Genomic DNA, 71,819 nt, shown 5'->3' with positions numbered 1-71,819 from the left:
TGAGGGGGAGGCAGAGATATTTGGGGTTAAGGGGAAGCAGCTGCTACTCTCGAAAGGGATTGAGAGGAGCAGTATTCAAGAGAGAGGGTCTTCAGGATGGTGTTGTGTTTTAAGCATACCCCTTATCAGACACTGGTAAACTTTTGTTGATATGAATACAAAGACATGCCGTAAAAACGTACGAGAGTAATACCCACCAAATTCAAGACAGTGATTCCCTCCAGGGAGATAAAACTGGCTCTGTAACATATTGAGTCTTTAAAATTAAAAATGGTATCTATTTGAATGAAATAAACCGGTAAGAAATTAAAGAGGAAAAGATTATTTAGTGATACAGGTGAAACCACAAGAACTGATTTTTTTTTTTTTAAATAGCTGTCTCTGGCACACAAGACCAGGAACGTGAAAAGCAGGTGACTTCCTTGGTCATGGGCTCTTCTATACCTTTTCTCATTTTCACCATTGCTGTGATATTTTGCACTGAACCTAAGACATGCATTCTTCTTCTTCACATTTTAACCACTCTGAAGTCAAGTGGCATTTCACAATTGATGGTAGAACATGGTTAAATTGGCAGTATTTTTTTTTCCTTTCTTGGTGCTACAAAAAAAAAAAAATGGCTCATCTTATAACCAATAGCATCTTAAATCCTCTTTCAAAGGGACAAATAAGGAATGGATTCTCTTCTTCGACCTGGCTGATTGATTGAAGTTCTGTTCATTTCCTTTTGGTTAACCAAGGGGGTTCTTTGTGTGAGACGGTACTTGGGAGACTGGGCCCAGGCAGCCTCCGGATTTATCAGTGTTTAATTACCTTGTGGAAAGAGGAGAACAGGAGGATTTGAGCCATGTACTGTTGTTTATGATCATCTCAGAAAAGAGAGAGGATAAAAACCATATTGAGTTGCTTGATTTAGAAGATGTGATGAATCTGAGAACACTTCATGCTGGTCAGCAGAACCTGACCTGGGGGGAAAAATTGTCCTAAATCCTAAGTGTTATTAAACTATCTCCCAAAGTAAAATGTGGTACAGAACCAGCAGTAATTAACCCCACTTTCCTCTGAGCTGTTCTTAGAAGGGAGGGATTCTTTCTGTAAGAAGCAAACCCCTTCTTTCTGATTTCACCATCTTGTGGGAAAAAAGGCAAAGCAAATTACGCTCTGATGAGCAGAACTGGGGGAGAGGAGGGGTAGGGCTACGAGAGGTTTGGGCTGTGGTCAGAGACTGTGGCCGCAGAGGGACACACAAAATCTATCCTCATCAGATGAAACTCTGAACCTCAACTCTTCCACCAACCTTCCCACCATGCAGGAGCCTATGAGCAGAACTTGAAAAAAAAAATGTTTGTTAATTCTTTCATGGGTTGATGGGCACTTGGGTTGCTTCTACGTCTTGGCAGCTGTGAATTGGGCTGCAGTAAACAGTCTGGTGCAAATGTCCTTGTGATACAAAGATTTATTTTCTTCCAAGCAGATACCTAGTAATGAAATTGCAGAGACAAATGGAATGTCTACATTTAGCTCTTTGATGATTCTCTATTCTTCTTTCCACAGAGGCCGTATTAGTTTGCAAACCTACCAACAGTGTCAAAGTTTTCCCTTCTCTCCACATCCATGCCAACATTTGCAGCTTTGGGAATATGTATGACATGGAATACTATTCAGCCCCCAAAAAGGTGACTTTACGTCTTTTGTATTTACCTGGATGGAGTTAAAACACATTCTTCAGTATCACAAGAATGGAAATGCAAGTATCATAGTTCTGAATCCTAATATGAAACCAATAGATCAACAACCACACACCCTCATGAGAGAAAAACACAGGTAGATTCATGTGGGGGGAGACAAGGGCTGAAGGAAGGGGGTAGGTAAGCTCTTACCTGATGGGCACATTGTGGGGGTACACAGCACAACCCCCAGGGAAGGCTCACCTGTAACTTCAACTTTACCTTAGAAACACAAACGATATAACCTAATCATTTATAACCTTGAATTAATCTGAATTTTAAAAAGTGTGACATCTGTCCTCAACCACACCCATCCCAAGGCTCTAACCATGACAGTCGGTCCTGAAGCCAGAAATGAAAAAAACAAAAGGGCAGGCAGCCTCTGCAAGCTAGATAAGGAGGTGCCATTTTCTAACTACTGAATTCAGTAGACTAACACAGGTAACTTAGGGATTCACTCGTTTCACAGACTTTTTTGAGCACCTACTCTACCACCAGGTGCCTGATACAGCCCTCTCTTGATGGTTCTGACATTCCTCCAACTCACTCACTACATAAGTTACCTCCTTTCATTCTCTGTCGCTATTAATAGAGCTGGAATTTGAACCCACAGTGTCAAGATCCCGAGTCAGTGTTCTTAACTACTATGCTGTAACGCCCCTCCAGATGGAAGCGAAAATTAAAATAGGGAGCCTGAAAATTGTTCTTCTCTCTTAGAAGTCATGCTGAAACAACAGATAAAAGCCTGAGTTTTGAAGTCAACAGGGGTTAGAATTCTTTTCTCTTTGCTGGCCTCTGACGTCCGTAAGGACAGACATCGTGTCTGGCTTGGCACTGCTCTGTTCTATAGCATCAAGCCTGGCACACGATAAATGTTTGTTGACTGAATGAATGAGTGAGTTCATTTACAAGTGGTAAGACCTTTTTTTTTTTAATTTCAGATTAATATTTTTGTACCCAATGCTAGTGGAATTACAGAGAAAATGCCAGCACACTGTTCAAATTGAGTATGGGGTCCTTTATTGGCCAGCCAACAAGAAAGGTTCACACCTGAAAATTCTCAGCACCCGCATGACAATGGGAGGAAGTTTTATATCATTCTTTCTGTTGGGGTGGGGGACAGGAGTGGAACGCTTAAGGCGAAGGAAAGCTTTGCAAGGTTAGATCTACAGGGTTGAGGGTTGGTTAGTTACCAGGGAAACTGAGGATAGGAATGCAGTTTTACAAGGGTCTGCTATAACTCTGGGCTAATCCACTGTCTCCACAAGGAGCTTCTGCAAGGCCTACCTGCTGCAAGGGGTACTGAAGGGGAGGGGAAAAGAGAGTACAAATTGGGGTCCATTTGGCCTTTCTGTATGAGGGTACAAATGATTAGGTTACATTGTTTGTGTTTGTTAGGTAAGGTCCCTGTTGTTGCGCCCATCACCCAGAAGGTGTGCCATGTGCCCGTACATAGTTCCCGTTAGGTGGAAGCACACCAATCCTCATCACTGTTCCTCCCTCTTCCCTCCCTCTGCCCCTCTCCCCCAACTTGAATTGAGTTTTGCTCTTGCGTGGGCATTTATTAGTTCATCTACTAATATTTGCATTTCCATTCTTGCAATACTTTATAATGTTCTCCAACTCCATCCAGGTTAATACTAAAGATGTAAAGTCCCCATCTTCTTTTGTAACTGAATAGTATTCCACAATATATGTATACCACAGTTCGTTAATCCACTCTTGGGTTGATGGGCACTTGGGTTGATTCCATATCTTGGTGATTGTAAATTGAGCTGCAATAAACAACCTAATGCAAATGTCCTATGATAAACTTTTTTTCCTTCTGGGTAGATGCCTAGTAATGGGGTTGCAGGATTACAAGTGGTAAGATCTTAAAAGACTCCTGTCTACCCTCAGTGTGTTTGTCCATTTCTGCTGCTATAATATTTTAAGATCAAGTCATTCATAAACCATAGAAGTTCATTGATCACAGTTCTGGAGATGGGGAAGTCCCAGATCAAGCCTTCAGCAGGTAGGTCTTGCAGAAACAGGATGTCTAGTGAGAGCTGGTTTTCTGCCTCACACATGGTGCCTTCCTGCTGCACCCTCACAAGATGGAAGGAGTTAAAGCCTCTCTCTGATCTGTCTTCCAAGAGCATGAATCCCATTCAGGAAAGCTCTGCCCTGTGACCTAATCACCTCCTAAGGCCCCACCTCTTAATACTATTGCATTGGTGATTAAGTTTTAACCTAAATGGGGGAAGGTCATACGTTTAAGCCATAGCACTGAAGTGCCTCATGTGTATCAACACCTCACAGAGCCACTGTACTAAATGAGGTTAGAAATTCCACACACAACACAATGCCAAGCACATGGTCGGAACTCAGTAAATAAGTCTCCCAGCCCTGCCCTGGGTCACCCAGCTGAGGCATAGGCAGGTGCTCTTAAGGAATGCAGAGCTTGGCTTGGAAGACAAATGAGTGTATATAGGAGACAATTTTAATTTGGAGGGGGTAGGGGGTGCAGAACCTAATCTCCTTCCTAATAGCTCTCTCCAGTCCCTTCTGGGCATGCCCCATGGTGGGCAGTGTTGGTGGACATTAGGGTGTAGCATCCTTGAGCCCCTGTAGAAATTTGAAGGCTCCATCCTCACTCTCTCAGCCCCAGCATCTTTGGAGTCCCAGACCTCTGACTCAGATTCAAACTACCTCTGTCTCTCTCTCTCTGGTGGACCAGGGATCACAGGTCTTAGACTGCAAACCCTCTAAGCTGCTCCCTTAGCTCACTTAGTGCCGTAGTCCCACCAGTGCTGTGGGTCTAGCCACCTGATACCCTTCCCAGATATCTTTCCGACAATTTTATTCGTACTTGAGGCAACTGTTATGGGTTGAACTATGTCCCCCAGAATTCATATGTTGAAGTTCTAACCCCAGTACCTCAGAATATGACCATATTCAGAGATGAGGCTTACAAAGATATAACTAAATTTAAAAGATGTCATTAGGATGAGGCCTGATCCAGTCGAACTGATGTCTTTCTGAGAGGAGAGTATTAAGACAGAGATGCAAGGAAAGAGAAGACCATGTGAAGACAGAGGAAAAGAAACAGTCATCTCCAAGCCAGGGAGGGGGCTTCAGAAGAAACCAATCTCGGGACATCTTGGTCTTGAATTTCAAGGCTCCAGAACTGCGAGAATATAAATTTCTGTTGTTTAAGTCCCCTAGTTGATAGCCCTTTGTTATGGTAACCCTACAAATACAGAGGATGCCAAAAAAAAAAAAGGTATCACATTTTAAGAAGGAAAAAACTATATGAAACTTGTAATACTCAAGTCACGTTGGACTTCAGCAATTACAAGAGGTGCCCAAGGTCATGACTTGTATCCATCTTTTGTTAGAGGTATATATTGAGTATTACAGTTTTCAATACAGTTTTGTCCTTTATTACAATGTATGTACATTTCTTGGCACCCTCCATACAGCATCTATGGTCAGTTGTTTGCAATCCTTAAATGATCAGCTCACGACTTTCTAATTTGAGATGGTGGCAGAGTTGGGGGGAAAGGGCAGCACTATGGTGATGAGCAGCATGGGACAAAGAGCCTGGGCCTCAGGGCCTGGTGATGACCTCAGGTGACCCTGAGCAAGACATCTCAGGCCACCAGGAGCCTTGGGTTGCTCATCTGCAGGAAGGGGCTGATAGGTGCTCCTCCCTGACAGGTGCCATGGGCGGGTATGAACAGCACAGGATGTGGCACACAATAAGTGCTACATGGGTGTTATTTATTAAGTCTACTGTCCTCTTGGTGGAAAGACAAGTGCTAGGAGAGAAACAGAGGGGTCTTGACTTAGCAATGCAGCTGGAGCTGGGCTCCACCTCACCCTCCTCGAGGGGGCTCTTTCTCACCCAGGGTTCTGCCCAAGGGCAGTTCCCCCCACTCTGTCTGCCTTAGTACGTCAGGGCAGGCCCTGCAGTTGGTGAGCACCCATGATGAGTGGGCTGCATCCACACCAAGACTACCCACCATGTTTTAAGCTATGGAACCATATAAGAGGAGTTGGGAGAAGGCCTTCTCCTTATCACCTTCCCCTCCTCACCCCTGCAGGGGTCGGAAGGGGTTCTATGGTGGGCAGCATGAAAACAGCCAGTTCTATTCCAACCTTCCCCCCGTTTTACACCTTAGACTGGAGGCCCAGCGAGGAAAAGTGCTGCCCACAGGTGGCAGGGCTAAGGCCATTTATGACCTCCTTAGACCAGGAAGGGAAATGACCTGAAGAAAAGAGAAAATCCCATTTTCTCCTGCCTGGAGCAGCCACAGTACATCAGCCTTCAGGAGAAACTAAGCAAATAGTCAAGAGACTTGAAAGCTAGGGCCACCAGGCCACAGACCACCCAGTGGTGTCCCCCATGCTGAGCCCCTGACAGCTTAGCCCTGGTTCCCAACACTGCATCCTGAGAGCTGCCTTTACCCGCCCCTGCCTTCCCCACCTGGGCATCTTTCCTCCCCTCCTTCTCCTCACCATGACCTGGAGGGTTGTGGCTTCCTAAAAAGAACACTGAGCCAAAGGGACAGAGCACCACTCAGAGGGACATTAAACTCTTCAGCAGTGAGCACAGTACAGACCAAGCCAAGGGAATGCCCAGCACTGGGCTAAGCACTCGAGTATTGATTTCACTCCGACAGCTGCCCTATAATGTAGATTCCATTCATAGCCAGCCCTGTCTTACAGACGAGGAAACTGAGACACTAGGAGAAGTGAAATCACTTACCTGAGGTCATCAGCCTCCAAATGACAGGATCAGAACCCAATTCAGGGTCAAGACTGTGCATTTGATCCTGTCATTATACTGGCCCCAATTAAGTAGAGGCAACTAAATTATCCTGTGAATGTGTAATGGTCACTCTGTGCAGCTGACTTCCATCCCTAAACAAGCCCCATGTGTACTCACTGTCCCTCCTGCCAACCTCAAGCCACCAGGCATAGCCCCACCTCTGTGATCTCCTCCCTTGGCCTCGCCTGCCCACCACACTACCTTTCAAGCTGACCTTCTGCCTGCAGAGGGGCAAGAAATGCAGACCATTCTCCTTACTGAGCAGACACATGACCTTGGACACGTCCTCTACCTCTCTGGGTATCCTTTTTCTTATCTGTATGGTCAGGAGAAGCAACAGCACCTAACTCACGGGATTGTGGTAGAGTTCATGGGACGTCCAGGTGTTGAGCTCCTAGCACAATGATGGCGCACAGCTGGTGCCTGAGAGACTCTGGCTACTGTGGATGAAGCTCACCTGTGAGCCGGGGATTGAACAGTGGAATCTCCAGCTGGCAGCAATCTGAATTATTCTAGAAATATTTTGCAACAGAACCCACTAAAACAGGGGACAGCAGCCTCTTGGAAATCCCCCAACCTATGGGTGTTCTGACTCGGGCTGAGCAATCAGCCAGGCTGAGTCTCTCAAGGAAAGCCAAGGCCCCTCGAAGGTCCCACCAGCCCTCTGGCTCCCCTGCTCAACCCCTGGAAGATTCTCTTTATCATCACACAGCATGGCCTTCCCCAGACTCTGTACAATAAGAGGCACCCTAGCCGATGATACTAAAGCAAGGGACCAGCAACCTTTCTCCCCAGCTATCCCAGGACTGTCCACCGCACCCACTGACCCATGTTTCTAATTACACCCCACAGATGACTGAATCCCAACCCAGTAGCCTTGAGGCCTCATCAAAAATGGCTGGCCCCAAAGAGGGCAGTGCCTGGAGGGGTTCAGTATCCAAGTCTCAGCCCCATGCCTCTGCCCCAACAGCCACATCAGCCACCTTGTTAAAAGGGAGAGTGGCTTTTGACTCTAGAGGCAAGACAAATAAATGTTCTCCTGTGTCTTTCCAGCGTCCTTTCCTTCCCCAGGCCAGCAAGGCCCAGCCATCTACTGTGGCAGGGCCCTGCCAGCTCCTTCCACAATTGCCCCCAGGGAAGCCCACTCTGAACAGAGAGGGAAGGGTGGGTAATATGAGCTAGAAGGAACGCTGGGATGAAGCGGGGACTCGGGACTCGGGGTCAGGATGCCCATGTGAGCCTTATAGCAATTCAGGAAATTGTGAGAATCCTAAGAATGTGGCTCTCTTATTAATAACCACCACTTTATCCTGTGTTGCAAACACTCAGCCCCAAAGAGGAGAATGACTTGGCCAAGAGTGTAAATAAAATTCCTGGTAGAGCCCAGCCTAGCCTCTACAGCAATGCCTCCCCCCATGCTGATCAATCTTTGCCCATCTGCCCTCACATGTGCACACAGTAAGCACCCCCAGATAAGTGTGGCCCCAATTTGGATAGAGCCATAGGATTTACAAGACACATTTATATCTGAGATCTCATGAGCCCCAACAGCAAAACTTAGCATCCTCTAAGGAGCTGGCCAAATGCACATTTTTCCCCAGTGCCTGAATCTGCATTGTGCTTTGGGAAACATGAAGACAGGCCGACTCCTGTCTCAGAACCAGGATACAGGACAAGGGTGTCCAACCTGTGGCCAACAGGTCACATGCTGATTTTGTGAGGATATTTTTGCTTATCTGTGGTGTCACATAACACAAAAAGTATGCACAGACCTTGCTTTGCTAATCAGACTTTGTTAATGTTTGTGTATTTAATCTGTGGTCCAAGACAACTCTTATTCTTCCAATGTGCAGCAGAGGAAAAAATATATATAGGTTGGACACCCCTATTGCAGAAGGTATCCACAGTTAACTTCTCTGAAGCCATAGCCCTGAGTGTATCTGACTGCACTGATGGCTGGCTGGGGAGAAGAAATCATTTTTTTTCCTGATACACTCTCTATGACTTTAAAAGTAGGGTAGGGAGTTTCTAAACATGGAGCTGTTCTGTCCTTTGTGGGCACAGTACACAGACATCCCCCCAAGAGCTTTTCCATCAGCGCTGAGCAAAAGGCCATAGGCCCCTGTCAATGCCTGGAACTCCTAAACCGTTTTATCCACTTCCAAAAGCTTGGTCACAGTGGGGAAACCAAGGCAAATCTTGTTTGGTTAAAAACTACAGACCACATCCAGATACTTGTTGTGTGACTTCCAGCCACATTATTTCACTGCTTAATGACTCAATTTCCTAGGGCCAAAAATATAGCCCTCCCAGAGACTTTTTTCTGGAAATTAAATTAATAAAAAGAGTAAAGCATTTAGCCTCAGCTGGACCTTAAAATTCATGATCCTGGGCTTTCTACCACACACATACAGGGAGGGACCCCAGACTCGATAACCTAGTCGGTGCAAAGCCACAACCTTTCCTGCCACAATGGCAAAATTATTGATTTGTAATTTATAACCACCGTGTCCCCTAAGGAGATGGATCCTGATGACACTGAGAGACTTCTGTTTCTGAGCAGGGAAGGGGTGAGCCTCCCGGGGTGGTAGGGGGAGGGCATCTAGCTCAGTGCTTTTCAACCTTTTTTTATCTCACAGCGCACTTGAACCTATAGTTAAACTTCTACAGCACACTTAAATTATGTTGATCAAAAAAAAAAAAGAGTAAAGAATACACTTACTGTGCTTTGAACTTCTTTCAAAAATAATTTAGTGATCTTTAAAATTTCATGGCACACCTAAGATCCTCTCCCCACACACCAGTGTGTCACAGGACACCAGTTGACAATCGCTGCCCTAGCTGCTCTGCCCTGGAGAAGGAGAGAGGTGGTGAGGCCCCAGGTGAGAACAACATGGGTTGGAAACACAAGGCCTGGAGCTAGACTCTGGCAACCCAAGTCAAGTTACTTAACCTCTCTGTGCCTCCTTAGTAAACATGGATTCTACCCTGAGCTCACTGACTTGTTGTGGGAATGAAATGCATGAATAGATGGGTGGGGGCCAGGGACACTGCCTCCTGCAGGACCCCCAAGGATGAGGGGGAGGGCAAAAGGGACAGACCATATCCACTGAATGCCACTTTCCTAGAGGAACCCCAACACTCCTTCAGGGACTGCTCAGCTGTAACAGAGCACCAAGGGCGGCTTCCCAGCCTCTGTAGGCCTCCTCTCCCAATTCCCAAGGTATCAGAGAAGGGAAGAGAGTGGCCTCTGCAGAGGATCAGCACCAGGTGATGAGAGCAGTGTGGTGCAGAGGCACCCACGGAGAAGCGGCCTCCTACCCCGCAGCCCACTCGCCCGACAGAGCATCCTTCCTCACCATCACAGTGGGCCTGCACCAGAGCTGCGGAAAATGAAATGAAACAAAACGGTCCGTAATTAGAATGGCAATAAAAGCGAGGGGGAGGAGGGAGGCAGTGAACTCTATTAATAGTGCTAATAAATGTTCCGGGATAATGCTGCTGTGTTCTGAACCTGCCCGTGGGAGGTGTTGCTTATGCTCATTTGCATATTAATTTGGAAGGAAAATGCCAGGCTCTTTCTGCTGGGATAAATCAATTCCACTGGAAGTTCTCGGATGGGAAGCGGCTAATTCTTCTTCTCTTTTCCTCCCAGCAGGAAGACACCCATTTGCTGCCAGGAAAATATTTTTAAGAGCCACCATGGTGTGAACCAAACTAGGCCAGAAAACTACAGGCAAAAGTGCAGACCTCACAGGGCTGGAGCCATACTGAGATGGGCTCATAAGGCCCAGCTCAGAGGACGCTCCGAAGCCAAGAAGAACCAGACAGACTCTTGGCTTATCTGGAACAACTCCACTGGAGCAAAGAAGGCCAGGAGGGGCACCTTGAATCCCCATTTTTATTGATTGGTACTGGCTGATAATGGAATGTGGAGTTGAGAAGGATTTGAGATCCAGACCCAGACTCTGAGAAAAGAGTACTGTGATCGATTAGCAATGTCTGCCATGGGAGCCAGCATAGGGGGACCGGTGATGCCTGCCATGCTGCCCTAAGGAGAGTCACTGTCGAGATCTGAAACAGGGCATTACGGGCCATTTGAGGCCCACATGGTGGAGAAAGGGAACAAAACTCCACAGCAGCCAAGCATATAAGAAGTAGTTCAAAGAATATGGGGAAAATACTAAAATTGGGGGGGCATCTACTATGTTTCAAACACTGTGTCAGATTTGGAGAATACAGAGATGACTAAGACAATGCTTGCCTTCAGGAAATTAAATCTAATGAAGATGACAGGATATAAGCAGGACTTATTCTGTAATGGGACATCACTGTGCCACTGCTTCTAAATACCGGCTGCTCCTTCCTGCACCCTCCATGGCTCCTATCTCCCTCACCTGTTTATCTCACGCCCCAGAATTGCCTACATGGACTGTCTGCTACACACACACACAGGAATCTCTTCTACTCTCTAATCTTGAACTTCCTCCTCTATAGCACCAGTGGCTCCCAAAAGTCAGTCTCAAGCCACAGTTCTCCCCAACACCAATCTCAGGTTGACCGTAGGCAACTCTGCCATTACAACACTCACTTTGTAGATGGGAAAACCGAGTCTCAGAAGGATTTAGGAACTTCCCCAAGGCCACAGAGCTAGCAGATGAGAGAGTGAAGGTTAGACCCAAGACCCGGGTGATCTGAAGCCTGCGCCTTCAAGCTGATCAGCTGGCAAAGCCCCGAGCAGTATCACAGAGGCCTCAGGAGGACCCCCACCCACAGGGCACGATGCCTAAAGACAAACACGGGACACACTTTTTCCTTCTCCCACCTCAAATGCAGCCTAGTCTTCTTATGATGGAGTGACAGCTGTCGTGGTTAGTGGATAGAATAGTAACCAGATATGAGAAAGGGCCTTTAATGTAGGGCTTAGAGCTCTGTGTTTTGAGTAAAGGCAGACTCCTTTCAGATGCCCATACTGTGACATGGCTCATTCTCACACATCACAACATCAGCCAAGATGCCAGACTTCTCCTACGAGCCAGATACTAAAAGGAGTGAGCTGAAGAGGTGACATAATCCTCTCCTCTGCTGAGAAGCTGAGCCCAGAGAGGCCAGCACCTTTACAGGGCATGCACAGCCTCAGCAGAGCAGGCACAAAGCCCAGTGCTTCCAGGCTTCTAGCCCCAGGAGTTTCCTTTCAATACCAAAATTCTCCTGTAAGAACAGGCCCAAAGTAATTGCAAGTAGTGTTTATTAAATGTAAAAGTAGAGAAAAAGAGCTGTTTGCAAGAATAATATGCATTTTGAAAGATCTATTTATTAAAATCCTCAGAGCTTTGTGTTCATGTCTCTGGATGGAAAAGGTCTAGATGCTGGGCCCTTGGGGTGATGAGTCACTGCCGTGTCCCAGCACTCTAGCACTTGATGAGTGAATCTCCTACATCACTTCCCAAGGAAGGGAGGGACCTGGCCAACATCACCCCTGACAGGAGGGGTGACTGCCCTCCAAGTTCACAATAGCAGCTCCATCCTCCTAGGTACCCACCTGCTTCAGTGCAAGGAGGTGGAGTGTGGCGTTGAGGCCATGGGCAGGGATTCTAGGACCAGATGGCCTATGTTCCTACCCCAGCTATTTCCTACTGGCTGGGTGGGCATGGGCTACTCACCTCCCTGCACCTCAATACCCTCACCCCTAGTATGAAGAAAATAGTTGCACCTACCCCATACATTTGCCTGAAGATTACAGGAATCAGAGGCAAAAGATGTAAAGACTTAAAACGGTGGCCAGCACACAGAGAGTCCTTCTCTGCAGCTTTCTGTTCCCCCATGCCCCCACTAGCAAGGAAAGTCCACCCCAGGAATTTTGTTTTGTTCACCACTGAATCTTCACCATCTAGAATAGTTCCTGGCACTGACCATAGATCAAGTTGTAGAACATGTGTTCAACACAAGCTCTTCCAGGCACAAGGCAAGGTCAAGGTCAAAGAATTCACAGAGTGAAGGCACCTACAAAGAAGAAATGTGAACAGGTTGTCACAGTGTGGTATGCAGAGATCCATGACCCAAAGGCTTTGAGGTCAGGCAAAACTGGAACTGAATCCTCTCGGCACCACTGCTTGGCAGAGGGCCACAACAGAGCAGGCCTGCACACCGGGAGCCTGCTTCCTCACCTGTAAACGCCAGTTCTCCTATGCAGGTAGGTTACCGTGGGATCCTACACACACATTGTGGCCGCAGGTACTCAGGAAACCTCGGGAAACCTCAGAACCTTCTTCTGCTCAGCTCAAGCTCTTTGCAGAGCTCTCTCCCACTGGGAGCCCTCCCCAGCCCTGCCCAGCCCTCCTGATGGAGCTGCCTCTATCAACACAGCCCCCCTCTTTCCCAGCCAGACCTCAGCTCCACTCTCCTCTCCGCTGTTTCAGTTACACTCTGAGCTGGAGGAGGGAGGAGGTTAAGCTCCTGTTTTTGTTTTTACAGTGCAAAATTTGTCAACTTGGCGCAGTTGACAGACTGTCTCTGTGTCACTGCACTGGTTCCTTTAATTGCTTTCCCTGCGTGTGAGCATCTGTGTGTGTGTGTGTGTTCCCTGAGAAAGGCATGCCTGCTGTGGCAGAAACGGCACTGATTCCAGAAGATGGGCCTGTGCCCTGGTACGGCCAACTGTGACCCCAGCCTCTGGGAGATAGTAGGGGTGGGCAAAGGAGACTCTCTGGAAGTCAGGAAACTGGGATCTGGTCCACATCCATCCCTTTCAATACTAGTAATAGCAGCAAAGTGCATAGTAACAGAGTGACAGATGCTAAGACGGGCCTCTTTTGAGCTCACTTTTCATTTCAGGCCCCAAGATATTCCACGTTCAAGGTGAGTTCTTGACTAATACAGGGCTGTTGGCAGGAAGGTCCCTCCAAACCCAAAGGCCAGAGCTGACCTCACTGGTTTTCCTTACTTGACCTTACTTGTCCCACCAAACCTCAAACTCAAGGTCAGGAGCCATGTGTGTGAGCTGGAAACAGGCCCACTTCCCAACTAAAGCTTCTGAGGTCCAGGGTATCACCCTCTCCAGGATGCATGGAAGGGGGTGACCAGATATCTGTTTGTCATGCATGGCTCACCACTAATGCTAAATGCTAAAGCAGCTTGGGGAGGATGTGGATATTGCCCAAGGTGATGGGACAGTGGTAAAGCCCAGAGAGATGGTCTTCCAGGAGGCCAGCAGAGACCTCCCTGGGGCTGGATGGTTTGTACACTGTGGCCCACCAGGGGACACCTTCCTGAAGGAATCCAGGAGTGAGAGGCTGCAGCTACCAGCCAGAGGCCATGAGCAGGAGCACGGAGGTACATCTCCCAACCTGTAGACAAAGCTGGGCCAGACGTGGGCCACAGGGAAATAGCCTGGAGCCCACCCAAGCAGTCTGAGCCCAAGGGACTCAGGTTCCCAGGTTGAAGGAAGAAAATCTAAGGCAGTGACTGTGCGACCCTGAGGGCAGCTGAGACCAGCTCAAGGGAGAAGAGTATTGAGACAGAGGGAACCTGAGTGGATCCCCAGTGACCTCACTGAGCCACTGACTGAGCCAGCCTTGGCCACTCCAACCTCGGGACTTCTTAGCATGTAAGGTACCACGCTGTCCTCACTGCTTACTCCACTCCAGTTCTCTATTTCCTGAATCCAAGCCAAAATGGACCCAAAGGGAATGGGGGGGAAGTGATTTGCTTTAACATCTGCAACTAACAAGTAGAAGAGTTAAAATGGGATGATGGGCCTAGGGGCTCCAAGTTCAGCACTCATCATGGGTAACTGTGCTGAGATGTTTGGAGAAAGTGTCGTGGGGGCCCCAGTCACAGGTGAGAGACAGGCAGTGTGCAAAACTGGGGAAATAAGGATATAGGAAGGACTCGATAGAAGTATCTTCTGAGACACTGTCATAGGACTAGAGCCTGGAAGAGAAAGAGGACACTGGGGGAAGGGACGGGCTCCAAGTAAAGCCTGGAGTTAACAATAACTAACCAATGTCAGTTCCTTGGTTTGGGTAGACGCACCATAGCAACATAAGGTATTCCAAGGGGGAACATTAGGTGGGCTCCCCTGACCCCCACCACCCCCTGGCATTAGTGCTAGACCAGGTCGCAGCCTGCCTTCTCTCCATGATGACCCTGGGGGCTCTACCCATTCAACTGCATGGTTTATACTTGGAAAAACATAGAAGGAGTAGCTACAGCCTCTCCGTGTCCTTGAAATCAGCACCATAAATCTCAATTCTAGAATGTAGTAACATTTGTTTTTGCATTTACAGCATTATTATTATAAAGTAGTCTGCTCAGCCATAATGTGGCTTAGAGAATGATTTCATCTGATGGACTCTCTCAACCTGCCCCCACCCATCTGGCCACCCCTGACGGAGGGACAGCAAAAGACACTGGAGGCGTAAGTGGCCATGATGATGAACAGGATGTGGGGATTCCCTACAGTGTTCAAGTGCATGGAGGCTTTTTCTGCAAGATGTCCACTGCTCCAGGGACCCACCTGCCCTGGTGGCAAGAATCCTAACAGAAGAACCCAAAGGAGATGGAAGAGAATGGGGGAAAGTGAATCTGGCCCCTCACCTCCTCTGCGCCTGCTCCTTCCCTACACCTGCCAGCCCTAATATGAAAACCCCATCCCTCCTTCAGAGTCAGACTCCACCCTTGTGTCGCACAGACTCCTAGTGGCAGTCAATCACTCCCCTAAGCACCTGTCAAACACTGCGCCTGCACCTCTATCATAGCACTGGCTAGAGTCACCAGGGTGGCAAGACTCTTCCTTTGTTCACTTGCTCAGCAAATATTGAGCACACACTACATGCTGTGTTCTGAGGATATAATACTACCAAACAGACAGGAGCTATGGGGTCAAACCCTCAGGGAGCCAGCAATCTCACTGCTCACATAAGGTCTGTCTCCCCTCTGAACCGTGGTCCCTGGAAACAGAGACCTAAGTCATCATCTCTGACCCTCAGTGCTCAGCACAATGCCTGGCACACACTGGGGACATAAGACTCAATCTATGATCGTATCAGTGAAATCATCAACACTAAAAACTCTCACATGTCCTCCATTGTCCACACCAGGGTCAGCAAACTACAGTCCATGGCCCAATCCAACCATCATCTACTTTTCTAAATTAAAGTTTTATTGGAACACTCACCCCATCACAGACTGGGAGTGGCTACTTCACACCACCATAGTAGTAGAAGGATATCAGACAGAGAATGTTTGATCTACAAAGCCAAAGAGATTGACTATCTGTCCCTTTAAAAAAAAAAAAAAAGATAAAAAGGTTTGCTGACCCTTAGTCTACAGAATAAAGCCCAACTTCTTAAATCAGCATCAGAGCTATGCAGTCCCACCCTCTCCACTCCACTCTGGCCACACCAAGCTTCCCACAGTCCCCAGTAGTCCCCACCTGCTAGTGCCTCTGTTTGTTTGTTTGTTTTGTTTTTGCAGGGGTGCAGGGTTGGCTGCTCCAATAGTCTTATCTCCAAACCTTTCCACCTGGCTAACTTCAAGACCTCACAGGAATCAGCTGACACATCACCTTCAAGTCCTCCACTTCCTTTTTCTCCATTCCTCGGCCCTGACCCCCTCAGGCCTCCCATAAGCTCCCACAATATCCGTATTTCTCTCTGTGTGGCTATTGTCACCCAGAAGTGGAATTATTTCTCTCCTAGTTTTTCCCCCATTAGCTGAGTTTCTTGAGACAAGTACTTATTTTGGCTGGAGGTCATCCTAGAGATGTCACAGTGAGCACTGTCTTCCCACTGGCCAGCCCCAGACTGGACACAGTGCCTGGTCAATGAGGTGAACAGAACCGTGTGCCTCCCTGTCACTTTTCTCAGTCCTAAGTGCACCAAGCCTCCCACTGGCTCAAAGTCCAAGGAGAAAACTCCAGTTATATAAACCAGGGATGACCCAGGGTGGGGTGCCATGTGTAGAAGTGTAGGGCATGGGGTGATGGGGAGCTTCAGAAGGGCAGAGATCTGGGTTCCAGGGGGAACCCTAATCCAGGCTTCAGTCAGCTGCCTCACTGGGAGACTGCTGGGGTCCCTCCCCACGGGCAGGGTCCATTAAGACCTGCGGATCTGGCCATGACCAACTGAAGAAATATAAAGTTATAAATGATAAGAAAGAAAGAGACAAGACACACAGAATAGAATTTTCAAAGGTGGAAACTCAAGGAACCACTGCCCACTTGTGGGATTCTGGCAGTGGCCCCCAGTGTCAGTTCCACTCAGCTTTCATTGAAGGCTATTTGCTCATTAGCTCAAAGGGTAAGCTGAGGAAGGGAACAAAGATGCCAGCAGTTTCTGAGTGAGCACATCAGCTCTTATTGTTTCTATAATCATTAACTTTAAGGGTCTGAGCAACCTTGAGAAATCCAGAACCTGAGCCTTGTGTGGGGGCAGCCTCCCATCTGAGGTCACACACACAGATTCCTAGGGAGGTGTTAAACTCTGCTAGTTTACTGTGAAGTCTCCTCTGAAGAATCAGTGGGAGAGAGGAATTTTCCTCTCATCACCACCACAGAGGATCTTCCTCTGCGATAAGGGATATAAGCCTTCCTGCCTATATTTCAAGGCTCGAGCTGTTCCCTTGATCTCTGCCCCAGCCAAATACAAATCTCCGCAATGGGTATTTGCTTTGTCTATTTACTGGGCAGGAAACGGCCTAGTTAATATATCTTTCCAGGCCTTGCCATAGCATCTTCTGTGGCCATTATTTTCTCCAGAATGTTTGCAGACCCAGCAGGGATGTTTGTAAGCTGTATCTCCAATAGGCCAGATTTCTAGGAAAAGCAGGAAACTTGCTCAGATAAGAAATTTAGGGTGGCGCCTGTGGCTCAAGGAGTAGGGCAATGGCCCCATATACTGGAGGTGGCAGGTTCAAATCCAGCCCTGGCCCCCCCCAAAAAGAAAGAAATTTAGCACCGGCTAGTTTAAAGTTAAACTAGCTGACTTTCCTTTGTTCTGCCTCACTCAGCTTACTTTTTTATTTTTCCCTTTTTCTGGGGGTGTTTTCCCTTGCCAAGAATGAAGTATTCAGTCCGCATTCTGCCTGCAGGAGACCATCAGGGGTACCTTCCATGGCAGCTCAGAAACCAGGCCTGGCTAATGAGGGAGACGGAATGGACAGGACCAAGGCTACAGCTGGCATGAGGAATCCCTCAGCTTCATGACCAGCTCTCCATAGGGCAGCCAGAGGGACCCTCGCATGAAGTGAGGTCATGCCATGTCCCAGATCTCTGCCCTTCTGAAGCTCCCCATCACCCCATGTCCTTTCGATGGCCCATCAAGCCCTGCATCAGCTATGGAGTCTGCCCCCATGTCACCATCATCCTCACTCTAACATCCAGGCTGACGGAGAACCATGACCTGGAATTCTATGGGTGACCTGCCGATGGAAAGGAGGACATGGCAGACCGGGAAGGGAAAGGGAGATGGAGACTAGTGCCAGTACCCCTTCTGCCAGAGGGTAGGAACACTTTGGTTAAACAACCACATTATCTAAAACGGCACCTATTTCCAGGCATGGTGGCTCACACCTGTAATCTTGGCGTTCTGGGAGGCCAAGGTGAGTAAATTGCCTGAGCTCAGGCATTCAAGACCAGCCTGAGCAAGAACAAGACCCTGTCTCTACCAAAAATAGAAAAACTAGCCAGATGTGGTGGTGGGCACCTGTAGTTCCAGCTACTTAGGAAGCTGAGGCAAGAGGATTCCTTGAGCCCAATAGTTTGAGGTTGCTGTGAGCTATGATGCCACAGCACTCTACCCAGGGTGGCAGAGTGAGACTGTATCTCAAAAATAAATAAATAAAAATAAAATTGCACCTAGCTTGATTAGGTAGTGTAACCCCAGTGTTCTAATTGGACAAGACTGAAGAGAAATTCAGGCTTTTTATTCAGCTCACAGGGAGCTGGTGAGCAAAGTTACGTGGGAGGCCCGCCCTAGCTCCTGGCAGCCAGAGAACTAAGTTATACATCGAAACCTGTGACTTCACTGTGCCCTGTTATGGCTGTCTAGGAGCACTAGGCACCTTCCCGTGGGTGAGAAAGCCTGAACGCCTTCCCTTTCCCCACAGGTGTGCAATTAATATTTGTTGGACGGATAAAGAGATGACTTCAGGGCTGGATGGTTGCTTGGCTGTGTGCTGGCTGACACTGTCCTAGATCACACACATCTATACATGCAGCAACGGGAGCCAGAAGAGATGGAGGCAGATCTGACAGTTACCTTGGGTACCCAGCCCAGGAAAGGTCTCCAGGAAGAGCTGGGTCAGAGTAGCAGGGAGGTCAGGACATCAGAGCTTGGAAAATGGGCAAGCAGCAAACAAGGGCTGCTCTAGGCAGAAGACAATGCCTATGAGGCCCAGAGAGGGACAGGGACTCACCCCAGGTGACACACCCCAGGTCACACAGCAGAGCCAGGTTTGAACTCAGGACACTGGGGACCAGCAGTGATGATGGTTCGACACCAATAACTTCCTTCACTCTGTGTGGCAGGCACTGTCATAGCACTTTTCATGACTTTTCTCACATAACTGTTATTGTAATCCTAGAAGGTTAAGTGTTGTCATTCATCTCAATTTTATAGAAGAGGAAACTGAGGCACAGACAGGTTACATACATGATTGATCCAAGGTCACACAGCTACTAAGTGGCTGGGATTTGAGTGGCAGAGCTGGGTCTCTCTGACTCCAGACTCCACATCTTTAATTACTCTGATACTAATATGTCACACTAGCAACCGGCCATGCGCAGTATAGATCCCACAAAGGAGAACAAAAGAAGCCAAAATTTGAACTGTGGGCCCAGGCCCAGAGAACTAAAATATCTGGAGTCAGGGAAGAAGCCCCAGGAAACTTGGACCAAGGGTCAGAGCAGGACCCATGGGACTAAGGACCAGGAGGAGAGGTCTCCAAACAAATAGTGAAAACACCAATGGTGGTTTTTGTGTGGCGATTTCTGTATGCCAGCATCCAGACTCTCATTATATACTAACTCATTCAATCCTCACAACAGCCCTGTGCAGTAGGGGCAGGCAGCTAAGACACAGAGAGGTTAACCAACTTGCACAAGGTCACACAGCAAGGCAGTGGGAGCCAGGATTTGAACTTGGGTCTATGCCACTTTTCACCAGTGCATTGCAGGGATCAGTCCCTGGGCACAGAGTCACGTGGACACAAAACCAGTTGGCCACCAGAGGTCTGCTCAGACACATCTGGCTATAGCATCCTGCTGTTCTGTTAGGCCTTATTATCCAGGCAGTGTTCTCATGCTTGGAAGGTTCTGACTTATCTCAGGCCTGCCTCTCCTAGTAAGTTACTCAAAGCAATCAAGTCTACCTGTGGCTCATTGAGCATTCCCCTCTCTCCCCTTACTCCAAACACCCATCCAGCTGCGACTTCCCAGCACCCCAGGCCTCCAAGAGACAATCTGAAAGGTCATTGTCTCCTAAACAAACACCCTGGTTTTTCATACAACTAGTGCCTATTTTCTGTTGAATCAGGCAAAGCAGGCGGAGCTTATTTTTCCCAGACCCTCCCAAAAATACCCCTGGGCACACACAGTCTTGCTCTTTCCAGGCCTCATAAAACATAGTATTTACACAGATGTGCAGCAGGACACAGCCAGCTAAGCCCCTTTCCAGCCGGCAGGAGTCGAGGCTCCAGGGAACATCCGTTTCATCTGGGCCAGGTCTGTCTCTGCTCCCATGTCCCTACAACTTTGTCCCAATCCTCTTCAACTCTTCTCTTCAGAGTCTTTGCCCACAAATATCCCTAGGAGGGGTCTAGAACAGGAAAGCAGTTTTCAGAAGGAGGGGATTCCAGGTTCAATTAAGAACTAAGAAACCCTGAGTAAGACAAAGCTACCCTGGCTTCTCAGCTGTCAGATGTCTCAGAGCCTTGAGTGTGCCCAAGTGCAATAGAAATCTACCTCAGGGCCATTGTTTGAGTCAATAAATATTTATCGAGCACCTATTATGTGCCAGGCATGGTTCTAGGCACTAAGAATACATTAGTCAATAAAATAAACAAAATTCCTTGTTGGAAACAGATGAGAAACAAGAAACTCAGGAAATAAGCGATATATGTGAGATGTTAGAAGGTGGTATGTGCTATGAATAAAAAAATGTTTCTAAAGCAAGATAAGAGATTAAGAAGGCTATGGAAGAGGAGCAGGTTGCAATTTTAAATTTAAAGGTGATTAGACTGCGTCTCCTTGAGGAGATGACATTTAAGCAAAGACCTGAAAGATACAGGACAAGGTAGCCAGGCAGATCCTGAGGGCCATTGCTTTCAGGCAAGGGGGGTACAGGGCTTGCTGAGGGGCAATGTGGGCCAGGGCAGAGTGGGTAGGGGTGATCCCAGAGAGGTCACCGGCCAGATCACGTGGAGAAGGTCCCTCAGCCTTGGCACTGCTAAGGCTGGAGGCTTCTTGGTTGTACGGGGCCATCTTGTTCATCATAGCAGGTTGGCCAACAGCCCTGGCCTCTACCCACTGGATACCTGAAGTGCCTCCCACCCAGCTGTGACAACTAGAAATGTCTCCAGACATTGTCGTGGCAGGATGGACAAAATCACCTCCGGTGAGAACTGAGATGCACAGGAGTGACACCACAGGCCCAAGGTCGCTCTGATTCACATTAATCTCGTACCTTGTAACCCACAAGGAGGGCCGCTCCTGAAGTTCTGTGCTCGGGACCAGCCTGGATGAAGCAGTGGTGTTCCTCTGAGTGGAGCACGTCCACATAGCAAGTTTCCTCAAGCCGGTGGGGTCTTGCCTCCTGGCCTGCTCCTCATCACAGCCACAGCAATCTTGACCCAACCCCACACAGCCAGCCTACTCATCCCTGCTCTCCTTCCTGCCCAAGACAAGATCCGCGGAGACTGCGAAGCCGCACAGCACAAGGAAAGCGGCTCACTAGGATCCCCAGGCGAGGAGCCAGGCTGTCCCACTAGGATCCCCAGGCGAGGAGCCAGGCTGACCGGATCTTGAATTCAGTTCTGCTGCTTCCCAACTGTGTGTGTGACCCTACAAAGCGGGGTGTTAATTTAACCCGATTCACGTGGCTGTTGTGTGGCCTAATCGAGAAAAGCTGTGTGACAGCATCTGGCAAAGCGACTGGCACAGAGTGGGCTCTTCCATGCTGGCTTCTTTCTTAATGCCTTGCCCCGGTTTTCCAGGGCTGCCATAAGAAATGACCACAAACTGGGTGGCTTAAAATAACAGGGTTTATTCTCTGAGGGCTCTAGAAGGTAGCAGTCAAGGTGCCTGCAGGGCGACGCTCCTCTGAAGCACCCGCAGGAGGATCCGTCCTCATCTCTTCCAGGTTCCGGTGGTTCTCGGACGCTCCAATCTCAGAGTCACCGTCTGACAGCCCTCTTCCCTGTATCCGCTCCTCTTAGAAGGGCACCACTCTTTGGGTTCAGAGCTCACCCTCTCTCACCACGGGAGGACACTGGTAGGCCTTTCCATCACACAGTCTGCCTCTGTTTCCCCTCCCGCAAACATGACCTTCCTGGTCCCTGGGCCACGTGTCCGGGGTATCTTGGGGCTGACCTGGGGCAGGACAAAGGAGTTTGCTTCCCTAACGTTTCCTATTCTAGGTTTCGCCCAGAGGATCCCTGGGGTCCGCGAGGGCACGGTGGGAGCCCAGGTGTTAGAAGGCAAGGTGAGCGGAAAGAGACAGTGAGGGCATTTTAACTCTTTCCTTAAGCCTCGCAACTCAGCCGCCCTCGGCCATGGCCGCCGCCGGTCATGGTCAAACCTGAGGCCACAGCGCCCCCTGGCGGCCGGAACGCGCCCGCACCGCGGTTCGCCTGTGCTCACGCAGCCGTGCGCGGCGGAGGTGGCTGTAAATGAATTTAGCATCAGCACAGTTATTTAAATTGTTTTAATTAATCACAGATTGAGCAGTAAATGAACCACTAAGTGGAGAGAGAGTGCAGGAGCGAGCGAGCGAGCAGGAGGTGAGAGGAGGGATCAGAGAAGCGCAGACAGCTTCCGAGGGGGCGGGGAGGGGGCCGCAGGCGCAGGTCGCCCGCCGCTTCTCCCCAGCCGAGCGCCCCCGCCCGGATCCTGGCGCGACACGCGGGGCGGAGGCGTCCCAGCCCCCGGAAGGAGGAAAACGGGATCCGGAGGGGGCAGATCCTTGGGACTAAGGGCTGCCCTCTCTCTAACAGAAAGAATGGAAGTTTGGCTAAAGGGAAGACAAAGCACGAAGCGGGAGTAAACTCAGAATTAAACATGTGCCTTGGACTGTGTACAGCACTTCTACACCTAGACTGTAGCTTTAAAAACACAGTTTGAAACACAAGGCATGCTTCCAGGAATGCCACCAGCTCACTGTGCAACCTTAACCTTGTACGATGCTCCCAGACCTGGCTTCTCCACCTGCAAAATGGGAGTAGGCCCGTATCATTGGAAGGACGATGTCTCCAGAACTCACAGATCAAGAACTCTTTCCCTGGAGCAGGACATTTCAGTGACTCTCTGGGCCTAACTCTGTCACCTGTGAAACAGGCTTACCACTTTTTATTGAATTTAATACAGGATTCGGCAGACGGGAACCCAAAGGCCTGTTTTTGCACAGCCCACAAGCTAAGAATATTTTTTCACATTTTTCAACGGTTGAAAACAAAAATCTAAAGAATAATATTTCGTGGCATGTGAAAATTATGAAATTCAAATTCCATAAATAAAATGTTATTGGAACATAGCCATACTCTTTTTAAGTGTATCTACGGCTGCTTTTGAGAGGTAGCAACAGAATTAAGCCATTGCAACAGAAACTGGATGGCTGGGAAAGCCTAAACTATGTACTATTTGACCTTTTATACAAAAAGATTCAGACCCCTGATTTCATACACCATCACGTGTAAGATGGCATGATTTTTATGTACCCCAAAGAAGAAAAAATGCTGCCAAATTAAACAGGACCACAATGCTTTCATATTAGTTTTTATTTTATATTTATTGTTATTTTAGGCTATTGAAATACAGCATTGTATCATCTCTCTCTTGTGAATACATAAAAAGGAAAATGTATGTCACATAAATAGGCTAAAATATGTCTTAAGCATCTCCCCATCCAGACACCAACTCTTCTGAATCACTTTTTGATTCAAAATCACTTTTGTCCTTGTTTTAGACATACTACCATACTCTGCGTCCTCCGCATCATATAGCATTCCTTAAAAGAATATTCCACTAATATCTTGGGATTTTCTTCCCAGCTGCTATAACTGTTCGGGATGTTCTGATTTGAATGTACAGGCTGTGACAACTGTGTCATAATTATTACCTGGCCAGTGGGGATTTTAATAAGCAACCCAATTTCAGCAATGTTAAAATGTGGATGGGAAATAACATAAATAATAAACTTTTTCAAAATTGGAACAGTTATCATCTGGCTGCAATATAATAGGGAACAAAGCAAGAAGCTTTGTCCTCAAGAAGCTACAATCTAGTGGATAGAAAGACAATAGAAAGATAAATACAGATTGTATCAGTGGGTGAGGAGTACCCTGGGGAAGAGGAGGGTGGAGAGGAGGAAGGTGCTGTAGAGGTAGGCTATTGTCAACTAAATGAGAGAAATACACATTGAATTTATGTGGGAATTAGAAATTATAACCAGAGAGGCACCACTATGACAAGCCACGTATATGAGGTCTGACAAATAAGTTCACAAACTTGCCACTGTGTGCTATGTTGGCAGCACCATACAGACAACTCAGTAAGGTTTCATAACCCTGGTATATCATTGTCTCACAGCTGTTTGTGTCAACATATGGCGGTGTCTTGCTGAGTGGTGTTCATTATTGTTGCGTGTTTTTGTGTGACACATGACAACTCTGATGGCCATTCCAGAAAAATAGTTCCAAAAATGCTTCAAAGTGTGGACTAGTTGCTGGCATCAGGGCATAGCCCCCCAGGGAGCATGGAGGCCCATGTGGAGCCTGGTCCCTAACCTGCACCTCTCTCAGAATCAGTTCCCTTCTCTGCCACAGGAGGACAGTAGAAGGACCTGCCTCTAGGGATCATCCTTGCCAGGTGCTTAGCACAATACCTGATGATGCTGAGTGGGTAACAGCTAAGAATATAATCCAGCCTTGTCTGTTCCCTTACAGCAGTGTTTGCCAGCTTTTTTTTTTTTATCTCACAGCACACTTGAGCCTAGAGTTAAACTTCCACAGCACACTTACATTATGTTGATCAAAAAAAAGAGTAAAAAAATATATACTTATTGTGCTTTGAAGGTCTTTCAAAAATAATCTAATTAATGATTTTTAAAAGTTTTCACAGCACACCTAAGATCCTCTCACCAGTTGAAAATCATTGTCTTAGAGTTTGTTATGTTCTAGTATCAGAAACAGACGTGCAAATACATAAAATACAAGACAATTTCAGATGAAGTTAAGTATTAGGAAGAAAACAAAAGTGTAATGAGGGGGACTGGGACAGGGAGCACTTCGAAATGGGGTGGTCAGGAAAAACATATGGACAGAGATTGGTGGGAACGATGGGAGAGACTGTCCCGATGGAGTCAGTTTTCCACTCTGCAGACACATCTCCTTCCCATCCTTTGGTGTAAACACTGCACTTCTGAGCAACGATTACAGTCCTTGGCTCCTGCTGTCTTCCAGGTTCACTGCTCCCACAGCCTGTGAGGTGGGCAGGAAGACCCTCCCTTCACAAACAAGGGAACTGCATCTCAGAGAGGCTGGGAGCATTGGCTGCAGTCTCACAGCACTTCAGAGGCAGAGTTACACTGGGACTCGGGCCCTGGGACTCCAGACCAGTGTCCCTCCTAGTTCTCTGACCCCTCTCTGAGTCTGGCCCTCCACTTTGTGCCATGAGACAGATGGGTTCTCAGAGACATGAAGGGCCCATTCAGGGCTCAGAGCCAGGTGAGCAAAGCCAGAAGCAGCATCACCTAGTCCAAACCACTCATTCCCAGATGAGAAAAGCCAAGGCCCAGAGAGGGAGAGCAGCTTAGCCAATGTCACACAGCCTGAGAGACCTAAGTCTCTAGACCCAGAAATGCAATGCTCTTCTCTCTAAACCACAGTTTCCCTATATCTCAGTTAGGATCTAGTCAGGAAGGCAAACTAGGAAAAATTTCACATAAGTAATTATTAGCTAACTAGTAGCAGGGTATTAACTACAAGGAAGAACAAAGAGCATAAAAACAGCAGATGTAAAAAGCTGACTCCTCCTCTAGGGCTGAGGCAGGGCACCCAGGGAAGGAATACATTTGAGAGAAGCCCCACACCATGATAGAGATTGAGAAGCCCTCAGAGAGGGATGGCCAAGGCCACTGGGCAGTGGTAGTATTTGCTAAGGTGCCATAGCTAGAGCTAACAGACAGAATCATAGCTCACTTGCCCAGCTGTAACAAGAACTAATAGGAATTTATTCCTCATAGTTCTAGAGGCTGGGAAGTTCAAGATCAAGGTGCTGACAAGTTCAGCATCTGGTGAGGGCCCAGTCTCTGTTTCCAAGATGATGCCTTAAATGCTACATCCTCCAGAAGGGATAGGTGCTGTGTCCTCTCATGGTAGGAAGGATGGATGGGCAAAGGGGCCTTACAGGGTCTCTCCAGCCCTTTCATGAAGTCACTAATCCCACCCATGAAGGTGGAGCTCTGACTACCTCCTAAAGGACCCAACTCCTCTTACCACTTCACAGGTGATTAAATCTCAACATGTAAACTTTGGGGAACACATTCAGATCATGGCGGATGGGAAGCTGCCCACTGCCTGGTTTCTCACTAGAGGCTGGGCACTGCTGGGTCTCCCACATAGCACTGCTGGTGTGGAAGCTATAGGCTTACAGCTGTGCCCTAGGAGTAAGAAGGAACAAAAGTGTGGAAACCAAGAAAAGAAACCTTTTCCTCCAGCACCCCCTACTGGCAAGGTCTAACATTGCATCAGCTGGTACAGGAGAAGGGTTTACAGGGTCCAGCTCCACTATTACGCACAGGCAATGAAGGATGGATTTGAGGGTAAAAGACAACCCACAATACCTGGCACAGAGGAAACAGTTGCACAGCATGCTTTCCTATCCCTGCATGGTTTATCTGCCTCTTCTGCCCATCTCTCAGCACACCCTTCTTCACACGGCCCACACCCACGATGTGGATGACTTACAATTTCCCCAACAAGATGAGTTACTTATTGCTTCCCCTACTCAAGCTGTATCAGTTCCTTGAATGCCTCACCCTCTCCTCCCAGTCACCCTCTATCACATCTAAAGGCACATTTTGAATGTTCCAGTCACTACACTAAGCCCTCTTTATCTTCCTATGGTGACCCTGTTTAAGTACAAATAGCCCCATTTCATAAGCAAGGAAACCAAGTAAAGGGTGGAGCTGGAATTCAAGCTCTTTCCCTCCCTCCCTTCAGGGGCTCTGCCCTCCCATTTCAGGGTTGTCATCTTGTGGCAGAGCTTGGGGGCCCATTTGGTCCTGGCCAAAGACAGTGGGGTGGTGAGTGTCACATCTGGATTCCTTCTAGGTGTGCTGGACTGCAGGGGTGGTACTGCAGGGCTCTGCCACCCTAGGTCACACTCATTCCCACATGTGTCCTGGCCCCAGACTATGAGATGGCTCTTCTTCATCTCTGCCTTCCAACCCCAGAATGGTCCAGCACCAAGCAGGGACTTGGGGACCACCTGCCAGTGATTGCAAGGACCATTTTTGGCATCATGTGTTCCAAATTTTGGAAAAATATAAAACTTGAATCATTCACATCTTGAAACATACCCAGAGAGTTATATGCCAAATAATAAATTCCAAATGACCAAAGGGGACTCCCTCAGAAAGTATTTTGACCACATCCCCCCCCTTGAATAAAACAATTCCCAGGCATCCCATTGTCATTTAAAATCCCATTCCCTGGGTTACTGATGAGATTGCAGACTTTTTCTTGTGTCAACAATTATTTGCATTTCCTCCAGAGTCTGTTTCTTAAAGTCCTAGTATTGGGTGGAGAGACGAGAAGGATATGGCAGGGAAAACAGGAGAGAAAGGCGTATCAGGGAAACTGAGGAAAAAGGCACTGCCCTGGCCCATCTCCCAGTCGAGAGCCTGGCTTCCCACTTGCCAGAGGTGGATTCCCTCTGCTTCCCCACCCCAAGCCACTCTCTTCTTCTCCCCCTGTAGCCCACCACCTTGCAGGTTGTACCCTACATAGGGGTGCCAGCTCCTCTTTACCAAGCTCTGCACCCTCAGGGCTACATCCACCCGCGGAGAGCCCTGCCCTGACTGGCCATGGCCCTTTATAGACCAGCAGAAGCTCTGGAAGCTCCAGAAGAGGAGTGATGCCAGGGTCCGGATTATATTCTTCAGCCAAGACCCTACACGGTGGGCCTGAACCATCTAGGGAGACTGACACACTCGGGCCAACTATGGGCCCCTTGTAAATGATTCCACATGGCCCCCTTGCAAATGATTCCTGGGTGACCTGTGACTATGGTTTCCTTCATCAGCTTCCAGGGCCAGGCCCGGAGGTGGCCAGCCTGGGCTGGGCTGTGCGGGCACAGTGTGGACAGATGCTGCTCTGCTTTATTTCCCATTAGCCTTGTCATGTAAAACATTGTGTGTAATTGGTACATGAATCAAGAGACGCACTCCCTTTATGTTCCGTGGGCTCTGCTGGAAACCTCACTGTGTCCCTCGCCTCACTCTGGCTCTTCTCCATCTGGTCAACCTGACTTTTCTGAGCTGGCAGAGAAGATAACTCAGTTGCAGCTCCTAAACCGGGAAGTGACCTGTCTCCCAGCTTTTGTAAGCAGTAGCAGTCAAATCGTCAGAGGGCCATGCTCCCTTTTAACTGCTAGAGGATGAGTCTGTCTCCAAACATAAGGAACTGGGGAGCCCAGACAGCAGCCAGTGGGAACAGATTTTGGCATGTTGGCCCAGCCGAGTCTACCCAGGGCTGTCTCACTTTTTGCCTCCACCATGCCAGCCGTCTCCTGACCCAGCTCTGCCAGCCTCACCACCATCCCTCTCAGCTAATCTTTCTGCATGCTAAAGAAAGCAGCAGAGAACAGCCTGGGTTTTAGAGACCCACAAACCCAAATCTGAGTCTAGATCTGAGTGCCAGGCCAAGTAACTTCACCTCCTTGTGCCTCAGTTTTTTCATCTATGAAATGGGCATGATAATACCATCCTGCTTGGCTTGTAGAAAAGACTAATTTAAACTCCCAGAAGGTCTAGCATAGAATTTTCTTCCAACAAATGATGCCTTCCCCTACACCTCTCCCAGTCCCCACCCATGCCCCACTCCCCCATCCCCCCACCCCTGCCAAAGTGTCCCAACTGGCTTTTCATAATGTCACACACTGAATCCAGGATACAGCCTAGAGGGAGAGCTTGGCTTTTTACTCTCAATGCATAGCTGTGAACTTACTTATCCCTCGAGCAGTTCTCATGCAAGTCCTTCCATGGCCAAATATGAACCACTAATGAAGGGGCCGGCTCGCTGCAATATTCCACCTTGCTTGACACCTGTCCATATCTACCACGGCCCATGATTTTGATGGTGCCGTCATCAGCCAGTCTTACCAACTATGGGATCTTAACACCCATGCCATGCATGTGAGATGCAGATCAATTTTTTTGAAAGTGAAAATCTCACAAATGAGATGGGATTTCCCAGGGCCAGTGAAAGCAATATTAGAAATGGCTCGTGACACACACGAAGCCTTTGACAAATGCCAGGTTAAGCCAGCAGACTCTACAGTTCAGGTCCCCACTCCCGACTTACTAGTTACCAAACAGGAACAAGTTACTTAACTTCTCTCAACGTCCTCAGAACCTACCCACCCCAATATGACCTACCGCCTAGAGTTGCTGCAAATATAAATCCATGAACACACAGGAAGAGCCTGGCACAGGGTAAGCACTCAAAAACTGCTAGTTATTAGTAGCTGTGTAGAAGGGTTAGACCTGTTAATAATTAACAAGAGAAAATCAATGCGGATAATGAGTAAGTACCTCAAAAGAGAATAATTTCAATATCAAAGTACTGAGAGAAGCTGTTAGAAGAACTTACAAAGCCCTCAAGCAACAAAGACCCTCTTTCTAGTTGTACGGAGGAAAATCTAATGTGAAGTGAAGGTTGCCCTAACATACCCTTATACCATCTTGTCAGAAAAATTCCACCAGAAAGAGAAAAATGTGCTTCGTTCTTTATTCACGTTAAAAAATCAGTGCCTGATACTAATTACGATAAAATAGCATTAAACGTAAGATACAATTAACTTTGATTATATTTAGTTCTATTTTCCAGTGGCAGTTTGGGGCTCATTGGGCAGGACAAGAGACACACAAGGCTGGTGTGGGGCAGAAATGGAAGTGAGACTCCTGTAGGTGACTTGAGGCTTGTGACATAAATACACCCAGATTTAATGCGGCTGGAGGGGAAGCCCAGGCCAGAAAAACTTGAAACTGGAGCTTTCTTTCTTTTGATCAATCAACATTTATTGTGCCAGATACTGTGCTGGATGTTTAGAATGCAGCAGCAAACACATAGACAGGAAATCTCGCCCCCATGGGCTTCTAATCCAATTAGCAGGAGGGACAGAGAATGAGACCTGGGCCATCGACATACTAAGCAAGTAAACCAGATAGCACTTCAGAAAAAGACAGGTGTTATAGAAAAGAAAAGGAGGAGCAGGAGGGGCCTGGCTGAGAAGGTCATTTCTGGGCAGACTGGAAGAAAAGGCAGAGCCATGAGACTGAGTAGGGAAAAGCATTCCAGGCAGAGGAACAGCCAGTGCACAGATGCAAATGTGTCTGATGCATTCCAAGTAATAGCTGGAAGATCTGGGCAGCTGGAGATAGGCCAGGAGGGGGTCAGATTTCACAGAGCCTCCTTCGCCTTGGATTCTCATCTGGATTCATGGGAGGGGTCAGGGCAGGTTCTTGAGCAGGAGTGGCCAGATGTGGCAGCCATACAGGACATAGACTGGAGGGAAAGGAGAAAGCTGGGAGCCTGAGCACAGTTGTCCAGCCTGAGCACAGCCAGCTCACTGGAAAGTGGTGGGGAATCAGATGTACCTGAACAGTCCAACCAGCAGGTTCTGCTGCAGGATGGGGTGTGCGATGTGAGAGAACGGAGTCGGGGATAATTCACAGGTTTCTGGTTGAGGCTGATCTGGGCCCAGGCCCAGAACCAAGGTCAGTTCCCCTAAACCAAAGTTCCACTGCCCAGCAAGGCAAGGGTACAAGGCATCTGCTGTGCTCAGGGGAATCTCACACGCCCAACAGACCTCAGGCGTTGCTGGTCCTGCTGAAGACAGGAGAGAAACCGAGCCTAGAGAAGTGACCAGGGGTATTCATCCTGCAGCCTGGGGGCGGCATGCAAATTGTTTGAGGACTGTTTTGCCTATCCATGGTGTAGGATACCATGAAAAGTATGCATGGACTTTTTTTGTTTTTTTTTTTTTTTTTGGCTAATCAGCTTTCATTTGGGTTTGTGTATTTACTATGAACCCAAGACAACTGTTCTTCTGCCAATGTGTGTCAAAGAAGGAAAAAAGCTGGACACCCTGGGCTAGACAAAGTTCACACAGCTAGTACAGGGCAGAATTCAGAGTGTGTGGCCTTGACAGCCTGTGTCCTTAGCCACTGTGTGATGCTGCCCCCAGCCTGCTCAGCCAGGTGGGTCATTTCCCCCTGACCATCTGTCACATAAGAGAGATGGCCTTGAGGGCCCCCAGCTCTGGCATCTTCTGGGCATCAAAAGACTCCAGGTGCCATGAGTATTGGCTTTCCCACTTACTGACCTGTGGCTTCCCCCTCAGCGTCTACAGTTCCCCGTAGGGCTAGATGGGCCCTCTGAACCTTTTCTATTCAAAAACTCTTAGTATGAGTACTACCATTTCCAGAAAGATCCAGTAGCACCAGCAGACCTTTCCAGAGTAAGAATGGATTACACCGCCCTGTACACAGAAAACCTCCCAGAGAAGCCCTGTCCAGGTGAGAACAGGTGCAAGAGACCTGGCCCACCCTTCCTGCAGCCAGACCCAGAGGCCCAGGCTTTAGCAGGAACATCTGGTCTCCCTTCAACCCCAGCAAACTCCCCACACCTTCTCCAGGAGAGGCGCCTCCCACTGTCATCCCCCATAGTGCATTTCCACCCCACCCTCTCAGGGACTGCCTAAGTGCCACTTCCTCCAGGAAGTCCTTCCTGGAGCCCTGATGGGAGGGAACCCAAATCTTCCACTGAAACCCCCCAGACAGTTTCTGTTGGTCACCTTCAGAAAGCTTTGGTTTATCCATGAGAACTGGGAGGTAAAGTGGTTTCTTAGTATAGGGGCTGAAGAGCAAAGTAGATCTGGGTTCAAATCCCACCTCTGCCATTTCTTAACCTGTGGCTTTGGGAAACTTACTTACCTCTCTGGACTTCCTTTTGCTCATGGAATTTGGGGGAGATTTCTACAAAATGATCAGTTTTAGGTATAGTCTAACAGCAGCAGTTAATTCATCCTGGTGCTTTGCACAGCCCAGACCCCATTCTAAGCCCTTGTGATCCATTCTCACAGCAGCCTGGTGACACAGATTCTATTAATAAGCCATTTTACAGAAGAAGAGACTAAAGCACACAGTATTAAAATAATGCCCAGAGTAGCCTGGATCCTTTTATTATTGTTTTTTGCTGTGTTTCTTTGAGCAAGTCACTTAACCTCTCTGATCTTGGACAAATTATTTTATTACTTGTGTGCCGCAGTTTCCTTTTCTGGAAAATGGAGTTTCTGGCACATATTAATACTAGAAAATAGATAGGGATTTTTTTTTAAACATCATCCTCTTCATCTTCACGACTTATACAATTGCACACTTGCCCAAAGAGGTAAAGGTACTCAGTAAACCTTCAACAAAGGAGGAAAGCAGGGTGGGCAGGGAGGAGGGAATGAGAAAGTGAGTTATTGCATGAATCCATGCATGTGTCACCCACCAAGGGAGAACTCTGGATTCTCCAAGGAAAGCAGAAGTGGGCAAAGGGGCATCAAGTCTGTACCCGAGAGTAGCAGGAGCCTGTGGGTGCAGAATGAATGAAGCCCCACATCACTGCAGCCACATAACCCTCCACCATTTGCTGACATCTTCTTTCGATCACCAGAGCATGAGTCTGAGAGCCATCTGCACCCTGATGGATGGCAATGTGGATAGAAACCTCCACGGATCATAATTAGTACATAAATGAGCCCTATAAGCCCATTATCAGTTTAGGACCCCAGGGATGCTATACTGACATTTCTAATTTATGGGCTCATTTGAGAAGCCCTTAGGGACAACATACCTGGTAGACGGTGGGTTAAAAGGACTCCAGACAGCAGCGCACGGGCCCTTCCCTGCGGTGAGTGGTAGCTGTTAAACTTTTGAGACGATCTTAGCAACTGTCACCTGGGAAACAGGCTGTAAAAGGAGTGTGGAGTCAGTGGCGGTGACAGCTGGGAGCAGATTGTCCAGAAAGGATGGCTTTTCCTGTTCCAATTGGGCCTTGCAGGGAAGGACCTGCCATCCATCATGCACTCACTCTGTGCAGGCACTTTAGCCATGCTGGCTCACATAAGCCACCTCAAATTGACCAAGGCTCAGAGAGATTAAATCTCTTGCTCAGTTATTGCAGCTGACATCGGAGCTAGGATTCAAAGGCAGAGGACACCCACTCCATTGTCCATGCTGTCACTAATCACCACACTCTCTGGCCACCAGGCCCGAAGCCCCCATTCCACAGAGGTAGAAACTGAGACCCATCCGTTTAGGACACGTGAGCAAGTCACCAGCAGAGCCAGGATGAGCATTTCAGAGTCTCGGCATCTAGTCTCACATTTTTTTTTCTTTTATTAAGTCATTTGTATGTAGATTATGAATACATTTATGCCAATGTGGGATTCAATGTGTTGATTATTTGTACATAATCAACATATTTGGAGTGCATACATCCTACTAATTAACCTAGCCTTCATCTCATTTACCCAATTACAGTGTTAAGACATTTGTGTTCTACACCTGATAGATCCAACTTGCACTTGCAATATGCTCCATAGGTGTGATCCCACCATTGACCCTCCCTCTATCAGCCCACCCCCCGCTCCTTTTCCCCAGCCCCCCTTCCCTCCTTCATCCTGGGCTATAGTCATGATTCATCTTTCATATGAAAGTGTGAGTAAAATTGGTTTCATAGTAGTACTTAGTACATTGGATTTTTTTTTCCATTCCTGAGATACTTTACTAAGAAGAATATTTTCTAGCTCCATCCATGCAAACATAAAGTGGGTAAAGTCCCCATCTTTTTTAATGCTGCATAGTATCTATGGTAAACATATACCATAATTTATTAATCCACATGGGTGATGGGCACTTGGGCTTCTTCCATGACTTGGCAATTATGAATTGAGCTGCAATGAACAATATGGGGAAAATATCTTTGTTGCCAAATTATTTTTGGTCTTTTGGATATACAACTAGTAGAGGAATTGCATGATCAAACAGCAGGTCTACATTTAGATCCCTGAGTGTTCTCCAAACTTCCTTCCAAAAGGAACGTACTAGCATTCCCACCAACAGTGCAGAAGAGTTCCCTTTTCTCCACATCCATGCCAACATCCGTAGTTTTGGGATTTTGTGATGCGGGCTACTCTTACTGGAATTAGATGGTATCTCAAAGTGGTTTTGGTTTGCATTTCTCTGATTAAAGATGATGAGCCTTTTTTCATGTGTCTGTAGACCATGTGCCTGTCTTTTTTAGAGAAGCTTCTGTTCATGTTTCTTGCCCACAATGAAATGGGATCACTTGTTTTTTTCTTATTAATAAGTTTGATCTCTGTGGATTCTGGTTATTACACCTTTGTCAGAAATACAACTTGCAAAAATCATTTCCTATGCTGAGGGCTGTCTATTTGCTTTACTTATTGTGTTCTTGGCAGTGCAGAAGGTTTTTTATTTGATCAGATCCCAGTAATGTATTTTTGATGTTGCTTCAATTTCCTGGGGTGTCCTCCTCATAAAGTATTCCCCCAGGCAAATTTTCTCAAGTGTTTCCCCTGCATTCTCTCCAAGAATTTTTATAGTTTCATGTCTTAAGTTTAAGTCCTTTAGCCATTGAGAGTTAATTTTTGTTTGAGGAGAAAGGTGTGAGTCCAGTTTCAGTCTTCTACAGGTCTCCAGCCAATTCACCCAGCACTATTTGTTAAATGGGGAATCTTTCCCCCAATTTATGTTTTTGATAGGCTTATCAAAGATCAAATGACAATAAGTGTCTGGGTTCACCTCTTGGTCTTCAATTCTGTTCTATACATCTACCTTTCTATTTTTGTGCCAGTACCATGCTGTTTTGATCACTATCAATTTATAGTATAGTCTGAAGTCTGGAAGCGTGATTCCTCCCAATTTGTTTTTATTTCTGAGTAATGTCTTGGCTACTCAAAGTTTTTTCTGTTTCCATATAAAACAAAGTACTAATTTTTCCAGATCTTTAAAGTATGACAGAGATGCTTTAATAGGGATCACATTAAATCTGTCAATTGCTTTAGGAAGTATAGACAAAGCTTCTGATAATATCCAGCATCCTTTCTTGATCAGAATGCTTGAGAAAATAGGTATAGAAGGAACATTTCTTAAATGGATAGAGGCCATCCACAGCAAGCCCAAAGCCAATATCGTATTCCATGGAGTAAAGCTGAAATCATTTCCACTCAGATCAGGAACCAGGCAAGGGGGCCCATTGTCTCCACTGCTTTTTAACATTGTAATGGAAGTCTTAGCCACTGCAATCAGGCAAGAGAAGGCGATCAAGGGGATCCAAATAGGACCAGAGAAGATCAAACTGTCACTCTTTGCAGATGATATGATTGTATGTCTGGAAAACCCCAGGGACTCAACTACAAAACTCCTCGAAGTGATCAAGGAATACAGAAACATCTCAGGATACAAAATTAACACTCACAAATCTGTAGCCTTTATATATACCAACAATAGTCAAGGGGGGGAAATAATCAAGGACTCTATTCCCTTTACAATAGTGCCAAAGAAGACGAAATATCTGGGAGTGTATCTAAGGACGTGAAAGATCTCTATAAAGAGAACTATGAAACCCTGAGAAAAGAAATAGCTGAAGATGTTAACAAATGGAAAACCATGCCATGCTCATGGCTGGGCAGTCTCTCATTCTTTCAGAGATGCTTCCCTGACACCGCACCTCCCTCTGGCATCTTTCCTCCTCTGTCTTCTTACTCTGCTTTCTTTCCCTTCTTAGCATTTATTACCTGCTGTGTCGCTTATTTTTGTTTGCGTCTCATCGTCCTCATGTTATTGAGCTGAGGATTTGAGCTACTTCATTTTATAGCCGTTTATACTCCAAGATGGTGACGCAGACTGGGATTCATGTGCTATTAGTTATACACACAGGTCAAGGGTATGGTCTTCCCAGTGGAACCAAAACAATTAAAGCCCATTTGCTAAAATTCTCCCCTTGGCCACAGTTCTGATGCCAAGGGTGGGGAAGACACTGCCTATATTTGCCCCTTTGAGGGCTCTTTCTGTGTTACAGGACCTCTCTGTCCCAGCTGATGGATCCTTTTCACAGTGACACATTTTTGACAGATTATAGGCTTTGTGATTCACTGAGTTGCCTTTGTACATCTCTGCTTCTAATGTGTTCACTATTACCTTGTCATTGAAAAGATCATTATTTCCAGGTGTGGTGGTGCACGCACCTGTAGTCCCAGCTCAGGAGGCTGAGGCAGGAGGATCACTGGAGCCCAGGAGTTTGAGTTTTCAGTGAGCTATGGTGACACCACTGCACCCTACAGTGGTGACAGAGTGAGACAAAGAAAGAAGGAAGGAAGGAAGGAAGAAGAGGGGAAGAAGGGAGACAGAAAGAAATTAAAAGAGAAAGGAAGGCAGGAAGAGAGGGAGGGGGAAGAGAGAAGGAAGAAAAAGAACAAGGGAAGGTAGGGGGAAGGAAGGAAGAAAGAAGGGAAGGAAGGAGGGAAGGGGGAGGGGGAAGAGAGGAAGTGGGGAAGGAGGGAAAGAGGGAAAAAAAGAAAAAGAATCATCTAACATTCTTTCTCCAGGATTCGGGGAGATTTACCCATTTTAGCACCCAACTATGAATTGTAGTATAGGCTACTGGTTGCATATTCAGTATTCTTGTTTCTGTTTTAGTCAGTAGAATCCAAATTTATTCAGAGTGGCCCTGTTTGCAGATGAAAAACTATATGTACTAGCCCTACTTTTAGCTAATGAGTGAGGTGAGGGGAAGACAATGAGATGAAAGAGAAATTCACTGAATGAGCTTCTCCAGAAGTGTTCTTCAGCAGAAGCTAACCCAACTGAGATATTGGTCCTTTTCCCTTCTACCTGGAATGTAAACCTGATGCCTGGAGCCCCAGTAGCCATTTTGGACTATGAGGCAACTTTGAGGCTGGATGCTGGTGCTGAGATAGGTAGATGCTGATGACAGTGGATTTGCCAACCCAGTCCTGGCCTGACAACACTGGGGCTCTAGTTACATGACCCACAAAAACTCTATTTTTAAGGTATTTATTTCTGTATTCTGTGGCATGCAGCCAGACATAATGCTAACTAGTATGCTAAAACACGTGTTTTTGTTCAACAGAAGACCCTCACTGGGGACCTGCTAAGTTTGGGCCCCTATATTAGGTATGTGGTCTGAAAGACAAGTAAGCCATGTCCTTTTAAGGGACTCACAGTAGAGGGTGATTCCATAAGTAAACAGTTACCATACCACATTATATAAACTGAAATAGTGGGAAATTAGAGAGCTGAGGGACATGAAAGAATAAGATGTGCAGAGAAGGGGACCTGAGCCAGCAGGGAGAGCAGAGAAAGTCACACAGAGGACGCGCTGCCTGTTCAAAGACTTCTTAAGGAGTCACTTGGATAAATTTGGGGCAGAAAGGTAAGTAGAGGCAGAGGACAGATGAAGACAAGTTTGTTTGCAGGTTCAGTAGTTTGGCTCCTCCCTGTCCACAGCACAGAGCACACTGACACATGTACACACATGCACACACGCAAGCATATGCACACACATGCACACACATTCACACATGTGCTCACGTGTCTCAGGCAAATTCTTCTTTGCCTCTGCTGAGGTCTCTTGGGCTTCAGCAGCTTGGCTTTGGAAGCTGCTGTGTATCAAAAACTCTGTGGCTACATTTGATCCAGGATTTCTGTCTCTTAGGGAAAAAGCATGTTGCCTCCACAACAGCTAAACCCTTCTAGTTAAACTCACATGCTTTGTTCATGGTTTGGCAGGAAAACAACAGTTAGGCAGATAGGAGACGTGGGTTCCAGCCCCACTTTACACTCCTCAGTTGTTTTAAGGTGATAAATGGACTCGCAGTCTTTATGTGAGTATTCATTGATATCTCTGCCTCAGCCTGGAAAAGGCTTAAGGAGGTTTATTTGAATATGTAACCTAGCCTGTTTTTCAAAGGAATAAATATAAAAAGAAACCAAGAGGGAAAGGAAGGAGACAGGAACAAGCCAAAGCCCAGCCCATCCTAAGATCCAAGAGACCAGATACATTTTTATTTTTCTTTTGACCAGGGCCAGGTTTGAACCCACCACCTCCAGTATATGGGGACAGCACCTACTCCTTTGAGCCACAGGTGCCACCCCTTGACCAGATACATTTTCTTAAGTTTAGCTTCATGGCAGCCATGGAAAAATCTTTAAAAAAAAAAATCTACATGTGATTATAAAAGCAAGAAAATGGCCAAGTTGCTCAGAAGTGAGTTTTTCCTGGCTTAGTGGTCTAAGGAAAATTCAACTGTGGGTTCTCATAAAATGGGACATCATGTGAGCCTCAGCAAGATCTAGTTCTCTTCCTAAGAGGAACTGTGGGGTGTACATACCACCCCACCTCTTTAGAGATGTTATGTAGAAATTATAGTCTAGAGAAACAACCAGACAGTAGCACAGGCATCCTGTGTTACCGCTAAGGGCAGAGTCCATGTGTGTTAACAATCAATTAAGAGAACCAACCTTTGCACAAAGAGAGGCATAAAGAAATGCCTGCGGGAGTACCTGTGGACATGCCATGGGAATAACTGTGAGAATACCAGTGTGAATGCCTGTGAGAATACCTATGGGAAGGCCTGCTGGAATACCTGTGTGAATATGTGTGGGAATGCCTTTGGGAATACCAGTGTGAATGCCTGTGGGAAGGCCTGCTGGAATACCTGTGCAAATATGTGTGGGAATGCTTGTGGGAATACCTGTGAGAATACCAGTGTGAATGCCCATGGGAATACCAGTGTGAATGCCTGTGGGAAGGCCTGCTGGAATACCTGTGAGAATATGTCATGGGAATGCCTATAGGAATACCTTTAAGAATACCTGTGGGAATGCCTGTGATAATAACTGTGGAACTACCTATGGAAATCCCTGTGAGAAAATCTGTGGGAAGGCCTGTGGGAATGAATGCCTCTGAGAATGCCTGTGGAACTCCCTGAGGGAATATCTGTGGGAATACCTTTAAGAATAGCTGTGAGAATACCTATTGGAATAACTGTGATAATATCTGTGAAACTACATGTAGAAATACCTGTGAGAAAATCTGTGGGAATATCTGTGGGAATAACTGTGGGAACACCTGCAGGAAGGCCAGTGGGAATACCGGGAACAATACTTGTAGGAATGCTATGGGAATGCCTATGAGAATACTTGTAGGAATGCCTGTGAGGATACTTGTGGGAATACTTTTGAGAATACCTGTGGGATGCCTGTGGGAATACTTGTGAGAATACCTGTGGGAATACCTGTGGAAGTACCTATGGAAGTGCCTTTGGAAATACCTACAAGAATTTTCTGGGAATGCCTGTGTGAATATCTGCAGAAAGCTGTTTTTCTGCAGAAAACAGCTATGGATCTGCTCCCTCATCAAGAAATAATGTCCTAGTCCATCAAGATAAGCCATAATAATTCCAGCTTAAATGATTTTCAAAGTATGTTTTACTGATCTCCCAGAAGGACTTAGAAAAATCCTAATACTCTACCCATAAGATGCCTAATGCTAAGCAAATATAACCTCCTGGTGAGCCCCCCCACAGAATAGCTTAGTGGGAAAATGGAGCTCTGAGTGACTAAATGAGTGAGTGCAATTCACGAGTTGTTGAATAAAAGCCAATTCTATGTTGGAGGACATCTGCCAAAAATGACAATTGGGTACTTGGAGTAGTTCATCCTGAGCCATTTTTTTCTGACAGTAATGAGACCATTCCTGGTTCATGACAATAAAACCATGTCATCTACGTAGAAAAGACTTGTAACTTTCTGTTCCCCATAGCAAAGGGTAATGCATTTAGCTCATCCAAAAATCTTCTAAGTTATAAAACACCCATTAAAGGAAGAAGAAACCAAAGCACACTGCTCTCGTGCTGCGGGCGAAATTGTTACCTGGTTCATCAGGACACCATTTCTACCCGCCCAGCCCTCACGCTGTGTTAAGGTGCAAGGTCTGTGTAAGCACCTGGGCAGTGGGGGTATTAATATCGAGCTCCTGTAGTTCAGCCCATAATTGGTTTCTCTCCACATAATTACTTTCTCTCCACTGAGTCAAAGGCCGAAATCAGTCACTGCTGTTGTAATTCTTATATCGTTCCTGACAAATTTTTGCACAAGTGGTATAAAAAGGTCGATAGTGTGGAATAAATGCCCCCGAAAACCCAAGGGTTCCTCGTACAAAATACAACCCTGAGAAACACAGACTTGAAATTTATAAAATAAGAAAGTTGGCAGATAGGTTAGTTGGAATGTCAAGTAAACCAATGGGCCCATCATTTGGAGGGAAATAGAAGATGGGTCTTCACGAAGGGCACTGCTCTAACTTTTGGTAGAGCAGACAAGATGGCACACAGAGTTAAGGAGAGTAAACAACTTGGCTAGTGAACCCTTAAAATGGGGCAAGTTCAAACTGAGATGTGCTGTCAGTGTAAAATACAAATCAGAGTTACCAAAAAAATGTGAAACATCTCATTCACAATTTTTATGCTATACCATGTTGAAATGATAGTATTTAGATATTGGGGGTAAATAGAATATATTATTAAAATGAATGCTGATCTTTTTATTTTTATTAATGTAACTACTAGAGAATTTGAAATCACCTGCATGCACACTTCGGTAACCACCTCCACAATGACCCCAGGGACCCGTCCCCTCCTCCTGGAAGTCAGAACCTGTGTAGTCCCCTCCCAATTGTATCAGGGTTGGGCTGCATGAACAATAAATATGTCAGAAGTGATGAGGTTCTGATAGTTAATTTTGTGTGTCAGCTGGACTGGGGTAAAGGGATGCCCAGAGAGCTGGTAAAACATGACTTCTAGGTGTGTCTTTGAGGGTGTTTCCAAAAGGGGCCAGCGCTGGGGCCAGTGGACTGAGGAAAGCAGATAAAGAAGATCCACCCTCTCTAATATGGACAGCCATCATTCTGTCCGTCTGTCTGCTGAGGTCCCACACAGAACAAAAAGGTGGAGGAAAGATAAATTCCCTCTCTCTCTCTCTCTCCTTCCCTCCCTCTCCCCCCATCCCGCTCCCACTTTCTCCCTCTCTGTCCCTCTTTCCTTTCCTCCCTTTTTGAGCTGGGAATCCATCTTCTCCTGCCCTTCCTTGGACTTTGGAGCTCCCGGTCCTTGGGCTTTCAGATTCTGGGGCTTGTACCAGCTCCCCATTCCCATCCCCAGCCAGTTCTCAAACGACGTCCTCAAGCCCTGGACTGAACTTAACACCATTGGTTTTTCTGGTCTCCAACTTACAGAGGGCACATCATGGAACCTTTCAGCTTTGGTGATTGCATGGGCCAAATGCCAAAATAAATCTCCTCATAGATCTTTAGAAATAGATGATAGATAAAGAGATATATAGAGAGAGATAGAGATATCCTTTTAGTTCTGTTTCACTTAAGAATCTGGAATAATAGTTATAAAAGACATTACAATCTCTCTCTCTCTCTTTTCTGCCTTTCTGTCTATCTCTCTCCTCTCTCATCGCTTACTCCAAAGGAAGTTAGCTGCTATTTTAGGAGCAACACTGAGCCCTCCCCACAGCCGGATGAGGGAGCCTTCCTAGAAGCAGACCTTCGCTCAGCCCAACCTGCATCTTAGCCACAATCTCAAGAGGGATCCTGAGTCAGAACTACTTAGCTAAGCCACTCCTGGATGCCTGATCCTCAGGAACTGTGTGAAATACTAAATATTAAGTGTTGGATAATTTGTCACAGAGCAATAGGTAATAATTTACATGCGTTATATTTCTATTGAACAGCGCTGATCTCAAGCTAAAAGAACACAAGCCTCTAGCAGGGGTTCTTAACCCCAGCTACACATTTTAAAGTGTCTGAATTACCCTCAGTTCCTGCCACCTGCGTCCCACCCCAAACCAATTGAATCAAGGACTCCAGGGGAGAGGACTGGCCCTGGTGTTTTGGGTTTTTTTTTTAAATGTTACCCAGGTAATGTTAACATGAAGCCAGGGTTAAGGCCTCCCAAGGAAATGCTTCTCAAATGTTGTGGTGCTTAATTCTACATATCAGCCTGGGCTTAGCTACTCAAGATGCATCCAAATAACCCAGAATGCTGGAAATGCCAAGTCTCTGCCCCAAAACAGCTACATGGAATCAGTATCTGCGTTTTCATAAGACCCTGGGGGGCTGGGATGAGCATTGGAGTTTGAGAAGCACTGATTTAGGGTCTCAATTTGGAACTGGACCTCAGAAGTCTCATACTCTTAAATCCCTTCTACAGGTCACCATCCCCAGAATCTGTCCTGCCCTGAGGACCTATTAGCTTAAAGTTGTGTGTGAGATCCCCAACAGGGATTCTGATAGCACTGTGGTGCCCTGCCACAGGGAATGTGGTGAAAGTTCTCCCTGGGTGAGTCTAAGCCACAGAATCACACAGCTGGGGATGTGCAGTGACCTCAGATGGGAGATGCCCTCAGGCAGTCCTTTCCTCAGGGCCTCTCATCTCACCAAGGTGAGTGGGAACCAAGAGATTAAGCATGAGCCCTGCAAGCTGACTGCCTCATCTGGAATTTTCCTGGAAAAAACCCTCTAAAGAAGGGAAACTGCCACACAGGGCTTCCCCAAGGCCAATCCATACAGCTCCACAAGGACGTTCCCCAAGAATATCGTGATTCTGGTTTGGCACCTGTAGCTTAGCGGCTAGGGCACCAGCCACATACAAGGGAGGTGGCAGGTTCAAACCCAGCCTAGGCCTGCCAAACAACAATGACAACTGCAACAAAAAGGTAGCTGGGCATTGTGGCCGGCACCTGTAGTCCCAGCTACTTGGGAGGCTGAAGCAAGAAAATCACTTAAGCCCAAGAGTTTGAGGTTGCTATGGGCTGTGATGCCACAGCACTCTACAGGGGGCGACATAAAAGACTCTGTCTCAAAAAAAATAAATCAATTAAATTATTTTTGAAATAAGCTCAAAGCACAGTAAGTATATTCCTTTTTTCACTCTTTTTTTTAATCAACATAATTTAAGTGTGCCATGGAAGTTTAACTATGGATTCAAGTGTGCTGTGAGATGAAAAAGGTCGAAAACCAGTGGAATTGCATACTAACTATGGTGCTGTCTCCAAACTTCTCGCCACACATCAGCTCGCTAGCCTGGCCATAACTAAAGAAATCTTTTTACTGCTTTGTTTGCTAGTTCATATTTTTCTTTCTGATGTTCTCTACCAAGCCAGGAACTACAATGACAAAATCCACACTTACACAAATTGAAATTAACAAAGCCAGTTGTAACTGGCTGACCATCCTGTCAACAACAGGTAAGGGAATAAACCCAAGGTATCTCTGGCAGTTCAAGAGATTCTCACAAAACTTCCAACAATGCGAAAGTCCCATTTCCCTTCTCTTGACAGCTGCATCCTTTGAGATACAACCACAAATTCACAGCCTTAAGCGTGGTGATGCCAAGGGTTAAGGTGGAAGGAATATTATCGCTTTGTCCCTGCCTGAAAATCGCCTTCCTAAATATAGCAATAAATAAGAAAAGCTAGACATAATACAATTTACAACACCGACTCCTTCAAACTACTTACCATAATTTGTAATTATTTTAGCACTTGTCTGTCACTTTATTGCCAGCGTCCGCTCTGATCTATGACCACATCAGGGCAGAAGTCACAAGACTCTTATTCAAAATCTCTCTTCTTCTCAGCCTAGTGTCTGATACATGGTAGGCTCCAAATGAATGTTTACTGAGTGACAGATTGAATGGAAAATTTCCCCAGATTCATGCCCTGCACTAACACTTATTGCTTTATAAATCCGTCGGTGAGGACTTTTCCTCTAAGCTTGCTGCATCTGTTCATAGGAGACCATCTGTAGGAAAATAGCCCTACCCCAGGGTACTGTAACAGGGCTCTGAAAATCCTAACCAATCCTGACTTTCTGGCCTTTGGAGATTATTAGGACTAACTTGAAGCTGGTGATGTAAATAGGGGATTTTTAACCATCACACACAACCCGAGGTCTAAGCAGACTGACCAACCGGAGGGATGGAGTCAACACAGAGTCAAGTCCAGGCTCTCTGGTTGTCAGAACCCAAGCAGGGTTTGTTCCGTGTTCTTTCCTGTGCTCTGGGAATTGCTGCTCTCCCTTTTAGGACACTTCCACATTCTGTCCACCCTGCTTGGAGGGAAAAGATCTCTTTCCCAAGCAAGGGGGCTTCACGGCCTGGCAGACTATGGGAGGGCTTTGAATGCTCTCAACAGAATCCAGGGTGAAAAAGAATCCGTCAAACACAAGCTCAGATTGGCAGGTTGAGGCATCTTAGTTCCCTCAGGAAGCCACATCAAACGCAGGTCTCAAGGGCAAATAGTACATACAAGGACTACATTTCCCCAGGTATGCCACACGGGCCTCAGAAGGCCTTTCCTGTTCTGATATTTGCAAGCCAGCGAAAGCAAGCCTGAGAGGGAATGCCCGGCCGACACCCAGCGGACTGCACCCTGGCCCAACCTCCCGTCTGTACGTGACCCATAAACTCTCTGAGCTGAGTAAACACATTTTATTGGGGCTGGGTGCACTTCCGGGCCATTCTGCCTTTACCTTTTCCCTTCTACCTGAGACTGTCCAATTCCCCAGACAGCCTCCCCTCCTTAGCCGGTAGGTATACTCAGATGCCACCTGCCCCTTCTGCACCCTGACACCTGCATCCCTGGCCTGGAAGGGCGTGGAGAGTTCCTTCTCTTATCAGCCCATTTTACTGTCCCCTCCTCCTTGGTTACACAGTCATTCAGAGCAGGATTCCTGGCAAGGACAGATCAACAACGGTCACCTCCCAGCCAATGCGAGAAGGGTCCCTTCAGTGCTGTCTCAGGAGACAGGCGAGTGGCTTGCAGTCAGGAAAGAAAAAGGAAGGACCCCACAAGGAAGGGAGAGGCACCCCAGCCCGCGGAGAGAGGGCCCGGCCTGTGAAGTAAGGTCCAGGAGAGGAGAACAGCGGAAAGCCGGGGCCAGCCACAGACCCCTGAAGAGGATCAGACCCCACAGTTCATTCCAGTCCCAGAGAGGAGAGGAGACAGGCCTGGCGGCACCCAAGGACCACCTCCCACAGCCTGAACCCCAGGACAGCAGGAGAACCAATGAGCCAGAAGGCACGTGCTGGATTCCGGGGCAGCGGAACTGCAGGAAGTCCAGGAGGGCTTCTGGGAAGACGCTCAGGCTCTAGCACATCCCAGGGCTGAGTTGGCAGCCGGGGCCCAAGGGTGGCACGCGAACCTCCCAGAGGCTGGCCAGAGTGTGTGGGAGAGGGCCACGAGGCAGAGAAAGAGCCAAGGTGCACACACAGCATCAGACCTCTGCGGAGGACAGAGCTCCTCCGTGTGGCCCCTTTACTGTCCTTCCCCCTTCTCTTTGTCCCTGCTGGGAAGTGACCTCAGAGACCCCAGCCTAGGCTAGTGATTGTGAAAGCGACTACCTCTGAGAAGACCGTTCTCTGGAAGACCGAGCCCACGTTAGCCATGGGGGCAAGAGTCTGAGGTCAAGCTGGTGAGGGCTGTGAGCCTGTGGGCCCAGGACACAGCACCTTCCAGCTCGTCTGTCATCCCCTGTATCCCAGGAGTGTTTTAAAGTAGCCCATGGAAGCCACTGTGGAGACAGAATCCCACTCACATAATCCGACTGGAGACTCTTCCTTCTCCACCTCTGGGGACCCCTTTCATCCCAGGAGATTTGGGGGAGGAAGAACGCAGCCCTCCGCAGACATTGTCCTGGGCCCACGCAGAGTCTCCTCTCCACCCCTCCAAGGGTGCCAAGGTGGGCCCTGCTCCCTGCAGGCTGATGGAAAGCAAGAATTCAGGGTGCTGTGAGGCCCCAAAGAAGCTGGGCCTGTCCTTCTCCATCGAGGCCATCCTAAGGAGGAATGAAGTGGTCAAGCCAGAAGGGACAGGTGGAGAGAGTTTTGGGCACGCAGCAGCTGCAGGTGCCAGGCTGGAGAGGACCGTGCAGGACCAGCCCCCAGGTAAGTGTCTTCTAGTCATTTTTTTTCTGTTCCCTGGGCTCAGGCAGAGAGAAAGCTGCACTGTCTGTATCAATACAACAGAAGACAGTAAAATTCAGACAGAGGCCAGGCTCTGGGCTGGCTGCCTTTATTCCTTTCCATCAAAGCCAAAGCTGGGTTTTTTCAGATGCAGACACAGAGGCTCAGTGGTGTACCGAACACAGGGACCCAGGCTCATTCCTGTAACCAGGCCCTGGTTAAGAACGCTTGTTACCCCTTATTCAGCATTGACAGTCCTTTAATTTTAGTAAAAGGCACGATTATCATAACCAGACATAGGAGGAAGCTCATCTGTCAAAGAGAAAAGGTAGATCATGTCCCCGACTTACACAGCAGGTGAGCAGGACCTGGCCCCACTGCCCCAAATCCCCTGCGAGGTGCAGTACAAACTTCTTCTCCTAAGCCTGCACAACTTCCAGGGGCCACCCACCCTAATTACCTTGCACCAGCCACTGACCAACCCCAGGCATGTCCCCAAATAACAGTGACCAAATAGATTACAGGGCCCTCCTCGAGAGCTGCCTTGAGGAAGGGGAAAAGGTGGCATTAGGGTGTTGAGGTGAACACACATGCCCTGCTGAGAGTCAGGAACTGTAAGCTGTGAGTCCCAGCTCTGCCCTCGCCTGCTGTGTGACCCCAGGAAAGTCCCTGTCCTCTCTAGACTCAGCCGCATGCTCAGTGAAACACATGGGGTGAGGGAAAAAGAAATGTTGGAGCAGTCTCAAGGGCCATTTGAGCCTGGATTATCTCACATGAGGCTCCCAGTTCTCCTTTGCACCCCTTTAATCCAAGAAAATGCTGGAAAGGAAGCTCGGGGAGCCCTGGACATCATCACCTGCCATCCACAGAGCCCCACCCCCTCCCCTAGTTGAGTCTCCCACAGAGGGTGATGATTCAGCAGGAAGGGGCCACGGTGTTGGGGGGGAGACCTAGGAAGGTTTCCCTATTGCTGCACCTATCAACGGGAAAGGGTCTCCAGCTTAACTTTTGGAAGTTCATTAACATCTTCCAGTCAATTGAACATTCACAGAAAATTCCACTGGGGGTTTAACCTGAGCCTTCTGCAGCAGCTACATAAACCCACGTTCACCCTGTGCGTCACAATGAGAGAGAGAGAGACCCCTCCCTGCCCCTAGCCTGATAGCAGTCGGCAGCAGGAAGGAAGCCATTCTTCCCAGTCCTCCATGGAAGAGTCTGGCATGTACCATGTCAGCTAGCAGGCTGGACGTAGAGCAGCCCCCAGCAAGCGCTGGTCAAAACAGCAGTTGTAACCTTGGAGAGTGCCCTACGCCTCTCATAGCACTTCATGGCAATGTTCTCGTCCTTGTCACACTTGTGAGCCCACCAAGACAGTGAAACCAAGAACAGAAGATAAATCCCCAGAAAAACTCCGTGAGTAGCTAGCACTAGAATTGGACCCTGGTGGCCTGAGCCCATCCCCTCTGGATTTTTCCTGGACATGGTTTAAATTACAGCATAGGCTCGGCGCCTATGGCTCAACCGGCTGGGGCGCCAGCCACGTACACCTAGGGTGGCGGGTTCGAGTCCCCAGCCCGGACCCGCCAAACAACAATGACAGCTGCAACCAAAAAATGGCCGGGCGTTGTGGCGGGCGCCTGTGGTCCCAGCTACTTGGGAGGTGGAGGCAGGAGACTCGCTTGAGCCCAGGAGTTGGAGGTTGCTGTGAGCTGTGATGCCGCGGCACTCTACCCAGGGGGACAGCTTGAAGGCTCTGTCTCAAAAAAAAAAAAAATAAAATAAAATAAATAAATTACAGCATAGTCTCCCACTGTGCTGTAACTCAGCATTTCCAAAAGCTTGGTGACTGTCCCAGTGGCAATTCTTAAGATGACTTTGGGGAGTATGCAAAGATTATTTAGGTCAACAGTTCTCTAATTCCTTCTACACTTACCTTCTATTTATGACAAAAGAGACTGGCTAACATTTATGGTCATGATATGAGGTTGTCTTTTAAAACAAATGTGTTTATTCAAGTCAAACAACAAAGTCTACTTGGGAATGTGCTAAGCAGATAAGAATACAAATGGGATGCAAAGTAACCTGCAGAATTGCCCTGAACTGGAGTCTGTGAAACATGCCAAGTGACAAAGGCTGGGACTCCAAGAAATGTGGAGCCCAGATCTGGCATCAACACACAGGATGGACTCAAGCCTGCTAGCAGCTTAGTTTCTCCACCTGTAACATGAAAGAACAGAGCTAGACCATCTTTAAGGTCTCTCCTAGTGACATGCTATGACCTACTCAACAAATTCATTGCTAAAAAGCCTTGGTGGCTCGGAGCCTATAGCTCAACCGGCTAAGTGCCACGGCACTCTACCCAGGAGGACAGCATGAGGCTCTGTCTCAAACAAAAAAAAAAAAAAAAAAAAAAAAGCCTTGGGAGATTCCTTTGTGGTCATTTTGCATGACAGAATCTTCCTTCCTTCAAAAAGGGTGGCCACAGTGCTGGGGAGGGCAGGATCAGTGGCTGGAGGACCCCATGCCTACCTCAGGGCTGGTGGCTGCTGTCTGATGCCCCTGTCCTATTTCCTCCCCAGTGTAGGACCCCTCAGGGAAGGGCTACAGGACCAGAAGGAGAAGTGCCCTCCCCGAGCCCGTAATAACCATGGGAGAATGAATTCACCTTCATCTCCCCTAGACATCTCAAGGGCTTCACCTAGTGGCTCCACTGTCATCACCCTGCTGCCATCACACCCAGGAGCTTATTAAAAGGCAGCATGTCAGGCCCAGCATCCAAAATTCTGACTCCAGGTCTAGGGGAGGGACCCAGAATCTGCATCCTAACAAGATCTCCCAAAGGATTCTGATGTTAGTGGTCTAAGGAGGTGGTCTTTGATGGAGGGTGAGACTTGAAGAGGTCAAGTGGCTTGTTCCAAGCTGCAGAGCCAGTATATTCAAGAGCTAGAGCCAGGCCAGTTGTCTAAGCTCTAAAGCTAGAGTGATGTTTCTCATGGTGGGGACCAACATTCCTCCCCAGATCTTCCCTTGTGGAGACCCTCGTGATCTATGAGTTGGACCCTGCAAGTCTCAAGTCAATAGGAAAATCCAAGAAGGTCTCCCATCTGAAAGGACATTGAGCCCAGGTGCCTGCTCTCTCCATAGTCAAGAGAGGCCCAGTCAGAAGAAAGCTCTTTGTACCAGGGGCTCAAACCCTGAGGGGAGAGAGATCATCCCTGCACCTCTCTCACTGATAATCCTCTGTGGGGAAAACATGATCCCCGGAGGAAAGGGGAGGAGAAAATGGGCAGGGAAGAGAACACCCAGTGGGGATACTAGTGTGGATTGCCTGACCTGCAGAGAACCCAGGTGTAGCCCTCACCCATTTGTGAGCCATTCATTCATTCAGTGTGCAACTGCTGAGTGCTTACTCTGGGCCAGGCTGGGGGCTGAGCAGATGAAGGTGCTTAAAACCAGACGTAGTGACTGCCCACCTGCAGCCGGCACGGGACCAGCAGCCATGAGCATCCCTGGCAACACCACCTCAGGGCAGTGCTGACTTCTGCCTGTCTTGTCAGGTGGAGCAGGGCAGGGACACAGTGGGACCCTTGGCTTTTGAAGAATATCCTATAACAGAGGACAGTTTTTCTGCAAAGGGCCAGATTGTAATTTTAAACTTTGATGGCCAGATGGTCTCTGTCATAATTACTTGACTCTGCCATCAGAGCTGGAAAGCAACTACAGACAGTGTGCTAATAAATGGGTAGATTTATGTTCCAATAAAACTTTATTTAAAAAATACATGGGTCAGGCTAGATTTGGCCCACATGCTGTGGTTCATCCAACCCTGCCCTGACTTATGAGACTGTCACTCAAAGTCCTTCCCAGACTGGCCTGCTGTCTGAGGCTCACCTCCCATCACACCCTCCTTGGCCCTCATTCTCCACACTCCAGGCACATGGAGCTACTCTCAGAATAACAAATCTTCCCTGCCCTGGGACTGCCTCCACCCTGCTCCTCCCACCCCTTCTTCCTACTGCTCTCCCTCTACTTATCCCTCTCCCCTGAGTTTTCCATGACAGTCAAAACAGATTACCACAACCTGAATAGCTTAAGACACAGAAATAAGTTCTCTTACCGGAGGCCAGAAGTCTGAAATCTAGGTATAGGTAGACAGGGTTGGTTCTTTCTGGAAACACTAAGGCAAAATCTCACCCATACCTCTCTCCTGATTTCTGGGGGTTTGGGCAACAACATTGGCCTTCTGTGGCTTGTGGGTACATCACTACACTGCCTGCCTCTGTCCTCAAGTGGCTTTCCCCTCTGTATCTACATGTGTCACCTCCCCTCTCCTTTCTCTTAGAACACCAGTCATTGGATTTAGGGCCCATCCTACATCTAGGATCTCAACTTAAGGGCCTTTACTTAGTTACATTTGCAAAGACCCTATTTCTAAATAAGCCACATTCACAGTTCCTAGGGAGTCGGGATTTGGATGTATCGTTTTATCATTTTAGCAGGGGATGCCGCTGCTACCTGACACCTTCCCTCAATCCTCGGCCCCTTCATTTCCCTCTGCCTCCTTCCTCTTCCTTTACTCCCCTTTTCCTTCTCCCCCTTTGCTCTTTATCCCTCCTCCCTGTACTACGTGGAATCACAGACGGCTGCTCCCACTGGGGGCTGTGACCAAGGTCCCTATGGATCTCACCACCTGCGATTAACAGCTCTGGCTCTCAGCCTGCTAGGCCCCAGGGCTCCCATCAGAGCAGAAAGGCTCAGGGCAGAAGGACCTGGAGCTAACAGTATGTACTTGCCCCAAGAGAAGTGCAGTAGGGTCTCCCTCCAATGAACCCTATCTCTCAGTCCCTGTTGCCAGAGCCACAAACTAACTTGGCCATAGGGACATTCTTATGGGGTTCAGGGGACACTAGGGGCTGGCTCTAGAACTGAGAACATCGCTCACTCTTAGGTCTCATGGGAGCACAAGCAAAGTACAAGGCAGAGAGCACTATACGAGGGTGGGTTCACCCAAACAGCAGGCAGGGAGGAAGATCTGAGCAAAAGTAGTTGATTTGAGATGTGCCAGAAACACCAGCAGGGAACAGTTAGATGATAGAAAAAGGGCAGGCAATGAATACAGGGCGTGTTATTAAGTCAGCCACCCCCGGGGATAACTGAAGCTCCAATCCTTTGGGGAAAGGAAGAAATATACTCCTCAGAATTCTTTGAGGGGTTCATTCATAAAGACAAACCCTGGCAGGAGGAAGTGGATCTAGAGTGTGGAAAGGTAGAAGGGACACAGCCAGACATTGACAACATCAATTTTAATCACCAGGCCCAGAATGTCAGAGCGGAGAAATTTGAACAGGTAGAAGAGGAGGCTTAAAGCGTTGGCTATTGCCTAAATTTGAGTTATCCATTGTATTCGTTATCCAGATACACAACAAATAGCAACTGAATATCCACTGACTGCCAGGCCTATCTATTCATAACAAACCATCCCAGAACACAGTGGCTTAAAATAATGATAAATACTGTCTCACTCAGTTTCTGTGCTTCAGGAATTTGGGAGTAACTTAAGTGGAAGTTTCTGGCTCAAGGTCCCTCATGAGATTGCACTAAAGATGTTACTTGGGCCTGACATTATCTGAAAACTGGATTGGAATAAAAGATCTGCTTCTAAGGTGACTCACTCACATGGCTGGGAAGTTGGCGCCACCTTTTGGTGGGAGGCCTCAGTCCTTCCTTTGCAGGTGTCCCCACATGCTGCTTGAGTCTCCTCACAAAATGGCAGATGGCCTCTCTCAGAGTGGGCAATCCAAGAGAGAGAGCGATGGGGGGAGCTGTTCCCTTTTATCTCCTCACCTGAGAAATCACATCACATCACTTTCACTGCATTCTACTCATTAGAAACCAGCCACTAGGTTGGGCCTACACAAAGAGAGGAGAATTTGAAGGGAAGAGTATCAAAGAATTTGCAAAGTTATCTGACAGCTACCACCAGTGCTGAGTGGGGAGGTGGGATGGTGTAAAGAGCACAACACAAGCACAGCCCTGCCCTCAGCGGGCTTGTAATCTAGCAGGGGAGACGAAGAGCCATCAATAATCACAAATGCAAGTGTAAGTACAGCAGTGACTGTGCTGGGCAGATGGTGGGGTGGTGCTCTGAGGAACTATCCAGGGGAGGTCTGGTCTGTCCAATGGGTCAGAGAAAGCTTCCCAGAGGAGGCGACGGTGCAGCTGCAATGTGAAGCCTGAGCAGGGTCATGGGGGAGGGTATTCCCCAGATGAAGCAGCAAGAACCAGGACCTGCTGACAGGCAAGATGTTCAAGGGCCCAAGGTGTGGACTGGGAGCTGGAAGGGGCCGACCGTGGTGGAGGTTTTTATCTTTGCTCTTTATTCTAAGAGAAGTAAAGAATCATCAGAGGGTTTTTGACAAGTATACAATAATCAACAGCAATGATAACTCTTTGGTTCCAAGGACAAAAATTATCCTAAGTTAGCTAAAATGGAGAGAGAAAGGCTGGATGCAGTGGCTCGTGCCTGTAATTCTAGCACACTGGGAGGCTGATGCGGGTGGATCAGCTAAGCTCAGGAATTCAAGACCAGCCTGAGCAAGAGTGAGACCCCATCTCTACTAAAAAAAAAAAAAAGAAAGAAAATAGAAAAAGCTAGCCAGGTGTTCTGGTGGGCACCTGTAGTCCCAGCCACTAGGGAGACTGAGGCTGAGGCAAGAAGACCTCTTGAGCCCAAGAGTGTGAGGTTGCTGTGAACTTTGATACCACAGCCCTCTACCCAGGGTGACAGAGTGAGACTCTGTCTCAAAAGAAAAAAAGAAATAAACAATAAAGAAAAGAAAATGGAGAGTGAAGTGTATTGCCTTGGAGAAAATTAAGAAATAGTTTCCAAAACTATGCCAAAGGTACAGAGAATCAGAACCAACAATACCCAAGGCTCTCCAACTCCTTCTGCCTGAACTCAGCCCACCTCATCGCTCATCAGCATTCCCCACTAGCTCCCTTTAGCCCCAGGAGTTACATCAGCCTCCAGTGACTATCCCCAAACTCTCCAAAGTCCTATGTCCAACAGCCACAGAGGAGAGACCCCATTGGCCAAGCTTGAGTGAGATGTCTACCTCCAAACAACTGAGGTCAACTGAGGCCAGAGCTTGTGGCTAGTGGAACTGGCCTTGCTTGGGCCTGGTCTGGAGTCTTCCTTTTGCCGATCTCCTTCCTCTACCACACTGGTCCATGCTGGGAGGCTGCCTCCTATCTTAGCACCCTGGGATCTCCATATAGAAAACTATCAAGTTTCTTTTCTCTTTAATCTGTAGTGTGTCCCGAAAGAAGTTTATTCTCCCATATACTCCTTGTAAGAAGCCCATTATTCAGATTTTGTGGTTCAAACACACACAGTTTCACCAGCCATGTGCTCTGGACTGTTCCCCCTGTTTGCAGGACTCTGTCACTTTGTATAATATTTCTCTAATCTGGGCATTCTGCATATTTGCTACTTGGGTTAGTTTTCTATATGTATTTTAGCAAAGAGAATAATTTGATCAATTTGGGCTTTGATGGGTGAGTAGGAGTTCACTAGACAAAAACAAAAGACAAGGCATTCCAGACTTAGGGAGTAATAAGAACAAGCACCTGGAAAATACAAGACCATGGCCAATTTGGGAAACCTGGAAACGCTCAGGTGGCACTGAAGTCGCAGATATGAGGATGAGGGGAAAGCAAATGATGCTAGAAAGGCAAGATGTGAAAGGCCTTGAATGCCATTCAGGGGAGCGTGCCTTGTGCCCTGCAGGCACTAAGGAGCTATGGGAAGTCTGCAGCCTAACTAGAGAGACCAGGCCAGCACAGGAAAGCCCTGGGAAGACTCCTGGCCCACACCACCCGCTACTACAAAGGATACCCTCAATCCCCTCCCAAGTGAACCCACTGCCTTAGGAAGACAAAGCCAAGACATATTTCCAGAAACTGAGTCCAGGGGCAAACCTACCCCCCAACACACCCAGCCTTTTGGCCTTTAGCTGTGCAGCCAGGGCCAATTAGCAGGCCGAAAGGAAGGAGCAATCTGGGGAGGGAGCCGTGCACAGGGAAACATCGCTTCATAATTAGGTGGCCTAATCACCTGTGTAAATTGTGTATTTCTTATGATCGATGTGCTAACAGGCTCAGTTTTAATTAAGTTCTGCTGACTCGTTCTCTTTGAAGACCCACTGAAGGGCGAAGCATAACCTGCACAATTAATAATGGGAGAGGAGCATGTGGACAGGGGTGGCAGTTGCCTGCTGCCCTCATCCCTCTCCCCCCGGTGCCCCCGGTGCCCTTGACGGGCCACCTCACCTTCTCTGCCAAGAACCTGGCAGGGAGAAGGTACCAGGCCTGGACACGGGAACTCAAGGATTTTCTCGCTCTCAATCCAATGCTCCTTCAAGAATGATCCATCCTGCCTCAGAAATTGTCCTCTATAAGCAGGGACCCAGAACCTCCTGGCCCTCCCAAGTGATAAAGACTCCAGTCCCATGCACAGGGCAGCTCTACCAATGAACTTGTATTTCCAGCTTCTCGTCTAATGAGGTCCCTCTGGCTCCAAAATCCTCTATTCTGAGTTCTGTGCTCTCCCTTCTCTGTTCCAAATCACCCTGTTCTGCCCTCTCCCGCCTGCTTCTCTCTCGTTACTTTCCCTGGTCTTTGACCCCAACATCAGCCTTCCTGGCCCCCTCATAGCCTCCTCCTGCACACAGTGGGAAAGCTGACTATTGATTTTCATCCTTCCTGAGCCATCCCCTTGGATATTTCCCCATCCCACCCTATCCTGTGGACCATGGTCACGTGGCTCTGCCCAGAGTCCCCACCCAGAGCTCCTGGGCACTATCCCCTCCCCTGACATCTTCCTCCTCCCCAGGCACCTGCAGAGAGATGCGTATGGGGCAGTCCCCCCTTCCTCTTGCCATCCTGTGCTTCTGAGTTTCCCCAAGGCCATCACAGTTGATGCCATACCTGTTGGATACTTTCTTTCCCAGAGTTTTTAGCAACTGGAGGAAATTACAGTGATGCAGGGAGTGATCCAGTGGGAGACACTCTAGTTTCTGCAGAATTTTCTGTGATGATAGCAACATTTTGTATCTGCACTCTCCAACATGGTAGCCACTGGCGGCATGCCGTGACTAAGCCATGCCTACTGTGACTGAGAAACTAAACTTTTTGTTCCATTTAAATAGCCATGTGTAGCTAGAGGCTACCAAGCTAGACAGTGTAGCTCTAAGGACTTAAACTTTTCATGAGGTCCAGCTTCAAATCCTAAACTCACTCTGGATTCAGGTCCAGAGAGAATGGCTCTTGGCTTCCGGGTGGGTCCCTCCCACCCAGAGTGATCTCAGCTCCTGGATTCCTCTCCCCTTTACCCCTTGGATGTTTCTCAAGTTTGGGGTTATTTGGTCTGTTATAACATCCCATATAGGTCTACGTAAGGACATCGGTGTTGAGTATCAACACCCCAAGAACCCACGGTTCTTAGGGAGAGTCTTGGGCACTCTGAGTCTTGCAGGTTGGTCCATTTGGGACTCAGCCTCCATCTGCTATCTGTGTAAATTTAAGGCACCCCTCTATTCTTGCAGAGATCACTAGAGCAGTTAGACACACAAGCTATCATCATCATCTCTCAATGACAAATACTTTAAAAACACTTATCCTGAGAAGGTACAGTTCAAAGCTAGTAAGAAAAAAATTTTTTGCTAATGAGCCTATAATTTGCCAGGCAGCCCCTTCTCCGTGAGGTCAGCATCACACTGTTACTGTGCAGAACGAGGTTTAGATCCTCTCCTTCTTCACTTGACCTCCAAAATATGGTCTTTCAGTCCTGCTGGGAACGGGGAAAGCCATACTTTTCTTCAAAGCTGCTCCCTTAGTTACACAGATGGAAGCTTTGAAATCCTTATTTTACTAAGGAATCTAGTCTTAATCATGAACCTTCTTTGCTTAAGCATCATTCTGGGGGAAACAGGAGAGGTGGCTTATTTTTGTTACAATCTGTTTCTAGTCCTCTTTTCTCTGTATTGGTTCATGTTCTGTATTCTGTATTTCCAAAGGAAACCATTGCTGTCCCCAGCAAAGGGGCGGTTCTGGGCAGAGAAATCCAAACTTGTGTCCACCTCACATTGTTAGAGCAGTGACCACTACATACTCTGGGTCCTGTGCAAGCCTGCCTGTATCCCCCTACCTCACTGGACAACTCGAGATGCTTCCCAGCGGAAGACCAAGTCCTCATCTTTCTAAAATCCATTGCCTAGTGCAATGCCTGGAGCAAAGGAGTGTGTACTTAACAAAAATGTAGACGAATGAATGATAAAACTAATAAATTGAATCAAGATATTCGCAGTCAGAAAGATAGCCCAGGGCTAGAAAGATTAAGAAGGAATTTTTGGAGATTCTAAGAATGAATTCAGGTGTTGAAGAACGAATAGAAATTAGAATTGCAGACAAGAGAGAAGAGGTGATCCCAGTTAGAGTTGAATACCTGAGAAAAACCAGAGAGATAAGCACACATGCAGAGTGTTGCAGAGATAGTAAGCAGCCCACCTTGAATGAGGCAAGATGTGGGGTGGACAGAGTGATGGAGGCAGGGCTGGCTTCATGGGTGTGTGTCCCACACAGGTACACAGGGCAGCCCTCGTGGCTAGGGTTGAAAGCTTGTGGTCACCATCTTGAAATTCTTAATAATTGTGTGTTTGGTTAGTGATACCCCGTGTGACAACGAAGCATGTGCTAGCGGCTTGGTGTCTCAACTTACAGTCAGGGCCCCTCTCACCACCTCCCACTTCCCTAGGATGAGCTCTTGGCCAACTGTTTCCCTGCCCCTACCCAGTGACCTCTGCCTCCTTCCATCTTGGGAGATGAAGGGGTTGGGCGCAGGTTTGAGAAGGGTCCAGGTGAGGCAGGGAGTTGCAACGTGAAGCCAACTTTCTTCACTAGGCATCTGTGTCCCCAGGTCTCAGGGTGGGACCCCAGGTTTCTCCAAGGGTCTCACACACTCTGTAAGAACCCTGGCATTCTCTCAGGAAGCACGACGTAAAATAGCAATGAGAAACCCACCACTATAGTTCAAGAGTGAGACTGGAAAAAAGAGAAAAGCTTTTCTCCTGCTTTTTGAACAAGGAGCCCCACATTTTCATTTTGAACTGGATGTAGCTGGCTCTGAGCAAAATTGAGGATGGACAGATAGGTTGGACACAGACTGCCAAGGGCCTTGAACACTGTAGAGCTCAGCCTTTGCTGTGTAGGCCAAGGTTAGAACACTTTTTCTGTAAAGGACCAGATTGTGACTATCTTGATCTTTTCAGGACATATGGTCTCAGCTGCAGTGACTCAACTCTGCTATTATGGGGTAAAATCTGTGACAGAAAATACATAAACCAATGGGAATAGCTGTGTTCTAATAAAACTTTATTTAAAAACAGACAATGGTGGCTCAGTGCCTGTAGCTCAGTGGCTAGGGTGCCAGGCACATACACCAGAGCTGGCAGGTTCAAACCCAGCCCAGACCTGCCAAAAAACAATGACAATCACAACCAAAAAATAGCTGGGCACTGAGGCAAGAGAATTGCTTAAGCCCAAGAATTTGAGGTTGCTGTGAGCTATGGTGCCACGGCATTCTACCAAGGGTGACATAGGAAAAAAAAAAAAAAACAGACAGTGGGCCAGATTTGGTCTTCAGGCAATGGTTTGCCATCTCCTGCTGTTATAGGCAAGAGAGAATCATAGAAGGCATCTGAGCAGCAGAAAGGCACAATCAGAGAGGGCCAAGATTCACAGGGTCAGCAGAGTTGAAAGAAGGGGTAAGTCAGGGAAACACAAAAGTCTCACCAAGATGCTGACACCAAGGCCACTGACCCGCCTGGTTCCTTTCCTGTGCAGAAGAGAGGAAGAGCAAGAGGAGGGTCCGTACCACCTTCACCTCAGAGCAGCTGCAAGAGCTGGAGAGGATCTTCCACTTCACCCACTACCCAGACGTCCACACCCGCAGCCAGCTGGCAGCCAGGATCAACCTCCCGGAAGCTCGGGTACAGGTATAGCCATCCCTGCCTCAGTCCCTGCCCCATGCCCTCGGGTCCCTGGCGGAGAGGCAATGTCTCCCGAAAGTTTCCATTGGCTTGATCCACAACCAAACAGCCAAGTATTATTTTCCAGGAAATGAGGCCACCTTGTTTCTCCTTTTTGGGAATGGAAAGGAGAGAGGTGGCATCAGTGACCACCATGGCTCTCTGCTCTGTGTGCTTCCTCCCCACTTGGTGACAGTTCCAGAACATTGTCCACCATACAGCCTCATTCACAAAATAGGTCTTGACAATCTGGACCAGGGATCTACAAAGTTTCTTTAAGGAGCCAGAAAGTAATGACTTTAGGCTTTACAGGTGTACAGTCACTGTCACGGCGACGGTTCAACCGGGCCATGGGAGCATAACAGCAATGGTGGGTGCCAACAGCACTTCCTTCATGACACCAAAATTTGAATTTTGTATTACTTACCTGTATCACAAAATATGAATCTTTTAATTGTTTAACCATTTAAAAATATAAAAACCATCCTTAGCTCATGGCCATTCGAAAACAGGTGGCAGGCCAGACTTAGCCTAAGGACTGCAGTTTGCCAACCTCTGACGTAGACCACATAGGGATCACTTTGGAGACAGCACGTATGTGACAAGGACCACAGATCCGTGGTCAGAGACCTAGTTCAAGCACCAGTAGCCTCACTTATCTTCTGTAATCTCTTCCCCCCAGAGCATCCATTGCTTATAAGATTGGAGACACAGAAGGCCACTGTCACTCACCAGGACCACATCCTGCCCTCTTCATACGTCCCTAGTTTTGCAAGTGCCACTCTTGCATAGGGGATGTCACCAGACCCAATCATGGCTCTGGTGGCAACTCACTCAGACACAGTTTCCTAAGTCATTCCATTTTTATTTTTGTCCTAATGCAAAGTCAGGCCACCATTCCATTCTCTGTGCTCTCCCAACCTCCTTTCCTTCTGGCGAAGGACCAGCCCTGTAGATTTCTCCCTTTTTTCTTCCCATGTGGAATCAGGTGCCAGCTAAGTGGGTAGCACCTGTGCCTGCCAGAGCCCAGAATCCCGCACCTGCCTCAGCAGAAATTCCACATATGAAATGGCCACATGCCAGGGACCATCAGGACACTCAAGAATAAGAGGAGCTGCCCATGTTCAACCTACAGATGCCAAGAGGCCCACAGGGTCGCAAACTGGTGGCCTGCCAGTGACCCACATGTGGCTTTTATTTTGTCTGCACAGCATTTTAAAACATAGAAACTTTCACATAAAAATGAAGATGTCCACCCTGGAAATGGCATGAATCTGCAATGCTGGACGCACACTTGCATGTGGTGACTGCCAGCTAGAGCTGAGAGCTATCGCCTTCGGGCTCTGTTCAACACAGACCCTGCCATTCCCTGCTCGGTGTGGCACCCAGCTGCTGCTCTCAGGCAGGACCCCAGGCCCCACAGGCCTTGCAGGTTGCAACCCTGATCCCCTTGGGAAAGCTGACCTCCAGCTCCAAAGAAATCTTGGATGCCACAGAGCTTTAGACTGGAAAGTGCAGCCCCTGGAAAGGCATCATTATTATGTGTTTGAAGGAGGTGGTGCCCGATGGAGGAAAACTCTTTTGCTTACCTTCATCCTCTCTCCCTCACCGCAGATCTGGTTCCAGAATCAGCGGGCTAAGTGGCGGAAGCAAGAGAAGATTGGCAGCCTTGGGGCTCCACAGCAGCTGCACAAGGCTGACGTGACCCTGCCCACAAATCCAGACCTGGTGGTAAATGCTGAGTCCTCAAGGGGAGGTTGGAGGGAGGCATTGTCTGGGACATGCCAGCCAGAGCCAGATGTGAGGAAATGGCTCAGTGGCTAAAGCGCAAGGGGCTTGGAGGCTGCCCCCCTCTCTCCCCGTGTCCTCCTCCCCTAGTGATAATCATAGTGCCTGTCCCTCTTCCAGGGAATGGTTTATTTGTGCAAAACTTCACAGTTTACAAAACAGGGTCATAGGAAAGGGTCATAGGTCACAGGAAAGCACACTGCACAGAGTTTGGAGACATGGGCTCTGGAGTCAGACTGCCTAGGTTTGCACCCAGCTCTGCACTTGCCTGCATTATGGCCTGGAAGAATTGCCTTGTCCCTCAGATGGGGTTAAGGATGAAACAGTAGAGACACAGAGGGTGCTTGGCACCTAGGAGTGCTCCCTACATATTAGCCATACACGGAGACAGCACATACTTCTGCGTGTGCACCAGGTGCTAAACACCGGAGATAGAACAGTGAGCAGAACAGACACTCCCGCCCTGCCCTAGGGGACAAGGCTTTTATGCACCCACAGTGATGTTCTGAGGCGGGATTTTTCATCTATCCATGTCCTGCTGATGCAGAAGTTGGGCTCTGAGAAGCAAAAGGACTTTTCTGCATCAAACAACTGCTGAAAGTGCCAGGATTAGGAGCAGGTTTCCCAGGCCTAAGTCATACATTTCTCCAAGCCTGCAGTGACCAACAATCCCTGTTCGCATAGGTCCACCTAGGACTTTCAGTGCTAAAGGCAGAAAGTCCTGGACAAACCAGGACGAGTTGGTCACACTCCCCATCCCAAGCTGCCCAAGTCATGGGGGGAAAGGCTGGGGGCTTCAGGGACATTCCAGGATGAGGCCAGGCACTCACTTCTCTCTCCTGACCTCTCCCTTGACAGGGCCCCGTGCTGATGTCCCCTGCTCTGCACAGGCCAGCTCCTCCCATGGGGGGTTGTCCACCAGCTCAAAGTCAGCCAGCCTCTGCCTGGTTCCCTGCCTGGATCACCCTTCTCCCACAGCACCCATGGGAGACACAGCCTGTCCCAGGTCCTCTCGTCCAACAGACCTGCATCCCCACGCTATGCTTCCTTCCACCTCCGCACCCCAAATGGAGCAGTGTCTGTGCTACTTTGACATAGGGATCAGACATCCTCTCTCCAAATGAGCCACTCACCATTCCAGGTGAAGACAGGTGGCAGGAGTCCCCTGGGCCCTGGAGAGAATCAATCTCACAATCCAAAGATGGCCCACAGCCCCACAAGCTACCCTGAGCAGGCTTGTTGGAAGGCTGCACCAGGCTCAGCAGCAAAGTAAATGATAAAAGACGGCTCAAGTGTCTCCTGGTTCAGAAGACAGGCTAGATGAGATCTCAAGATGAGCTCTGGAGCAGGGAGCTCCTGCTCCTGCACCCGTGTCTCCTCCAACTTGCAGAGTGACCTCCACCCAGTCCCTTGCCCCCTCTGGACTTCATTTGTAACACGAGACAATTGGACAAGATGACTTCTAAGGACACTTCTGACCCTTACTTTTGGTGAGGTGAACCATGGTGAGCATTGAGACACTGAGGAGGCCAAGAGAGGCTGCTTGTGCATGCACACCTGCATTCATTTGTTCATTCATTCATTCATTCATGCTGCTACTGAGTGCTGCATAAATGGGACTGGATATAGAGATAGACAAGTTGGGTTCTATACATTTGGATCAAAGGATGGTGCTGACCTTCCCTCGCCAGCAGAACGCTTGTTCAATGACCTTGCAGTTGGCCCATGTCTAGCCTATTCTTTGTGGTTTTAATTTGCACATCGCAGAGTAAGAGATAAATATAGGGATTATTTTTTTTTAACAAAACAGAATTTAGTGTCTTTAGTTATTCCACAGGATTAGGAAGAGATGTTGTCACTTCTGGCAAGAATAAGGAGTAAGACAGTAGGCTCTTTTCACCCAGTGGACCTTTCCGGGATATGTACAAGCGGACCAGTTGGCAGACCAGCCCTACTGCCCTGGAAAGACTGAGATTCCATCCCACCCTCTGTTCCCTTGCAGCAAGACCTTACGCAGATCCCTGCACTGTCTGAGCTTCAGTTTTCCTGTCTAAAATGGAGATAGGAACCTCCCACCTGCCCTGCCTCAAAGAGCCATCAGGAGGCTCTGAGAGGAAGTGATGGTACTTTGCCAAGTGGGAGAGTTAGGCCCAGTATGCACTGATGTTGTTATTCCCAGACTGCAGCAGGAAAGTGGCTGCTTTGGATCCCAGCCCTGAGATGAGACCTGTCCTTGCTGGGAGAGGCCTGCTCCCCTGAGCTGGACAGTCTGGACTGACCTCTCTGCACAAGTCTGAAGTTAAGTTCCAGGAACCTTCCCCAAGTCCCAGAATCTCTGCAGTCTACCTGGGGCCTGACCGACCCAGGAGTTGGTCTGAAAGTTGGGGAGCCTCAGTCTCGTCCTGCACTTCCTCTTTGCTATGCAACCTCACCATTTAAGCCTCAGTCTTCTCATCCACAAGCTCAAAGTAGCAATGCACTATGCCAGAATACACAAGCACCCACAGAATGAAAATACACTTAGCAAACTTAGAAGTGTCAGATCACTCAAAGCCCATGAATGTGGCTACCAACACACAGTCTTTGGACAACTCTGGCTGGAAGGAGAAGGCTAGGGACCAAGGGGGAAATGTTTCAGTTACAAAAGACAGGTAGCTCATAACTTGGGTAGCAGGTGCCCATTTGATGGCCCCAAACCCATGTGCAAAATGTAATTTCTAGCATTTTGCTGTGACTGGATTTATTTTCTATGTTGTTTGCGGGTACAGACCCTTCGGGTTTAAAGACAGCCACATTGGAGAACGTCCCTATCTTTTCCCCTCCTTCCCACAGGGATCTAGTTTCTAGGCTGAGGGTGAGAAAGTATTTGGTCAAAAGACACAACAGTCTCTCGCGGGAAGGGATGTCCTCTTCCCAGCACCTCAGTCCCCCTCTGGCATCCACTGAGGTGAGTTTATCTGGTCTGACCTTGGGGAAGCACCACCTCATTCAACCCCCTACTGGGGGTTCACTCCTCATCCTCACCTGCATCCTCCCACCCCAGTCACAATGTCCTCCAGCTTCCTCTCTCTCAGGAGCAGGAGGAAAAGCTGAGGGTTCTGTAGCCATGGGAGCCCTGGGCCACACAGTGGGTCTCACTTATTCTAAACCTCCTGTGGCCGTTCCACATGCCCTGGTGATAGGGCATGGATGAGCTGATGATCTCCAAACGTCCAAGGGGAGTGGGAGAGGCGCAGGTCCCCCCTGCTCTGGGGTCCCAGCCATATACCCTCCTCTCCCAGGCTCCTCTAGAAACAAGATTTATCTAACCAAGAAAGGTTCAGGTGACCAGATGTCTCAACTTCACTGCTGCAGCAAGCATTGGCTTTGAGGGGACATCTCTTCCATATTAGGGAATTTCCTCCACCCTCCAGGAACCACTTTATTCCCTTTGCCTTATATCTTTGAGACCAAGGAATCATGTTAGAACTCTTACCAGCTGTGCGACCTGGGACAAGAGCCATCTCCCCTGTGTACCTGTTTCCTGAATACTAACAGCAGTTCCTTGTGTCCTGGGGTTTCTGTGACAGTTGTAGGAGTGAGTGCATTTTAGTACATAGTAAGCACTCAACACATGTTAAGAAAAAGTCATTTTCCCCCAAACACTTTCTGCCCCTTTCTGCTTCTGATCTAGAACAGCTATGCTGGTCTCAAGCTCTGTCCCAGGAGTTCCTTTTTTTCTGAGACAGAGTCTCACTGTGTTGCCCTCGGTAGAGTGCCATGGTTTCACAGCTCACAGCAACATCAAACTCCTGGTCTAAGCGATTCTCTTGCCTCAGCCTCCCAAGGAGGTGGGACTACAAGTGCCCACCACAAGGTTGTAGTTGTTATTGTTGTTTGGCAGGCCTGGGCTGGATCTGAACCCACTACCTCCAGTGTATGTGGCGGGCGCCCTAGCCTCTGAGCTATAGGCACCGAGCCAGGTCCCAGGCATTCTTAAACCAGCCCTAGCAAGTCAAAGAACTCCCAGAGAGAATGTGATATCCGGTGCATCTGTGTGTTTATTTCTCCCAAGGAAAGGACTCATTATTTCATCCGCTCTTCAGAGAGCTCTGAGGCTTAATAATAATGATAATAAAGCATCCCTGTCAGGCATACCTGAGTCAGATCTTGACAGGCTCGTATTCTAGCTATGAGGACTAGAGACTTGAAAGAAACTCAAGGACGATTTTTTTAAGGTAAAATTATATAAATAATGCTATGGTTTGAATGTATCCCCCCACAAAGAAGTGTGTGTTGGAAACTTAATTGCCATCGCAGCAATATTAAGAGGTGAAACCTTTAGGAGGTGATTAGGCCATAAGGCTCTGGCCTCATGAATGGATAAGTGCTATTATCGCCAGGAGTGTGTTCTTTATAAAAAAATTATTTCAACCCTCTTTTTCTCCCACTCTTCTTCCCTCCCCTGCCTGGCCCCATATTCTCTCTCTCCCTCTTTTTGCCCTTCCGTGATGGGATGACACAAGAGAAGACCCTCACCAAATGCTGGCCCCTTAATCTTGGACTTCCCAGCCTCCAGAACTGTAAGCCAATAAATCTCTATTCATTATAAATCACCTAATCTGTGGTGGTCTGTTATAGCAGCACAAAATAAACTAAGACAAATATACAATGAACCAATGCCAAAGTTTTCTTTAACTCATTCCCTGGGAATGAGTTGGACGGATCCCTCTCCATTGCCAGTTTCCACTATAGAGGTTTGGAAAATCTAAGTACTTACTTGCTCAGCGGCCCTCACATCTGGGTGTGGCTTTGTGCCCAAGTTCTGCATAAAGTGTTCTAGTGGAAATCTGCTAGGGGATTTATGGGAAAGCTTTGTATTTTTTTCTGATAGAAGGGGCAGATGTAGCTGACAATCCTTTTCCTGCTTCTTCCTAATTTGAATGCAGATGTGATGGCTAGAGCTGAAGCAGCCACTATGTGAAGTAAAGGAAAGGTTAAGAGACTCATAGACACACTGGCCCTAATTCCAGATTCCTCATTATGTGAGAAATTTAAATCCTTATTTGTGTAAGCCATTGTTGGTTTGGTCTTCTTGCAGCTGAAAGCACTCCTATATGGTACAAATAGGTAACATTTCAGATTCTGCAATGAACACCTCTTGTTTGTCAACTCAATTTCCATTTCTCCTTCTGATACTCACACTTCAGGTTCCCAAGGGGATTCCACTCTCAATCCACATGGTTTTGGTGGTGCTGACTCCATCTCTTGATGTACCCTAGGAGGATCTGCCACCCAGCTTTGATCAAGGCATTTCACCCTCCTCCCCTACCCTGTAATCTTTGGGGATAGTTAGATTGAGAAATGGTGTGTACCTCAGGCACAGCCAACTGCACTCAGCCCTCGACATTTGTGGTGCCCCTTGGAAACAGTCTTTTTCTTTTGGTGTGAAAATGGAACCATCTGAGCCCAAGAGTCTGGCTGATACAGAGGAGAGAACACAGTGGAAGAAGGAGGCCTGAGCCTGGAGACACAAGTGAGCGACGGACCCAGCCCCCCCGGATTTTTCAGATACTTGAGCTGATACTCTTTGGTGGAGGCCAGAGCTTAAGCCAGTTTTCACTACAGCTAAAAAAAGATTCTCTTTCATTTCAGGAGTTTAGACACAGTGGTTAAGTGAGAGCAAATAGCCCTGAATAAAAGTTCTGAGCACAGAGCGGGGGTTCAACGCCTTGTCAAATGAATCCTGTGTGTTACTGACCTCTCTGCAAATGATTCACTCCAAGCTGGACAGCATGGCCCAGTGCTGAGTTCCTGGTCCTTGGATATCCCATAACCTCCTGCTCAGACCTTTGCCAGAGGCTTTAGCTCAGGCATTGCCACTGCCTAAGTGTGGATGTGCCCGAGAAACAGTGAACCAGCTCCCTGGCCTACTCTCTGTAGCAGGTATTTTCCACCTGGCTGTTCTCTGTATCTATTCCTCCAAGGTTATCTTGAAAGTTCATCCTATTTCTAAGAGCTCTTGGCCAGAAGACCCTCTCTGCTGTAATTCTCAGCCTGCCAGCCCCATGCAGCATTTTTCTCTGTGCATGGACTTGCTCTCCCCTTGTTTTTAGCCCCAGAGCTCCCTGTCCACTTCTCCTTGTCCCCTGAGTCCTGCCCTCTAGGCCCTTCATTCTCCCTCCTGTGACTTCCAGCAGTGGCCCATTAAGTAACCCCCCCCCAGGTCCCATGGGAGATCCCTCCAGTACCAGAACATTTTCTTTGATAGCAAAATGTAAACTATGAAAGAACTGAGGAAAACCACTAATTGTTCTGTTACTTATTGACTTTTTTTTTTTTTTGAGACCAAGCCTCAAGCTATCTCTATCTCCCTGGGTAGAGTGCTGTGGCATCACAACTCACAGCAACCTCCAACTCCCGGGCTCAAGCGAGTCTCCTGCCTCAGCCTCCCATGCAGCTTGGACCACAGGCACCTGCCACAATGCCCGACTATTTTTTGGTTGCAGCCGTCATTGATGTTTGGCAGGCCCAGGCTGGATTCAAACCTGCCACCTTAGGTGTATGTGGCTGGCGCCTTAGCCACTTGAGCCACAGGTGCCGAGCCATTTATTGACATTTTAATGTATAAAATTATATACTGATGGCCAAAATTCAAACACTGCATCAGTGAAAATAAACGTTTCCCTCTCTCCCTTGTGACACTGCTGGCTCACTCCCTGGAGGTAATTGCTGCCATGTTTTTTGTGTATCCATCCAGGAATTTTCTTTGCACATAATAGACTCGTGCACGTGTGTGTGTGTGCATTTCATGTGGGTAGAGCAAATAGTGAGCACCTACTGTGTGCCAGGCCCTATTCTGGTTCCTGGACATAGCAGTGTAAAAAATCTGTGATGATCCTTGATCTCATGGAGCTGTGGGTCTAGTGATGGGAGGTAGACAATAAGTAAATAAATGTAAACTACGTCAGGTGTTGATGTGAAGCTAGTGAATGACAGTGTGAATGTGCAGCTATTTTGTGAACATGAGTGCTATTTGAGGGTAAACAGGGAGGAAGTGAGGAAGAAGGCCATGTAAATAGTTCGGCAAGAATACTTCAGGCAGACTGAATAAATATGAAGTACAAGGGCCCTGTGGCAAGATGGTGCTTTGCACCTTGGACCAGCAGGTGAGCTGGGGCAGAGAGCACCGGGCAAGGGGAGCAGACGCAGAGCCTTCCAAGTTGGCCATGGGAAAAACTGACTTTATTCCTGATGGGACGGGAAAACAGTTGAGGTATTTGGAGAAGTATGATCTGACTCCCATCCTCCCAGGATCTCTCCAGCAACTGTGTGAGGAATAGAGCCCCCTCGGAAGGTGAAAACAGGGAGAATGGTGGGGAGATGGTTGTGGGCATCAGCTGATGTGTGATGGTGGCTGATGTCAGGAAGGTGGGTTGAATGCTGGTTTGGCCGCTTGTTTACAAAAGAGAGTTATCAAGAATGCCGTCAGGATTTTAGCCTGAACAACTAGAAGAAAGGCAGGAAGACCAAGGAGGAAGCAGACTGGGGGTGGGTAAGTAAAGAGTTTGTAAATAGACATGTTAAGCTTTTAGACACCCAAGAGGGGGTGTGAGGAGAGCTCAGGGAAGAGATCTGCATATTTGGGGATTACAGTGGGTGGTAAACACAGAGTAACACTGTGTAGCTCTTTCCATCAAGAGGAGGAATCTGCTTTCCCAACCTTGAATCCAACCTGGCCTTCTGACTTGCTCTAACGGGTGGCAGGCAGTGGGAATGATGTGTGAAATCTAAGCCTCCAGCTTCTAGAGCCCAAATGGCTTCTGCCTTTGTGCTTTTGGAATCCTGGGACCCCTAAACAAAGAAGCTAAGTGAGAGCCATGTGGCCCCATCCCCTTGTTGCCCCAGCTAACAGCCTGCCACGCCCAGACCTGTGACTGTCCTTGATCTCTCAGCAGCCATTGCCTGGCCAGCTGACCACACACACCTGAGCAGGCCTATTGGAGATCATCTGAGTCAGCCTAGACCAGATGAGATCCCCACCACCAAGCCACAGAACCATTATAGGTAAAGATATCTTTGTTCTTTTCTTACACAAATGAGATCACAGTATTGTTTTACAACTTGATTCTTCCATTTAATGAAGTTTCTAATGGATGTCCCATGAGGTCCATTCCAATCTGCTTCAGCAGCTGCAACATCTGGATGAGTAATGTCACAATAGGCTCAGCCAGTGTCCTGTTGAGGTGATTCCCAGTTCTTGTTATCACAAAGCCTCAGTGAACGTTCTTCTACACAGTATTTATATACATGTATATTTATCAGCTACGTTTTTGAAAATAGAATTACGGAGTCAAAGAGATTTGCATTTAGAATATCAATAGTTGATGTCAAATTGCCTTCCAAAATAATTTACAAACTCATATACTTCCTTATATCTCAGAGTGCCTATTTCATCAAACCCACACTAAAGCTTTTAAATATCTGCCAGTCTGAAGGGCCCGTGTTTTTCCATACTATTTTATCTACATTTTTAACTTGGATGAGGTTAAGACTATTTTCATATGTTTAGTATCTATGCATACATCTTTCTTGTGAATCTCTTATTTTTGCTCTCTGTCCATTTTCTATTGGTTGGTTACCCTTGTCAAAAATTGAACTCCAAAAGGTCAGAGGATATTAAAGAAATGTATTTTAGTTCTAAGCACTTTCCAGATAGAGAGTTTTTAAGTGGAGTTCTACAGGAATTTGAAAAGCAATAAATATAATAATTTCCTACTTTCATGAATATTGTGCAAGTATCGAACCATACAAACAGCATCTAATATAATCCTCACAGCTGTCTTCTGAGGCAGGTCTTATTATCCCCATTTGATAGGTGAGGAAACTAAAAGTCATGGAGATGATATAATTTCAGGTCAGTAAAAAATTGGGGAAGACTTTGAAATGGGCATATAGCGATTACTGGGTGTTCTTTCTAGCACACGCTTGTAGGATATCCACATCTTTCATTATCTTCAAGCTATTTTTCAACTTAAGAAAGCTGTTAGTAATGCCAAGGATTCTTGTCAATAGAAATGCAAATGAATCATATTTAGTGGAGATGAAATCGATTGTTTCTCTATAACTATTGACCTTTTTTCTCCTTCTATTTGCAATTCTTTTCAGCATTCCTGATCTCCTGTATGCTTGTCTGTTCTTTGAATGTGTGTTCTCCTTTGAACTGTTCCAACATCTTCAGGAATAATCCAGGACGATGGTGTCTTCCATGCTCTCTTGACCCTTTGAAGACCTCACAGGAGGCATGACACAGTGGAAAAGTCACTGGACTGGGAGTCAGGATTGCTGAGCTCTCAGCTGAGTTGAAACACTGGCTGTTTGACTTTGGGCAGTCACTTTACCTCTCAGGACCTTAGTTATCTAATGGACTTTTCAGGAACACCAGAGACGGCTACGTCATGAACGTCTATCAATATACTCATTCAACTAATATCTACAATGTGTCCCAAAAGAGAAAATGGAAATATGAGAAATTATAGCTAAATATGTCTTTATTTATAAAATATATATTATAAAATTTTATGAAATATTTACAACACATTTTTACATGTTAGTCACCTCTTTGTACAATTTTGTTATAACATCACCTCCTCAGGGAGACCTTCACTGACCAGATGGTTTAAAATTGAAACTCCTAACTTCTACCTCCTTGTACCCCAGGTCCCTTATCTGTTTTCTTGTGCTGCTTATACCCCATACATCCTATGGTTTATTCATCTAGTTGTTTTCTCCCATCCCTCCCCCACCTCCGCCCGCAGAATGCAGGCTCCATGGAGAACCTTTCAGATTCTTGGCTGTTTTGTTCACTCACTGCTAGAGAGTCTAGAACAGTGCCTGGCACACAGCAGAGAGTCAACAAATATTTGTGCAATAACTAAATTAGTGGATTGCTATCAGCCTCAAGAAAGGCATCTGGTAGTTATGTTCAACACTTCCATTGACTACCTGGATAAAGATATGGAAGGTATGATTAAAATACTGGAGGAAAACCAAAATCTGAGATAACTGGTAGATTTATTCATCCACCTAAACAAGGTCCTGTTCCAAGTGTGAGGACACAGCAAGAGAAAACAGACCAAATCCCTGCCCTGATGGGGCGTAGCCTCTAGAAAGAGAAGACAGAACCAAAATACATATAATAATTCGGTAAATTATACCTGATGCTAAAAGGTAATAAGTGATAAAGAATAAAAAAGAGATAGAAGGGTAAAGTATGAGGGGCACCACAGGCAGGCTGCAGATTGCAGTTTTGAATGGGGTGGCCAAGAAAGTTTCTTTGAGATGACTTGACTTGAGCAAAGGTTTAAAGGCATATGACATCCTTAAAGATGAATGGCTGCGGATGAAGACTTTACCTCCTTCATGTGTATATGGATGGAATTGGAAAATGTTCTTCTTAGCAAAGTATCTCAAGAATGGACGAAAAAGTATCCAATGTACTCAGCCCTATTTTGAAACTAATTCATATTTCTAACTATAGTAACTAACTAATTAACCTAATTATAACTTAAGAATGTGGGGAGGGTGGATGGGTGGAGGGTTGGTGGTGTCAACTCTATGGTTTATCTTACAAGGGTATAGTGAATCTTTCTTTTTTTTTTTTTTATTGAATAGTAACTATGTGCATTAATGCACTTCTGGGTTACAGTGTGGGGTTTTCACACACAATCCAAAACATTTCCATCAAACTGGTTAACATAGCCTTCATGTCATTTTCTTAGTTATTGTTTTAAAACGTCCACATTCTACTCTTAGAAAGATTCGCTTGTACCCTTGTAAGATAAACCTCAGAAGTGATCCCTCCAATCCCCCTCCTTCCACCCAGTGAATTTTTCTAAAAGCAGAGTATGAACCTTTTAACTAAGAAAATGACAAGAAGGTTATCTTGACCAGTTTGATGAGAGTATTTCAAAACGTACATGAAAACAGCACACTGTACCCCATGATTGCATCAATGTACACAGTTATGCTGTAAGAAATTAAAAAAAAAAAAAAGGATGAATGGCTGCAGAAGGTAGGCTGGCCTGGTGGAGAAGGACTGCCATTCTGAGTGAGGCATGGATTCTCATCCTACCATCCACACACAGCTCTATTTCAATATAACTGAAATTATTGTTGTATGACAAACCACCCCAAAAGTAGAGGCTTAACAGTCACAATTGAGTATTTCTTACGAGTCTGTGGGCTGACAGGGCTCAGCTGATGGTTCTTCTGCTCACATAGTGTAGCGTGAGGGCCCTCATGTGGCCAGGGGTAGAACATGTAGGCTGAGCCTCTCGCCCTCCAGGGCTCTTTCCACCGAGTCTAGCCTGGTCTTTCTGTACAGTGCAGCATCTTCCCAGAGCTTCCCAGAGCAAGCATTCCAGGGAGACAAGTCCCAGTGTGCAAGTGCTTATTGAACCTTTGCTTACTTTACTTGTTGATGTCACATTAGCCAGAGAACATCACCTGCCCACACCCAGTGCCCACGTGGGAGGGGGTGACATAAACGAGACCTGAAAGTGCAGTTCCCTGGGAGATCACCCCACTGTGCATGACCTCAAGCAACTTAATCCAAAACAGGCAATCTCTGTACTTTATTTTCTTTACCTATAAAGTGAAGGGGCTAAAATCAATACTTTCTGAGGCCCCTTCCCCTGCCAGCCTTTTTATAATAGCAAAACCACAAAGGAAATGAACCTTGAAGAGCTGGCTGAAACAAGATAAACTTCACTTTGATAAATGTGAGGACTTTCACTTGGAATCAGAAAACCAACAAAGTTCATCATGTGGAAAAACAGGACTTTGTAATAGTCCAT

General features: G+C 47.4%; 1 protein-coding gene across 1 annotated transcript; it reads left to right on the top strand.

The window, feature by feature from the left end:
* Positions 1-45,885: 45,885 nt before the first annotated feature.
* ISX (intestine specific homeobox) lies at positions 45,886-61,154 on the top strand. The gene is made up of 4 exons (XM_012801125.2): positions 45,886-46,090; positions 58,010-58,161; positions 59,809-59,925; positions 60,841-61,154. The coding sequence occupies exons 1-4, from the start codon at positions 45,910-45,912 to the stop codon at positions 61,078-61,080; spliced, it is 690 nt and encodes a 229-aa protein (XP_012656579.1). The 5' UTR covers positions 45,886-45,909; the 3' UTR covers positions 61,081-61,154.
* Positions 61,155-71,819: the final 10,665 nt, after the last annotated feature.

Source organism: Otolemur garnettii, unplaced genomic scaffold, assembly GCF_000181295.1.
Source record: "Otolemur garnettii isolate 467f Iridium unplaced genomic scaffold, OtoGar3 scaffold00007, whole genome shotgun sequence".
NCBI lineage: Eukaryota > Metazoa > Chordata > Mammalia > Primates > Galagidae > Otolemur > Otolemur garnettii.
The sequence above is the reverse complement of the archived record's forward strand: the minus strand, read 5'-3'. Positions and strand labels throughout refer to the sequence as shown.

What these genes read in the sequence shown, in the direction of transcription:
- ISX (XM_012801125.2), top strand. Translation starts at nt 45,910, where the DNA reads ATGGAAAGCAAGAATTCAGGGTGCTGTGAGGCCCCAAAGAAGCTGGGC. An exon ending in CGTGCAGGACCAGCCCCCAG is followed by an intron (nt 46,091 to 58,009) that starts GTAAGTGTCTTC and finishes TTTCCTGTGCAG; the next exon opens with AAGAGAGGAAGAGCAAGAGG. An exon ending in TCCCGGAAGCTCGGGTACAG is followed by an intron (nt 58,162 to 59,808) that starts GTATAGCCATCC and finishes CCCTCACCGCAG; the next exon opens with ATCTGGTTCCAGAATCAGCG.